Source organism: Emys orbicularis, chromosome 2 (assembly GCF_028017835.1).
Source record: "Emys orbicularis isolate rEmyOrb1 chromosome 2, rEmyOrb1.hap1, whole genome shotgun sequence".
Lineage (NCBI taxonomy): Eukaryota > Metazoa > Chordata > Testudines > Emydidae > Emys > Emys orbicularis.
Genome location: NC_088684.1, coordinates 3,114,573 through 3,181,336, shown reverse-complemented (window position 1 = coordinate 3,181,336; position 66,764 = coordinate 3,114,573). Strand labels below are relative to the sequence as shown.

At 50.4% G+C, this 66,764-nt stretch overlaps 1 protein-coding gene across 1 annotated transcript; it reads left to right on the top strand.

Moving 5' to 3' along the window:
- Nucleotides 1-45,393: 45,393 nt before the first annotated feature.
- Nucleotides 45,394-55,930, top strand: LOC135875191 (uncharacterized). Its single transcript, XM_065400185.1, has 5 exons — nucleotides 45,394-45,478; nucleotides 46,079-46,361; nucleotides 53,689-53,849; nucleotides 54,730-55,027; nucleotides 55,768-55,930. Exons 1-5 carry the CDS (start codon nucleotides 45,394-45,396, stop codon nucleotides 55,928-55,930), a joined length of 990 nt encoding a protein of 329 aa, XP_065256257.1.
- Nucleotides 55,931-66,764: the final 10,834 nt, after the last annotated feature.

The following is a 66,764-nucleotide window of genomic DNA, read 5'->3' as shown; positions in this document are numbered from 1 at the left end:
AGAATTTACCATTTATTGCTTCTCTTTGTTCCCTGTCTTTTAACCAGTTCTCAGTCCATGAAAGGACCTTCCCTTTTATCCCATGACAACTTAATTTACGTAAGAGCCTTTGGTGAGGGACCTTGTCAAAGGCTTTCTGGAAATCTAAGTACACTATGTCCACTGGATCCCCCTTGTCCACATGTTTGTTGACCCCTTCAAAGAACTCTAATAGATTAGTAAGACAAGATTTCCCTTTACAGAAACCATGTTGACTTTTGCCCAACAATTTATGTTCTTCTATGTGTCTGACAATTTTATTCTTTACTATTGTTTCAAATAATTTGCCTGGTACTGACGTTAGCCCTTTTTAAATATTGGCGTTACATTAGCTATCTTCCAGTCATTGGGTACAGAAGCCGATTTAAAGGACAGGTTACAAACCATAGTTAATAGTTCCGCAACTTCACATTTGAGTTCTTTCAGAACTCTTGGGTGAATGCCATCTGGTCCCGGTGACTTGTTACTGTTAAGTTTATCAATTAATTCCAAAACCTCCTCTAGTGACACTTCAATCTGTGACAGTTCCTCAGATTTGTCACCTACAAAAGCCAGCTCAGGTTTGGGAATCTCCCTAACACCCTCAGCCGTGAAGACTGAAGCAAAGAATCCATTTAGTTTCTCCGCTATGACTTTATCGTCTTTAAGCGCTCCTTTTGTATCTCGATCATCCAGGGGCCCCACTGGTTGTTTAGGAGGCTTCCTGCTTCTGATGTACTTAAAAAACATTTTGTTATTACCTTTGGAGTTTTTGGCTAGCCGTTCTTCAAACTCCTCTTTGGCTTTTCTTATTACATTTTTACACTGAATTTGGCAGTGTTTATGCTCCTTTCTATTGACCTCGCTAGGTAAGGATGGTTGTGGTCAGGATGGTTGTGGTCCTTTCTGGCCTTGGAATCTGTGAATCCCCTTGTTCCTCCCAAGGCTCATGAAGGAAGGAGACACGAAGACAGCAGATCCTTTTTTAAATGCCTGGCTGACTGGTCTTGGTCACATGCTCAGGGTTTAACCGACCGCCAGACTTGGCATCAGGAAGGAATTTTCCCCCAGGTCACATTGGCGTGTAGCCGATGATTTTAGTTTAGTATCCATTCATTGTGTGATGCTATGATTAATCAATATGTTAGCTTACATATATTTGTTCTATGTTAATCATTGTTGATTTATAGGATTATAAAAGTATAAGATTGAACAACACACCTCTACCTCGATATAACGCTGTCCTCGGGAGCCAAAAAATCTTACCGCGTTATAGGTGAAACCGCGTTATATCGAACTTACTTTGATCCGCCGGAGTGCGCAGCCCTGCCCCCCCCCGGAGCACTGCTTTACCACGTTGTATACGAATTCGTGTTATATCGGGTCGTGTTATATCGGGGTAGAGGTGTATTTAGAGGAACTATGTAGTAGACATGAGTAAGACAAACTGAAATGCAAGAAACCGTGGGCTGAGGCCTGCAAGACTTTAGCTTAGCTATTTTAAGCCGTGGAGACAAGAAATGATGGCGCAAGTCAATGACCGAGAAATAACCCAAAAGATTATGGGAAAGAGGTACCAACTGGTAATATTGTGAAAGTATAGCTGGGAAGATTACATTTAAATTATAAAATGCTGTAACAACAAATATTGTCTCGAACACCAACCTTAACCGCAAGATAAAGGTGGTACATCAATGTCAACAAGAACCTACCCAGCCTATAGAATTCGGTGTTTCCAGTGGACAAAGGCCAATAAGAAAGAGAGGGTTGACACTTTCATGGACATGTAGAGAATGTACGTATAGACAGACTCACAGTATAAGAAAGCAACAAAGAGTCCTGTGGCACCTTATAGACTAACAGATGTATTGGAGCATAAGCTTTCATGGGTGAATACCCACTTCGTCAGACGCATGTAATGGAAATTTCCAGAGGCAGGTATAAATATGAAGGCAAGAATCAGTCTAGAGATAACGAGGTTAGATCAATCACGGAGGATGAGGCCCTCTTCTAGCAGTTGAGGTGTGAACACCAAGGGAGGAGAAACTGCTTCTGTAGTTGGCTAGCCATTCACAGTCTTTGTTTAATCCTGAGCTGATGGTGTCAAATTTGCAAATGAACTGAAGCTCAGCAGTTTCTCTTTGGAGTCTGGTCCTGAAGTTATTTTGCTGTAGGATGGCTATGTCTTCTGGGATAGAAATGACTCACCCAGGGAGCTATGGGTCAAGGAATCCATTTTGAAACACTTGGAGGAGAGGAAGGTGATCAGGAACAGTCAACATGGATTCACCAAGGGCAAGTCATGCCTGACCAACCGGATTGCTGTTTATGATGAGATAACTGGCTCTGTGGATATGGGGAAAGCGGTGGATGCGATATCTCTTGACTTTAGCAAAGCTTTTGATACGGTCTCCCACGGTGTTCTTGCCAGCAAGTTAAAAAAGTATGAATTGGATGAATGGACTATACTGTGGATAGAAAGCTGGCTAGATTTTCTGGCTCAACCGGTAGTGATCAACGGCTCAATGTCTAGTAGACAGACGGTATCAAGTGGAGTACCCCAGAGGTCGGTCCTGCGGCCGGTTTTGTTCAACATCTTTACCAATGATCTGGATGATGGGATAGATTGCACCCTCAGCGAGTTTGCAGATGACACTAAGCTGGGGGGAGAGGAAGATAAGCTGGAGGGTAGGGATAGGGTCCAGAGTGACCTAGACATATTGGAGGATTGGGCCAAAAGAAATCTGATGAGGTTCAAGAAGGACAAGTACCGAGTCCTACACTTAGGACGGAAGAATCCCGTGCACCGCTACAGGCTGGGGACTGACTGGCTAAGCGGCAGTTCTGCAGAAAGGGATCTGGAGATTACAGTGGACGAGAAGCTGGATATGAGTCAGCAGTGTGCCCTCCTTGCCGAGAAGACCAACGGCATGTTGGGCTGTATTAGTAGGAGCATTGCCAGCAGATTGAGGAAAGTGATTATTCCCCTCTATTCGGCACTTGTGAGGCCACACCTGGAGTATTGCGTCCAGTTTTGGTCCCCACATTACAGAAGGGATGTGGACAAATTGGAGAGAGTCCAGCGGAGGGCAAGAAAAATGATTAGGGGTCTGGAGCACATGATTTATGAGGAGAGGCTGAGGGAACTCGGCTTCTTTAGTCTGCAGAAGAGAAGAGTGAGGGGGGATTTATAGCAGCCTTCAACTACCTGAAGGGGGGTTCCAAAGAGGATGGATCTAGACTGTTCTCAGTGGTGGCAGATGACAGAACAAGGAGCAATGGTCTCAAGTTGCAGTGGGGGAGGTTTAGGTTGGATATTAGGAAACGCTATTTCACTAGGAGGGTGGTGAAGCACTGGAATGGGTAATCTAGGGACGTGGTGGAATCTCCTTCCTTATAGGTTTTTAAGGCCTGGCTTGACAAAGCCCTGGCTGGGATGATTAAGTTGGGGTTGGTCCTGCTTTGAGCAGGGGATTGGACTAGATGACCTTCTGAGGTCTCTTCCAACCGTAATATTCTATGATTCTATGATTCCCAGCATGCAGCTTTCTCCATCCCATAATGCCAGCCGACATAGCAAAAACAATTCAAGTCTGTTGGTGGAGTTCATGGAGAAGCTGCGGACAGGGGAGCGCCGCTTCTGGGCCCACGAAACCAGCACTGACTGGTGGGATCGCATCGTAATGCAGCTTTGGGGCGACGAGCAGTGGCTACAGTACTTTTAGAAGCTAAAGGCCACATTCCTGGATCTGTGTGCTGAGCTTACCCCAGCGCTGTCTTTGTTTAATCCTGAGCTGATGGTGTCAAATTTGCAAATGAACTGAAGCTCAGCAGTTTCTCTTTGGAGTCTGGTCCTGAAGTTATTTTGCTGTAGGATGGCTACCTTTAAATCTGCTATTGTGCCACAGGACTCTTTGTTGCATTTTACAGATCCAGACTAACACGGTTACCCCTCTGATAGTATAAGAAAGGGTGCCCAGAACAGGAAAATTGAGCTTTCTCTGGGAAACTCCAGCAGGAACCACTCCCGTATTGATGATCAATCCATAAGAGGGCCAACCAACTCCAATACTATCTAGGAGGATGTGAGTACGTCTGTAGGAATGACTGGTGCATTGTATTTCTCTTTAGGAATTGCATATGCCCGGACATTTATAACTTTGTTGGCAACTTTAATAATACTGCTAAAAGATAGATGCTCTTGTAACTGTCTGCGTTATTTGCCTATGATTTCATGTGTTCCTATGAACTCTAGATCCAGAACAAACGGAGATAACCCTGTTGAACTTGAGACTGTAGCCATCGCAGCTGAACACACTGAAGTATGATTAATATTAAATAGAATAAAAGGCTACAGCAGGGACCTGCTTTCAGCTTTCTGAACTGTCTTGTGTTCTTAAAGTGTGAGCATCCTGCACCTTCCCTCACCAGCCCACAGTGATACTGGTGACGCGTCCTTGGTAATCCACCAACACTTCCATAACGCCTTCCTCTGCAGCGTGGGGTGTGGATCACCCGGTCAGGTATCACCGAACCAGTTCCCTGCCATTGCAGCTGCCTTGCGTATTGGTGGCACCTCTGTCTCTCTTGTTCTCTGAGGCACACCTCAGTTTCATGTTCTCAGGACTAAAATGCTTTAGCTTATCTGAAGTCATTGGACTCAAGACAGGGGTATTTGGGTGAAACGTAATGGCCTTTGCTGTACAGGAGATTGGAGTAGATGCTTTAATGGCCCCTTCTGGCCTTATACACCATGACACCTAACAGCTGAGTGGACCCTATGAGGCCACCCTCCCCGGAGACTTAGGCCATGTCTTCACTGCAAGCCATGGTCAATGCAAGTCATGCCAACGTACAGCCAATTACGTTTGTATATCACTCGGGCACGTGCACACTTGGCAGCTTGTATCGGCGCTGCACAGGCTCACTAGGAGTGCTTGTGTTGATGCAAAGTGCGCTGTACAATGGATAGGTATCCCAGTGTGCCACGCGCTGCCATCTGGCATGGTGCCTTTTGGGAAATTTTCACAATGTGTTGTGGGATAGAAATGACTCCCTCAGGGAGCTATGGGTTAAGGAATCCATTTTGAAGCACTTGGAGGAGAGGAAGGTGATCAGGAAAAGTCAATGGATTTACCATGGGCAAGTCATGCCTGACAAACCTGATTGCCTTCTATGAGGAGATAACTGGCACTTTGGATGTCGGGAAAGTGGTGGATGTGATATACCTTGACTTTAGCAAAGCTTTTGATACGGGTCTCCCACAGTATTCTTGCCAGCAAGTTAAAAATGTATGGATTGGATGAATGGACTATAATGTGGATAGTACGCTGGCTAGATTTTCGGGCTCAACCAGTAGTGATCAACGGCTCAATGTCTAGTTGGCAGCCAATATCAAGCGGAGTGCCCGAGAGGTCGGTCCTGGGACCGATTTTGTTCAACATTTTTACCAATGATCTGGATGATGGGATAGATTGCACCCTCAGTGAGTTTGCAGATGACACTAAGCTGGGGGGAGAGGTAGATATGCTGGACGGCACGGATAGGGTCCAGAGTGACCTAGACAAATTGGAGGATTGGGCCAAAAGAAATCTGATGAGGTTCAACAAGGACAAGTGCCGAGTCCTGCACTTAGGACGGAAGAATCCCATGCACCGCTACAGGCTGGGGACCGACCGGCTAAGCGGCAGTTCTGCAGAAAAGGACCTGGAGATTACAGTGGACGAGAAGCTGGATATGAGTCAGCAGTGTGCCCTCCTTGCCGAGAAGACCAACGGCATGTTGGGCTGTATTAGTAGGAGCATTGCCAGCAGATTGAGGAAAGTGACTATTCCCCTCTATTCGGCACTGGTGAGGCCACACCTGGAGTATTGCGTCCAGTTTTGGTCCCCACATTACAGAAGGCATGCGGACAAATTGGAGAGAGTCCAGCGGAGGGCAAGAAAAATGATTAGGGGGCTGGAGCACATGACTTACGAGGAGAGGCTAAGGGAACTGGGCTTCTTTAGTCTGCAGAAGAGAAGAGTGAGGGGGGATTTATAGCAGCCTTCAACTACCTGAAGGGGGGTTCCAAAGAGGATGGAGCTCGGCTGTTCTCAGTGGTGGCAGATGACAGAACAAGAAGCAATGGTCTCAAGCTGCAGTGGGGGAGGTTTAGGTTGGATATTAGGAAACGCTATTTCACTAGGAGGGTGGTGAAGCACTGGAATGGGTAATCTAGGGAGGTGGTGGAATCTCCTTCCTTAGAGGTTTTTGAGGCCTGGCTTGACAAAGCCCTGGCTGGGATGATTAAGTTGGGGTTAGTCCTGCTTTGAGCAGGGGATTGGACTAGATGCCTCCTGAGGTCTCTTCCAACCGTAATATTCTATGATTCTATGATTCCCAGCATGCAGCTTTCTCCATCCCATAATGCCAGCCGACATAGCAAAAACAATTCAAGTCTGTTGGTGGAGTTCATGGAGAAGCTGCGGACAGGGGAGCGCCGCTTCTGGGCCCACGAAACCAGCACTGACTGGTGGGATCGCATCGTAATGCAGCTTTGGGGCGACGAGCAGTGGCTACAGAACTTTTAGAAGCTAAAGGCCACATTCCTGGATCTGTGTGCTGAGCTTACCCCAGCCCTGTCTTTGTTTAATCCTGAGCTGATGGTGTCAAATTTGCAAATGAACTGAAGCTCAGCAGTTTCGCTTTGGAGTCTGGTCCTAAAGTTATTTTGCTGTAGGATGGCTACCTTTAAATCTGCTATTGTGCCACAGGACTCTTTGTTGCTTTTTACAGATCCAGACTAACACGGTTACCCCTCTGATAGTATAAGAAAGGGTGCCCAGAACAGGAAAAGTGAGTTTCCTCTGGGAAACTCCAGCAGGAACCACTCCCGTATTGATGATCAATCCATAAGAGGGCCAACACACTCCAATACTATCTAGAAGGATGTGAGTACGTCTGTAGGAATGACTGGTGCATTGTATTTCTCTTTAGGAATTGCATATGCTGGGACATTTATAACTTTGTTGGCAACTTTAATAATACTGCTAAAAGATAGATGCTCTTGTAACTGTCTGCGTTATTTGCCTATGATTTCATGTGTTCCTATGAACTCTAGATCCAGAACAAACAGCGATAACCCTGCTGAACTTGAGACAGTAGCCATCGCAGCTGAACCCACGGAAGTATGATTAATATTAAATAGAATAAAAGGCTACAGCAGGAAACTTTTTTAAGCTTTTGGAATAGTCCTGTGTTCTTAAAGTGTGAGCATCAAGCACCTTCCCTGACCAGCCCACAGTGATACTGGTGAAGCGTCCTTGGTAATCCACCAACACTTCCATAACGCCTTCCTCTGCAGCGTGGGGTGTGGATCATCCGGTCAGGTATCACCGAACCAGTTCCCTGCCATTGCAGCTGCCTTGTGTATTGGTGGCACCTCTGTCTCTCTTGTTCTCTGAGGCACACCTCAGTTTCATGCCCTCAGGACTAAAATGCTTTAGCTTATCTGAAGTCATTGGACTCAAGACAGGGATATTTGGGTGAAATGTAATGGAGATCGGAGTAGATGCTCTAATGGCCCCTTCTGGCCTTATACACCATGAAACCTAATAGCTGAGTAGACCCTATGAGGCCCCCTCCCCAGTAACTTAGGCCATGTCTACACTGCAAGCCATGGTCAATGCAAGTCATGCCAACGTACAGCCGATTATGTTTGTATATCACTCGGGCACGTGCACACTTGGCAGCTTGTATGAGCGCTGCACAGGCTCACTAGGAGTGCTTGTGTTGAAGCAAAGTGCGCTGTACAATGGATAGGTATCCCAGTGTGCCACGCGCTGCCATCTGGCATGGTGCCTTTTGGGAAATTTTCACAATGTCTTCTGGGATAGAAATGACTCACCCAGGGAGCTATGGGTTAAGGAATCCATTTTGAAGCACTTGGAGGAGAGGAAGGTGATCAGGAACAGTCAACATGGATTCACCAAGGGCAAGTCATGCCTGACGAACCGGATTGCCGTTTATGATGAGATAACTGGCTCTGTGGATATGGGGAAAGCGGTGGATGCGATATCTCTTGACTTTAGCAAAGCTTTTGATATGGTCTCCCACGGTATTCTTGCCAGCAAGTTAAAAAAGTATGGATTGGATGAATGGACTATACGGTGGATAGAAAGCTGGCTAGATTTTCCGGCTCAACTGGTAGTGATCAACGGCTCAATGTCTAGTAGACAGACGGTATCAAGTGGAGTGCCCCAGAGGTCGGTCCTGCGGCCGGTTTTGTTCAACATCTTTACCAATGATCTGGATGATGGGATAGATTGCACCCTCAGCGAGTTTGCAGATGACACTAAGCTGCGGGGAGAGGTAGATAAGCTGGAGGGTAGGGATAGGGTCCAGAGTGACCTAGACAAATTGGAGGATTGGGCCAAAAGAAATCTGATGAGGTTCAACAAGGACAAGTGCCGAGTCCTGCACTTAGGATGGAAGAATCCCGTGCACCGCTACAGGCTGGGGACCAACTGGCTAAGCGGCAGTTCTGCAGAAAGGGACCTGGAGATTACAGTGGACGAGAAGCTGGATATGAGTCAGCAGTGTGCCCTCTTTGCCGAGAAGACCAAGGGCATATTGGGCTGTATTAGTAGGAGCATTGCCAGCAGATTGAGGAAAGTGACTATTCCCCTCTATTCGGCACTGGTGAGGCCACACCTGGAGTATTGCGTCCAGTTTTGGTCACCACATTACAGAAGGGATGTGGACAAATTGGAGAGAGTCCAGCGGAGGGCAAGAAAAATGATTAGGGGGCTGGAGCACATGACTTATGAGGAGAGGCTGAGGGAACTGGGCTTCTTTAGTCTGCAGAATAGAAGAGTGAGGGAGGATTTATAGCAGCCTTCAACTACCTGAAGGGGGGTTCCAAAGAGGATGGAGCTCGGCTGTTCTCAGTGGTGGCAGATGACAGAACAAGAAGCAATGGTCTCAAGTTGCAGTGGGGGAGGTTTAGGTTGGATATTAGGAAACACTATTTCACTAGGAGGGTGGTGAAGCACTGGAATGGGTTACCTAGGGAGCTGGTGGAATCTCCATCCTTAGAGGTTTTTGAGGCCTGGCTTGACAAAGCCCTGGCTGGGATGATTAAGTTGGGGTTGGTCCTGCTTTGAGCAGGGGATTGGACTAGATGACCTCCTGAGGTCTCTTCCAACCGTAATATTCTATGATTCTATGATTCCCAGCATGCAGCTTTCTCCATCCCATAATGCCAGCCGACATAGCAAAAACAATTCAAGTCTGTTGGTGGAGTTCATGGAGAAGCTGCGGACAGGGGAGCGCCGCTTCTGGGCCCACAAAACCACCACTGACTGGTGGGATCGCATCATAATGCAGCTTTGGGGCGACGAGCAGTGGCTGCAGAACTTTTAGAAGCAAAAGGCCATTTCCTGGATCTGTGTGCTGAGCTTACCCCAGCGCTGTCTTTGTTTAATCCTGAGCTGATGGTGTCAAATTTGCAAATGAACTGAAGCTCAGCAGTTTCTCTTTGGAGTCTGGTCCTGAAGTTATTTTGCTGTAGGATGGCTACCTTTAAATCTGGTATTGTGCCACAGGACTCTTTGTTGCATTTTACAGATCCAGACTAACACGGTTACCCCTCTGATAGTATAAGAAAGGGTGCCCAGAACAGGAAAATTGAGCTTCCTCTGGGAAACTCCAGCAGGAACCACTCCCGTATTGATGATCAATCCATAAGAGGGCCAACAGACTCCAGTACCATCTAGGGTGATGTGAGTAGTTCTGTAGGTATAACTGGCCCATTGTACTTATCTTTAGGAATTGTATATGCTGTGACATTTATAACTTTGTTGACAACTTTAATAATACTACTAAAAGATAGATGCTCTTGTAACTGTCTGTGTTATTTGCCTATGATTTCATGTGTTCCTATGAACTCTAGATCCAGAACAAACAGAGATAACCCTGCTGAACTTGAGACAGTAGCCATCGCAGCTGAACACACTGAAGTATGATTAATATTAAATAGAATAAAAGGCTACAGCAGGGACCTGCTTTCAGCTTTCTGAACTGTCTTGTGTTCTTAAAGTGTGAGCATCCTGCACCTTCCCTCACCAGCCCACAGTGATACTGGTGACGCGTCCTTGGTAATCCACCAACACTTCCATAACGCCTTCCTCTGCAGCGTGGGGTGTGGATCACCCGGTCAGGTATCACCGAACCAGTTCCCTGCCATTGCAGCTGCCTTGCGTATTGGTGGCACCTCTGTCTCTCTTGTTCTCTGAGGCACACCTCAGTTTAATGTCCTTAGGACTAAAATGCTTTAGCTTATCTGAAGTCATTGGACTCAAGACAGGGGTATTTGGGTGAAACGTAATGGCCTTTGCTGTACAGGAGATCGGAGTAGATGCTTTAATGGCCCCTTCTGGCCTTATACACCATGACACCTAACAGCTGAGTGGACCCTATGAGGCCACCCTCCCCGGAGACTTAGGCCATGTCTACACTGCAAGCCATGGTCAATGCAAGTCATGCCAACGTACAGCCAATTACGTTTGTATATCACTCGGGCACGTGCACACTTGGCAGCTTGTATCGGCGCTGCACAGGCTCACTAGGAGTGCTTGTGTTGATGCAAAGTGCGCTGTACAATGGATAGGTATCCCAGTGTGCCACGCGCTGCCATCTGGCATGGTGCCTTTTGGGAAATTTTCACAATGTGTTGTGGGATAGAAATGACTCCCTCAGGGAGCTATGGGTTAAGGAATCCATTTTGAAGCACTTGGAGGAGAGGAAGGTGATCAGGAACAGTCAGAATGGATTCACCAAGGGCAAGTCATGCCTGACAAACCTGATTGCCTTCTATGAGGAGATAACTGGCACTGTGGATGTCGGGAAAGTGGTGGATGTGATATACCTTGACTTTAGCAAAGCTTTTGATACGGGTCTCCCACAGTATTCTTGCCAGCAAGTTAAAAATGTATGGATTGGATGAATGGACTATAATGTGGATAGTACGCTGGCTAGATTTTCGGGCTCAACCAGTAGTGATCAACGGCTCAATGTCTAGTTGGCAGCCAATATCAAGCCGAGTGCCCCAGAGGTCGGTCCTGGGACCGATTTTGTTCAACATTTTTACCAATGATCTGGATGATGGGATAGATTGCACCCTCAGCGAGTTTGCAGATGACACTAAGCTGGGGGGAGAGGTAGATAAGCTGGAGGGTAGGGTTAGGGTCCAGAGTGACCTAGAAAAATTGGAGGATTGGGCCAAAAGAAATCTGATGAGGTTCAACAAGGACAAGTGCCGAGTCCTGCACTTAGGATGGAAGAATCCCGTGCACCGCTACAGGCTGGGGACCGACTGGCTAAGCGGCAGTTCTGTAGAAAGAGACCTGGAGATTACAGTGGACGAGAAGCTGGATATGAGTCAGCAGTGTGCCCTCCTTGCCGAGAAGACCAACGGCATGTTGGGCTGTATTAGTAGGAGCATTGCCAGCAGATTGAGGAAAGTGACTATTCCCCTCTATTCGGCACTGGTGAGGCCACACCTGGAGTATTGCATCCAGTTTTGGTCCCCACATTACAGAAGGCATGCGGACAAATTGGAGAGAGTCCAGCGGAGGGCAAGAAAAATGATTAGGGGGCTGGAGCACATGACTTACGAGGAGAGGCTAAGGGAACTGGGCTTCTTTAGTCTGCAGAAGAGAAGAGTGAGGGGGGATTTATAGCAGCCTTCAACTACCTGAAGGGGGGTTCCAAAGAGGATGGAGCTCGGCTGTTCTCAGTGGTGGCAGATGACAGAACAAGAAGCAATGGTCTCAAGCTGCAGTGGGGGAGGTTTAGGTTGGATATTAGGAAACGCTATTTCACTAGGAGGGTGGTGAAGCACTGGAATGGGTAATCTAGGGAGGTGGTGGAATCTCCTTCCTTAGAGGTTTTTGAGGCCTGGCTTGACAAAGCCCTGGCTGGGATGATTAAGTTGGGGTTAGTCCTGCTTTGAGCAGGGGATTGGACTAGATGCCTCCTGAGGTCTCTTCCAACCGTAATATTCTATGATTCTATGATTCCCAGCATGCAGCTTTCTCCATCCCATAATGCCAGCCGACATAGCAAAAACAATTCAAGTCTGTTGGTGGAGTTCATGGAGAAGCTGCGGACAGGGGAGCGCCGCTTCTGGGCCCACGAAACCACCACTGACTGGTGGGATCGCATCGTAATGCAGCTTTGGGGCGACGAGCAGTGGCTACAGAACTTTTAGAAGCTAAAGGCCACATTCCTGGATCTGTGTGCTGAGCTTACCCCAGCCCTGTCTTTGTTTAATCCTGAGCTGATGGTGTCAAATTTGCAAATGAACTGAAGCTCAGCAGTTTCGCTTTGGAGTCTGGTCCTAAAGTTATTTTGCTGTAGGATGGCTACCTTTAAATCTGCTATTGTGCCACAGGACTCTTTGTTGCATTTTACAGATCCAGACTAACACGGTTACCCCTCTGATAGTATAAGAAAGGGTGCCCAGAACAGGAAAAGTGAGTTTCCTCTGGGAAACTCCAGCAGGAACCACTCCCGTATTGATGATCAATCCATAAGAGGGCCAACACACTCCAATACTATCTAGGAGGATGTGAGTACGTCTGTAGGAATGACTGGTGCATTGTATTTCTCTTTAGGAATTGCATATGCCCGGACATTTATAACTTTGTTGGCAACTTTAATAATACTGCTAAAAGATAGATGCTCTTGTAACTGTCTGCGTTATTTGCCTATGATTTCATGTGTTCCTGTGAACTCTAGATCCAGAACAAACAGCGATAACCCTGCTGAACTTGAGACAGTAGCCATCGCAGCTGAACCCACGGAAGTATGATTAATATTAAATAGAATAAAAGGCTACAGCAGGAAACTTTTTTAAGCTTTTGGAATAGTCCTGTGTTCTTAAAGTGTGAGCATCAAGCACCTTCCCTGACCAGCCCACAGTGATACTGGTGAAGCGTCCCTGGTAATCCACCAACACTTCCATAACGCCTTCCTCTGCAGCGTGGGGTGTGGATCATCCGGTCAGGTATCACCGAACCAGTTCCCTGCCATTGCAGCTGCCTTGTGTATTGGTGGCACCTCTGTCTCTCTTGTTCTCTGAGGCACACCTCAGTTTCATGCCCTCAGGACTAAAATGCTTTAGCTTATCTGAAGTCATTGGACTCAAGACAGGGGTATTTGGGTGAAATGTAATGGAGATCGGAGTAGATGCTCTAATGGCCCCTTCTGGCCTTATACACCATGAAACCTAATAGCTGAGTAGACCCTATGAGGCCCCCTCCCCAGTAACTTAGGCCATGTCTACACTGCAAGCCATGGTCAATGCAAGTCATGCCAATGTACAGCCAATTATGTTTGTATATCACTCGGGCACGTGCACACTTGGCAGCTTGTATGAGCGCTGCACAGGCTCACTAGGAGTGCTTGTGTTGAAGCAAAGTGCGCTGTACAATGGATAGGTATCCCAGTGTGCCACGCGCTGCCATCTGGCATGGTGCCTTTTGGGAAATTTTCACAATGTCTTCTGGGATAGAAATGACTCACCCAGGGAGCTATGGGTTAAGGAATCCATTTTGAAGCACTTGGAGGAGAGGAAGGTGATCAGGAACAGTCAACATGGATTCACCAAGGGCAAGTCATGCCTGACGAACCGGATTGCCGTTTATGATGAGATAACTGGCTCTGTGGATATGGGGAAAGCGGTGGATGCGATATCTCTTGACTTTAGCAAAGCTTTTGATACGGTCTCCCACGGTATTCTTGCCAGCAAGTTAAAAAAGTATGGATTGGATGAATGGACTATACGGTGGATAGAAAGCTGGCTAGATTTTCCGGCTCAACTGGTAGTGATCAACGGCTCAATGTCTAGTAGACAGACGGTATCAAGTGGAGTGCCCCAGAGGTCGGTCCTGCGGCCGGTTTTGTTCAACATCTTTACCAATGATCTGGATGATGGGATAGATTGCACCCTCAGCGAGTTTGCAGATGACACTAAGCTGGGGGGAGAGGTAGATAAGCTGGAGGGTAGGGATAGGGTCCAGAGTGACCTAGACAAATTGGAGGATTGGGCCAAAAGAAATCTGATGAGGTTCAAGAAGGACAAGTGCCGAGTCCTGCACTTAGGATGGAAGAATCCCGTGCACCGCTACAGGCTGGGGACCGACTGGCTAAGCGGCAGTTCTGCAGAAAGGGACCTGGAGATTACAGTGGACGAGAAGCTGGATATGAGTCAGCAGTGTGCCCTCTTTGCCGAGAAGACCAAGGGCATATTGGGCTGTATTAGTAGGAGCATTGCCAGCAGATTGAGGAAAGTGATTATTCCCCTCTATTCGGCACTGGTGAGGCCACACCTGGAGTATTGCGTCCAGTTTTGGTCACCACATTACAGAAGGGATGTGGACAAATTGGAGAGAGTCCAGCGGAGGGCAAGAAAAATGATTAGGGGGCTGGAGCACATGACTTATGAGGAGAGGCTGAGGGAACTGGGCTTCTTTAGTCTGCAGAATAGAAGAGTGAGGGAGGATTTATAGCAGCCTTCAACAACCTGAAGGGGGGTTCCAAAGAGGATGGAGCTCGGCTGTTCTCAGTGGTGGCAGATGACAGAACAAGAAGCAATGGTCTCAAGTTGCAGTGGGGGAGGTTTAGGTTGGATATTAGGAAACACTATTTCACTAGGAGGGTGGTGAAGCACTGGAATGGGTTACCTAGGGAGCTGGTGGAATCTCCATCCTTAGAGGTTTTTGAGGCCTGGCTTGACAAAGCCCTGGCTGGGATGATTAAGTTGGGGTTGGTCCTGCTTTGAGCAGGGGATTGGACTAGATGACCTCCTGAGGTCTCTTCCAACCGTAATATTCTATGATTCTATGATTCCCAGCATGCAGCTTTCTCCATCCCATAATGCCAGCCGACATAGCAAAAACAATTCAAGTCTGTTGGTGGAGTTCATGGAGAAGCTGCGGACAGGGGAGCGCCGCTTCTGGGCCCACAAAACCACCACTGACTGGTGGGATCGCATCATAATGCAGCTTTGGGGCGACGAGCAGTGGCTGCAGAACTTTTAGAAGCAAAAGGCCATTTCCTGGATCTGTATGCTGAGCTTACCCCAGCGCTGTCTTTGTTTAATCCTGAGCTGATGGTGTCAAATTTGCAAATGAACTGAAGCTCAGCAGTTTCTCTTTGGAGTCTGGTCCTGAAGTTATTTTGCTGTAGGATGGCTACCTTTAAATCTGGTATTGTGCCACAGGACTCTTTGTTGCATTTTACAGATCCAGACTAACACGGTTACCCCTCTGATAGTATAAGAAAGGGTGCCCAGAACAGGAAAATTGAGCTTCCTCTGGGAAACTCCAACAGGAACCACTCCCGTATTGATGATCAATCCATAAGAGGGCCAACAGACTCCAGTACCATCTAGGGTGATGTGAGTAGTTCTGTAGGTATAACTGGCCCATTGTACTTATCTTTAGGAATTGTATATGCTGTGACATTTATAACTTTGTTGACAACTTTAATAATACTACTAAAAGATAGATGCTCTTGTAACTGTCTGTGTTATTTGCCTATGATTTCATGTGTTCCTGTGAACTCTAGATCCAGAACAAACAGAGATAACCCTGCTGAACTTGAGACAGTAGCCATCGCAGCTGAACACACTGAAGTATGATTAATATTAAATAGAATAAAAGGCTACAGCAGGGACCTGCTTTCAGCTTTCTGAACTGTCTTGTGTTCTTAAAGTGTGAGCATCCTGCACCTTCCCTCACCAGCCCACAGTGATACTGGTGACGCGTCCTTGGTAATCCACCAACACTTCCATAACGCCTTCCTCTGCAGCGTGGGGTGTGGATCACCCGGTCAGGTATCACCGAACCAGTTCCCTGCCATTGCAGCTGCCTTGCGTATTGGTGGCACCTCTGTCTCTCTTGTTCTCTGAGGCACACCTCAGTTTAATGTCCTTAGGACTAAAATGCTTTAGCTTATCTGAAGTCATTGGACTCAAGACAGGGGTATTTGGGTGAAACGTAATGGCCTTTGCTGTACAGGAGATCGGAGTAGATGCTTTAATGGCCCCTTCTGGCCTTATACACCATGACACCTAACAGCTGAGTGGACCCTATGAGGCCACCCTCCCCGGAGACTTAGGCCATGTCTACACTGCAAGCCATGGTCAATGCAAGTCATGCCAACGTACAGCCAATTACGTTTGTATATCACTCGGGCACGTGCACACTTGGCAGCTTCTATTGGCGCTGCACAGGCTCACTAGGAGTGCTTGTGTTGATGCAAAGTGCGCTGTACAATGGATAGGTATCCCAGTGTGCCACGCGCTGCCATCTGGCATGGTGCCTTTTGGGAAATTTTCACAATGTGTTGTGGGATAGAAATGACTCCCTCAGGGAGCTATGGGTTAAGGAATCCATTTTGAAGCACTTGGAGGAGAGGAAGGTGATCAGGAACAGTCAGAATGGATTCACCAAGGGCAAGTCATGCCTGACAAACCTGATTGCCTTCTATGAGGAGATAACTGGCACTGTGGATGTCGGGAAAGTGGTGGATGTGATATACCTTGACTTTAGCAAAGCTTTTGATACGGGTCTCCCACAGTATTCTTGCCAGCAAGTTAAAAATGTATGGATTGGATGAATGGACTATAATGTGGATAGTACGCTGGCTAGATTTTCGGGCTCAACCAGTAGTGATCAATGGCTCAATGTCTAGTTGGCAGCCAATATCAAGCCGAGTGCCCCAGAGGTCGGTCCTGGGACCGATTTTGTTCAACATTTTTACCAATGATCTGGATGATGGGATAGATTGCACCCTCAGCGAGTTTGCAGATGACACTAAGCTGGGGCGAGAGGTAGATAAGCTGGAGGGTAGGGATAGGGTCCAGAGTGACCTAGACAAATTGGAGGATTGGGCCAAAAGAAATCTGATGAGGTTCAAGAAGGACAAGTGCCGAGTCCTGCACTTAGGATGGAAGAATCCCGTGCACCGCTACAGGCTGGGGACCGACTGGCTAAGCGGCAGTTCTGTAGAAAGAGACCTGGAGATTACAGTGGACGAGAAGCTGGATATGAGTCAGCAGTGTGCCCTCCTTGCCGAGAAGACCAACGGCATATTGGGCTGTATTAGTAGGAGCATTGCCAGCAGATCGAAGAAAGTGACTATTCCCCTCTATTCGGCACTGGTGAGGCCACACCTGGAGTATTGCGTCCAGTTTTGGTCACCACATTACAGAAGGGATGTGGACAAATTGGAGAGAGTCCAGCGGAGGGCAAGAAAAATGATTAGGGGGCTGGAGCACATGACTTACGAGGAGAGGCTGAGGGAACTGGGCTTCTTTAGTCTGCAGAATAGAAGAGTGAGGGAGGATTTATAGCAGCCTTCAACAACCTGAAGGGGGGTTCCAAAGAGGATGGAGCTCGGCTGTTCTCAGAGGCGGCAGATGACAGAACAAGAAGCAATGGTCTCAAGTTGCAGTGGGGGAGGTTTAGGTTGGATATTAGGAAACACTATTTCACTAGGAGGGTGGTGAAGCACTGGAATGGGTAATCTAGGGAGGTGGTGGAATCTCCTTCCTTAGAGGTTTTTGAGGCCTGGCTTGACAAAGCCCTGGCTTGGATTATTTAGTTGGGGTTGGTCCTGCTTTGAGCAGGGGATTGGACTAGATGACCTCCTGAGGTCTCTTCCAACCGTAATATTCTATGATTCTATGATTCCCAGCATGCAGCTTTCTCCATCCCATAATGCCAGCCGACATAGCAAAAACAATTCAAGTCTGTTGGTGGAGTTCATGGAGAAGCTGCGGACAGGGGAGCGCCGCTTCTGGGCCCACGAAACCACCACTGACTGGTGGGATCGCATCGTAATGCAGCTTCGGGGCGACGAGCAGTGGCTGCAGAACTTTTAGAAGCAAAAGGCCACATTCCTGGATCTGTGTGCTGAGCTTACCCCAGCGCTGTCTTTGTTTAATCCTGAGCTGATGGTGTCAAATTTGCAAATGAACTGAAGCTCAGCAGTTTCTCTTTGGAGTCTGGTCCTGAAGTTATTTTGCTGTAGGATGGCTACCTTTAAATCTGGTATTGTGCCACAGGACTCTTTGTTGCATTTTACAGATCCAGACTAACACGGTTACCCCTCTGATAGTATAAGAAAGGGTGCCCAGAACAGGAAAATTGAGCTTCCTCTGGGAAACTCCAGCAGGAACCACTCCCGTATTGATGATCAATCCATAAGAGGGCCAACACACTCCAATACTATCTAGGAGGATGTGAGTACGTCTGTAGGAATAACTGGTGCATTGTATTTCTCTTTAGGAATTGCATATGCTGGGACATTTATAACTTTGTTGGCAACTTTAATAATACTACCAAAAGATAGACGCTCTTGTAACTGTCAGCGTTATTTGCCTATGATTTCATGTGTTCCTATGAACTCTAGATCCAGAACAAACAGAGATAACCCTGCTGAACTTGAGACTGTGGCCATCGCAGCTGAACACATTGAAGTATGATTAATATTAAATAGAATAAAAGGCTACAGCAGGGACCTGCTTTCAGCTTTCTGAACTGTCTTGTGTTCTTAAAGTGTGAGCATCCTGCACCTTCCCTCACCAGCCCACAGTGATACTGGTGACGCGTCCTTGGTAATCCACCAACACTTCCATAACGCCTTCCTCTGCAGCGTGGGGTGTGGATCACCCGGTCAGGTATCACCGAACCAGTTCCCTGCCATTGCAGCTGCCTTGCGTATTGGTGGCACCTCTGTCTCTCTTGTTCTCTGAGGCACACCTCAGTTTAATGTCCTTAGGACTAAAATGCTTTAGCTTATCTGAAGTCATTGGACTCAAGACAGGGGTATTTGGGTGAAACGTAATGGCCTTTGCTGTACAGGAGATCGGAGTAGATGCTTTAATGGCCCCTTCTGGCCTTATACACCATGACACCTAACAGCTGAGTGGACCCTCTGAGGCCACCCTCCCCGGAGACTTAGGCCATGTCTACACTGCAAGCCATGGTCAATGCAAGTCATGCCAACGTACAGCCAATTACGTTTGTATATCACTCGGGCACGTGCACACTTGGCAGCTTCTATTGGCGCTGCACAGGCTCACTAGGAGTGCTTGTGTTGATGCAAAGTGCGCTGTACAATGGATAGGTATCCCAGTGTGCCACGCGCTGCCATCTGGCATGGTGCCTTTTGGGAAATTTTCACAATGTGTTGTGGGATAGAAATGACTCCCTCAGGGAGCTATGGGTTAAGGAATCCATTTTGAAGCACTTGGAGGAGAGGAAGGTGATCAGGAACAGTCAGAATGGATTCACCAAGGGCAAGTCATGCCTGACAAACCTGATTGCCTTCTATGAGGAGATAACTGGCACTGTGGATGTCGGGAAAGTGGTGGATGTGATATACCTTGACTTTAGCAAAGCTTTTGATACGGGTCTCCCACAGTATTCTTGCCAGCAAGTTAAAAAAGTATGGATTGGATGAATGGAGTATAAGGTGGATAGAACGCTGGCTAGATTTTCGGGCTTAACCAGTAGTGATCAACGGCTCAATGTCTAGTTGGCAGCCAGTATCAAGCGGAGTGCCCCAGAGGTCGGTCCTGGGACCGATTTTGTTCAACATTTTTACCAATGATCTGGATGATGGGATAGATTGCACCCTCAGCGAGTTTGCAGATGACACTAAGCTGGGGAGAGAGGTAGATACGCTGGACGGCAGGGATAGGGTCCAGAGTGACCTAGAAAAATTGGAGGATTGGGCCAAAAGAAATCTGATGAGGTTCAAGAAGGACAAGTGCCGAGTCCTGCACTTAGGACGGAAGAATCCCATGCACCGCTACAGGCTGGGGACCGACTGGCTAAGCGGCAATTCTGTAGAAAGAGACCTGGAGATTACAGTGGACGAGAAGCTGGATATAAGTCAGGCGTGTGCCCTCCTTGCCGAGAAGACCAAGGGCATATTGGGCTGTATTAGTAGGAGCATTGCCAGCAGATCGAGGAAAGTGACTATTCCCCTCTATTCGGCACTGGTGAGGCCACACCTGGAGTATTGCGTCCAGTTTTGGTCCCCACATTAAAGAAGGGATGTGGACAAATTGGAGAGAGTCCAGCGGAGGGCAAGAAAAATTATTAGGGGGCTGGAGCACATGATTTATGAGGAGAGGCTGAGGGAACTGGGCTTCTTTAGTCTGCAGAAGAGAAGAGTGAGGGGGGATTTATAGCAGCCTTCAACTACCTGAAGGGGGGTTCCAAAGCTCGGCTGTTCTCAGTGGTGGCAGATAACAGAACAAGAAGCAATGGTCTCAAGTTGCAGTGGGGGAGGTTTAGGTTGGATATTAGGAAACGCTATTTCACTAGGAGGGTGGTGAAGCACTGGAATGGGTTACCTAGGGAGCTGGTGGAATCTCCATCCTTAGAGGTTTTTGAGGCCTGGCTTGACAAAGCCCTGGCTGGGATGATTTAGTTGGGGTTGGTCCTGCTTTGAGCAGGGGATTGGACTAGATGACCTCCTGAGGTCTCTTCCAACCGTAATATTCTATGATTCTATGATTCCCAGCATGCAGCTTTCTCCATCCCATAATGCCAGCTGACATAGTGAAAAACAATTCAAGGCCGTTGGTGGAGTTCATGGAGAAGCTGCGGACAGGGGAGTGTAACGATGCTGGTTTTCGTGGGACCCAACTGAGAGTGCCAATTCAGGACAAATTGCGAAAACAGGGCAGTCACAGCCCAAGGCTGGGGTTTTTCCACCTGTAATGCAAACCAAACCAGGCAGACAAAGAAGACTTTGGTCTTACTCCACTGACTAACCACAAGTCACACAAGCAATTCCCTTAGACACTCCAGTTTCCCAGTGTCACCACCAGTGCCCCTCGTTATGGGGACAAATGGTTATGAAAACCAATACCCCAGTGTCGTGGAAAAATGGACCACACCGTTGATTTTGGGTCAGACACACTGATGCACCTTTATTAGGTTGCACAATACAATTATGCATAAAGGGAAGGTCGGCGTGTCCCCATGCAAGGGGGTCAGCCGCCTTGCATAAATTACACAGCTTTAAGCTTATAAAGATAAAAACCACAACGCGTAATTAAGCATTACAAATTTTATTAGCCTTATTTGGTATATTTGCTAGCAAACCAATCAAAGCCTTTCTGGAGGCCGCGCTTTGGACCCGATACCATTTAGGGTTTTTTCTGTTATTGCTAGAGGCTTCTGCCCGGCCCCCCTCTTGCATTACCTTTTTTTGCATTACTTTATGGAGTAAGTTACCTAATGCGGTTATTTTGCCAATAGAGTTGTACAACAAGCCCTTTTTTAACTGTGTGCCCCCCTACTTGCGGTTTTTACTGTACAAGACTTTTCTGCTTTGCTAATTTTTCATAGCTTAATCTACTGTTATCCTAGGTCAGGTTTCCCAACTACCAGTAGGCGTTGGTTTCTTTTTTGCTTCTGTTGGCCTTTTGATTGAGCCATACTGGTTTTTTATTATGCCACACAAGCTTACAAATCTTGCTTATACTTTTAATATTAAGCAGGCCTGCCATGGCCTACTGTTGCTAGCTTAGCAATAGATTGCAATCCAGAGTAAGGCGAATGGGGGTCCCCAAAATCCTTAACAACTCCCTCCTTTTGATGCTTATTTAACAGCATCAACTTTCTCGATTTGAATGTTTATTAAAGCTTGGACCTCAGGTTTTTTTTCCAGGGGCGTTTCATATTTGTCACAGTAGGGTATTTCCAGTGAGTCATATACTGGATCTTCTGGTTTAAACACAGAAGTTCGCAAAGGGGCGAGGGGCAAGGGGTGAGGGGGTGGTGGAGGGAAGGACAATACTGCAGGTTGGGGATGACAACGTGTGCAGCAACAATAGCATGCACAGGTGCCCAACAACAGCCCACCACCGATGAGTCCCCAGAACAGAAACCCATGTATGTGTGGGGGGTGAAAAACCTTAGTAACCATGCAGAGAAAATCTGAGCCCGTGCAAAGGGTAGTGACACGGTGAGCGGTTTCAAAGGCCCGGAGCTCGGTATTATAGGTGGTTTTCAGAATATTAATTTGATTTTTTAACTGGGATAGTTTGCTGATCACGGGAAGCAGAGTTTTTAGGGAGTGGAAGCGGTCTGGCACCAAGGCAGCCCAATTGAAGGGAATAGAAAATGATAAAGAGACTTGGTACCGCCTGTCCGCTGGCCAATAAACAACTTGTGAGCCGGAGGCGGTGGTCAAATTAAATACCGTGTCCGATAGAGAGGACGAATTAACCAGGACACAGCTGTTGTTAGCTTCAAGAATGGCTTGGGAGGCGAGGGATGCCAATTTGCCTTTCCCCTCCCAGCAGACATGTTTATGTAGAACAATAATTTCTCCTGGTCTGAGTTTACGAATGCATTGAAGCTGAGGGGGCTGTAAAGGCCACAGGGTCCATAAGGAGCCCTGACCTATCCAAATGTCGGGAGTTATCTCCGCCGCACTAACTAGGAATCGGTTCGGGCCATGGGGTGGTTTAATTTTCCACACGTCCTGGTGGACCACCCAATCCCACAAACACCCTTCCCAAGGGCCAGGGAAGAGCCGGTAGGTGGGGGCCCATATCCCGCTCACAGGACCGTAAGCCTCAAAGGAACACTGTGAGCGTCGGCAGCTCCACCCGGAAAATTTCCAAGTATGCCTCCAAGGCCATAATTCAGGGGGAACACCCGAGGTGTTGCGAAGGGCAGCGGGCCAGGCCTGGTGCCTGAGGTTATCTTGAATTTTTGTAAGTTGTACGTTAAGAAAATCCTGCACCTCAGCGCAAGCCAGGTCCCATTGCAATGCCTTCCCAGCCCCAGAAACGTGATAGACCATTTGGGCGAGGAGATCATGGGTGAGGGTGTTGAGAGTGGAAATGACGTGTAATTCCCCTACCCCAGCCCTGATCCCTGTTACCTGTGCTGCGGAGATAAGACCGGTTGCCTGCTCAAGTTGTCCCAGTTTGGTTTCATGTTGCGAGGTTTTGTAGACATTTCAGGCCGAGGCGGCACTATTGGCCCCTTTCCATAAAGTGTCGGCCACCCCTCTCCTGTCCCGGTTCCCGTGTAACAAAGATTGTTGTTGTGCGAGCCTAATGGCCGCTCCCTTGGAGCAGTTTGGGTAGGTGGCAGCGATTTGGAAGTGGGATAAGGGAAGAGAAAATTGGATGGTACCCAAAGTGGCATCTAAGATGGTCCACTTGAATCCTGTAACATTACCCTTCCCCAGTGCTTCGTACCATAACTGATGGGCATGTATGTGCAGGGCCCTTTGAACAGTGGAAATATTAGCAGTGAGAGCGGGAGTGTATTGGATGAGGGTACAGGTGACGTTTGCCGTGTTGTTTGCCACTAGAGGAAGTGTTTGGTTACAGGTAAAGTCTGGGGCAAAGGGACAATATCTGCCGGTGCGCACCTCACCTTTTGCTGCCTGCGTGATCAAATAACAAAGGGAGCCAGACTCATCCCTAGCAACGCACAGGCCTGGGAGTAGCATGGCATCCACGTTATTCCGCCAGCCGTGTACGAAGGAGGTTTTAACCTTTGGCTGGGAACCGGGTGCCGATGTGATGTTGACATTATCTATGAACACGCTTCCCATAGTTTCCCAAGAGATGATGCGTTGGTAAAGATGGTTGGGGTGGTCCCGAAGGGAGAAAAACAGCCTGGCCGAGCAATACGAAAGTAAGTCTCCAGAGAGAGAAGGCCGCGGCCACTGTATGACATTCGAGTTCTCGGTTAACAGCCGAAAAATGTGGGGGGTGGCCGACCCAGCAGACCCAGGGGACCGGGAAACCCGTGTGGGAGGGTGGTCCCGGGAGGTATAGTTGATGGAAGGGGGAAAGGTGGGAACTGGGGCGGGTAATAATTCAGGGATGGTAGTACAGGGGGATGGTACTTGGCCCTCCACGCATCTTGCTGCCTGCGGGATGAATCCCAGAACCCAATCGGTACCACATTGCCACGAATACCCTCCACAATTTTCTCCCTGCCACTGTACTATATAACGTCTTTTCCACCAGGGCCAATTTTTAACATCCTCAATAGTGATGGGTTTACGGCCCTCCTTTTCCCCTCTTCCTGCCTGTAGGGATCTTTGCTTACGGCCTGGAGGGGCCAGGGAGGGTTTTAACCCTCTTACGGGAAGATCTAAGGGAAGATCACAGGTGGGCACAGGAGGAGCATCTGCCCTTACGGGCATTCAAAAATACATAAAGGAATCATGGAAATTCAAAAGCAATAAGAGCAACATGGTTATACACATAAACCAAAGAGAGGGCATAAGCCACCTTCGCACCATGGCAGATTCTCTTACAGCCTTGGGCGCGGCCATACTAGCAAGTTAATAAGTTCTGTAAAAGGAAATAGTCTTTCAGGAGTTCCTTAACGTCTTGTCCTGAGGTTATACCTGGGCCCGGTCAAGGGGGCGAAGGGAGGAGGAACTTTCGGATCTGGAACCTCTGGAATTTCAGGAGCGGGGATCTCAGGAATCTCAGGAAGTGGGGCTTCGTGGACCGCAGGGGTAACCGGTGTCATAGACGTACCAGTGTAGTCCTCAGGGACTGAAGAACGTTTACAATGGGAGGCGTGGATTCAACCAGCAAGCCCTTTACACTTGACAGCCGTGTGAGTGGTCAACAGCACCTGGTAAGGACCTTTCCAGCGGGGCTCAAGGGAGGACTTGCGTTGATGCACTTTAAGGTGGACCCAGTCTCCAGGCTGCAATGGGTGACATGCAGTATTCGCTGGATCAGGGAGGGCGTCACGAACCTGTGAATGGATAGACCTAACAGAGCGGATTAGGGATCTGCAGTATTTAAGCACAGTGTTATTAACAAGCTGCAAATTTTCCTGACCGGGAGGGGGAGGTGGGGAAACAGGCATCCTCATTGGTCGAGCCATGAGAATTTCATGTGGGGACAGGCCATGTTTCCGCATTGGGGTGTTTCTTATTTGCATCAGGGCCAGGGGCAGTGCATCAGGCCACTTGAGGCCAGTTTTTGCACATAATTTTGCAAGCTTATTTTTGAGTTTCCCATTTTTCCGCTCCACAGCACCTGCGCTTTGTGGATGGTGAGCGCAATGAAAACGTTGCTTAATATTGAGGGCTTTGCAAATGTGCTGCATAATTTGTCCAGTAAAATGCGTGCCCCTGTCACTGTTGATAAAGAGAGGCAAACCAAATCTAGGAATAAAGTCCCGTAAAAGGCGTTTTGCCACCGTTATAGAATCAGCTTTAACACAAGGATATGCCTCCACCCACCCCGAATACATGCACACACAAACCAATACATATTTATAGGAACAACACTTAGGGAGGCTGATAAAATCAACCTGTATATTTACAAAGGGCCCCCATGGGGTGGGGTGAGCCGCTGGTTTTGTGCGGACCGGTCTCCCTCTGTTATGAGCCAGGCAAATTGGACAAGAGTTACAATACTGCTTGGCTATACTTGAAAATCGAGGGGCATGCCATTGTTTAGTCACGGTAGCAATCATACCTCCCTTACCCACATGGGCCAGGCCATGGGCCAGGCGAGCAAGGTAAGGGAGCAAGGCCTGGGGCGCAACCGGGCGACCATCCGGATCACGCCACAAGGCATCTGCCGGGTGCTGTACACACCCGGACAACTTCCAGGCAACCCTTTCCTTATTAGGGGCTGATCCCTGTAGTTTTACAAGATCCTGAAAAGGGTCTGCCTGTAAAGCTGAATGGGAAATTTGAAAGGGACAAAGATTAATGGGCGCCAGAGATTCGGAAAGGGCCGCTTTCCTGGCAGCGCTATTTGCCAGGGCATTTCCTCGCGAAACATCATTACAGGGTTTCTGGTGAGCTGGGCATTTAACTACAGCGATAAGGGAAGGAAGTTGGAGTGCAGATAAGAGAGCCGCAACATGTGGCCCGTGGCAGATAGGCGAACCACTGGAAGTGAGAAAACCTCTATATTTTCAAAGCTGCCCATAGTCGTGCACTACCCCAAAGGCATATCTGGAGTCTGTATAGATAGTGACCGACCATCCGGTGGCTAAATGACAAGCCCTAGTAAGAGCTACTAACTCGGCCACCTGGGCAGAACCAACTGCCGGAAGGGAAAAAGCCTCTAGAGTCTCATGCAAATTACAAACAGCATATCCTGCAACAAGCTGGCCAGAGGAATTTTGGAGACAGGAGCCATTCACAAAAAGTACTAAATCAGGATTCGGGAGAGGGGTATCTTGCAAGTCAGGCCGCGGGACGACAAGTTCATTAGTAACAGAGATACAATCATGAGGCTCACCGTCAGTCGCGGTGGGCAATAAAGAAGCAGGGTTAAGAACAGAACATCTGGTTAAAGTTACATTAGTTGCATTTAAGAGCAGCATTTCATATTTTGTTAACCGTGAATTTGAAAGGTGCTGCGTTCTGCTTTTTGTTAACAAGGCTGTGACTGCATGGGGCACTGCAACGGTCAAAGGATGCCCCAACACCAAGGTGGCGGAAGCCTTGACAAGGATGGCCGCAGCCGCCACAGACCGCAAGCATGGCGGCAGGCCAGCCGCCACAGGATCTAATGAAGAGCTAAAATATGCAACAGGCCGATGCTTATCTCCGTGCAACTGGGCGAGCACCCCCTGGGCAAATCCGTCCCTCTCATGGCAGAATAAGATGAATGGCTTTTTATAATCTGCTAGGCCTAATGCAGGGGCTGCTGCCAGGGCACTTTTTAACTGACGGAAAGCCTGCATGGCTTCCTTCGTCCAAGGGATTGGGTCAGGAACCTTATTCAGTGTTAGATCTAGCAAGGGGCGGGCAAGGGAAGCATACCCTAAAATCCACTGACGACAGTAACCCGTCATGCCAAGGAATCCGCGCAGCTGTCTTTTTGTAACCGGTTTGGGCATTTTAAGAATTGCCTGCACACGGGAGGGGGATAAACTGCGTCGGCCCGCCGAAATATTATGTCCCAAGTAATGGACCGAGGGCAGGCACAGCTGCAACTTTGTTTTGGAAACTTTGTGGCCTTTTTGGGCTAGTGCTTGAAGTAGGACCAACGTGTCTGCCTGTGAAGCTTCCAAAGTGTCAGAAGCAAGCAATAAGTTATTGACATATTGAATCAGAACAGAACCCTTAGGGAACACGATATTGTCTAAATCCCTTTTTAATGTTTGGGAAAAGATTGTGGGGGATTCAGTGTAACCCTGGGGTAACCGCGTCCAAGTATATTGAAATCCCTGATAAGTAAAGGCAAACAGATACTGACTGTCTGGGTGGATGGGAATAGAGAAAAAAGCAGAACATAAATCAATTACGGAAAAATACTGTGCTGAAGCAGGAATGCAGGAAAGAATAGTGGCTGGGTTAGGGACCACTGGGAAGGTGGGGATGACGGCAGCATTAATGGCCCTGAGATCCTGTACAAATCGCCAAGTTTGCTTCCCTGGCTTTTTTACAGGTAAAATAGGGGAGTTACATTCACTGACTGTCGGCACAATGACCCCTTGCTCCAACAGAGCAGAGATTACCGGGCGAATGCCCTCCTCCGCCTGTCTGGATAATGGATATTGGCGGATCCTGGGGAGGGGTTGTGCTGGGTTTACACGGATTTTAACCGGTTGGGCAGAACCAATGCGCCCAACCTGGTTGGCATGTTCTGCCCATAACGTGGGAGAGACCCTTGCCAGCAATTCCTGTTGCAACAAGGAAGGGCTGGACTGGGTGTCCCCCATTGGAGCCTGCTCTTCCTGCAACAGAGCTAAAACTGTATTCTGTGCAGGATCGGGCACCTCCAGAAACACCCCGTCTGGGGAGCAAAAAATTGTACAATTTAGTTTACACAGCAAATCCTTTCCCAGTAGATTGGCAGGGGAACAGGGGCTGAGGAGAAACGCGTGTTGGTCAGATAGGGGACCGATAGAGACTGACAAAGGAGAAGTAACAGGATGGGGAATAGGGGCATTTCCCACCCCGACAGCCGTGACAATTTCTGAAGAGAGAGGTACAGCCGAGAATTCCTGAGCCCTCAGAGTTGAGCGTGAGGCCCCAGTATTTACCAAGCAAGAAGTGGGGGTACCATTTATTATGCAAGAAATAGTTGGGCCCGCTTGGTCAACGGGGAGAAACGGGCAGATGATGTCGCACATCTCTTGGCTTCCCTAATAGTCTATTAGTGGGGGGATTGGATTGGGAAAAGGCTGGGGGTTAGGACAGGGTGGGGGGCGAGCTTGGTCAGGTTGGGGTTGGAACCAACCGGGGCGGCGGGGAGGGCGCGTGGGGCACGCCCTAATCGTGTGGCCCGGCTGTTTACAATAGGTGCAGTGTGGGTTAGGACACTGGGCTCGCCAATGGCCCACCTGGCCACATAAAAAACAGGCATTTGGGTCAGGTCCGGGGGCCGCACCGAACCTGGGAATCTCACTGGCGGGATTACCTAGCCCTGGCTTAGCCCTTTGCCCCCTTGGGCCCTGCAAGGATTTTAATTGCAGGGCCATTAGCTGGGTTTCAGTATCTTCCTTTTTCTTATCTAACTGCCGATAGAAATGCTGGGCAGCAGCTAAAATCCCTTCCATATCTTTACCTTCCCAATCCACTATTTCCAGCTTCAGGGGCTCACTAACTTTAGGAAGAAGCCCCTGTACAAAGGCTGCCACCACAGCCTGGCGAGCAGTTTTCTCTGCCCTATCTATACCAGAGTATCGCTCGAAAGCCTGTTTTAGGCGCTCCATATAATCGGCCGGGTTTTCTCCCTTTAATTGTTTACATGCATTTATTTTTGTCCAGTCAGTTTTTTTAGGGCAGACCTCCAAGACCGACCGCACCAGGTTATTCCGGTGTGTTTTCAAATCACGGTCAAGGAGGTCCGCTGCCATCAGTGCATTGGGCCAGTGTGCCTTGTCATAAAGGCGGTTTAAAGTTTCCCTGGGCAACATAGCCCGAAGGAGCTGATCCATGTCAGCCCAGGATGGATTATAACATTGCACTACCATTCGTAGCTGCTCCTGAAATTTTACTGGGTCTTCTCGAATCTTAGGAAACTTGTCGATTAGGTTGTACAAGTCCCCTGGGGACCAGGGAGCATGCACTGTTACCAATCTTCCATCCGCGCCCCCTGGCAGTTTTCTTAAGGGCAGCAACAACCTCCCCGTCTGAGGATCAAATAACTCTTTCCCCAGATCACCCAGCTGTTCCCGTCCCCTAGCCAACAGGGCCTGGTAGCGGGTGTTATAAGCTGGGGGTGAGTTTGGGGATTGAACAAAGGATTTTAATTGGGCAAAGGCATCTGACAGACGTCTGACCGGATCGTTTTTAATATCACAGACGTGTTTTGCCTGAGCAAGTGATTTCTTGACTCGCTGGGTTAAGCTTGCAAGTCGCTGTTGGGCTTCTGGGGAAATCTGTGTAAAGTCTGACCTGTCTGAGGAATGTGATTTTTCGGACTCGGAGGGGGATTGAGTGGCCCGTGAGGATCCCGCCCCCTCCTCCGACTTTCCGGGAGGAGGGGTAGGGTGGGCCGAGGAATAAGAAGGAGGGGTCTCCGTGGTCATAACAGGCCACTGTCGGCACTCTACAAATAAATCTATTAAGTCTTGGGAGGGAGCCGATGGGGCGGTTTGAGCAGCGCCCTTCGGTTTTTCCCCCCGAACAGGGAAAAGGGAGGGGGGTTGGCTCGGGTTCTCCTTTTGCATGGGGCCACCCGCAAGCCCTAGCTTTTCCTGGGCTTCCTTAAGTTTTCGCTGGAGCTTTTCTTGGGAATCTTTTAGTCCTCTAACCTTTGATTCCTGACTTTTTTTTCCCATTTTATCATACCACATAAAATATGCATCGAACTGATCCTGGGGCACCGTGTTGGCAAGAAGGGCTCCTCTAAGGTGCACCATCCTGTCAAGATCAAAGCTACCCTCCAGGGGAAACTGCAGTTTTGGATTATCTCTAGTATACCAGTTCCACTTATCTAAATATTTACACGTTGACGATCCATAATGTACGTACATATAAGCAGCAGGCGTGCCTTTGGGTGGGACCGGCAGGATTTTTGATCCTTTGGCCCCCATTTTTTTTCACAGCTTACTTTTACTCAAGCCAATCACACCAGGATGCTAACTCGGGGGTTACCACAGTTTTACACTAATGGCCCAACTTCAGGCCTGCCCTTGTTTCATGGCAGGAACACAAGGGAGCAGGTTCCCAGGCATTTTTCTTCTGGTGAACCTACAGGAAAGCGGACAAGGGGGGCGGGCTGACTGGGCAACCCGTGGTCCCCGTACGTCCCTCTCCAGCCCTGGGCACCAGCCTTCAAGCCAACGGTGCTGCAGTAGCCTTTGAGCCGACGGTACGGTTTCCTGGGGCTTCCCTCCTCTCCGAGGTAGGGAAGGGAGCTTATTGCTCCGGGGGGAACAAAAAGGGACCCCGTGGCCTTTTACAAGGCAGTGCTTAAAGAGCGGTCACTGGGTCATGGGGAAGTGGAGGGGTAAGGGGTAACGGGATGGGGAACACACAAGCACCCTGGCTGGTTAGCCACTTACCAAGGCCTGCCAGTCGGGGAAGCTTTTCAATCTTTTTTTAAGCGGGTCGTGGAGCTTGCTTTCAGAACACCCCCGGTCACGAGCAATTACTTGCTTCGCAGGGGGTCTGGGGCGTCTTTTCACGACCAACACACTCCGGCCGCTTGGCCTTATACACACACACACAGGCCGCTCGGCCTCACACACACAGGCACATTTTCTGGCACAGCCGCCAGGGCGAAACTGCCCCTTGTCCCTCCCAACCTGGTTGGCTCCGGGACCCCGAATGCCCAGCTCTAATAGGCGATCAGGATACTTCGGACCAAAGGAGCGTGGTCCGAGGGGGCGGCCGGCACTTCCTGAGACTGGGGCGCGTAACCCAGCCCAACACTTCGGAGACTGAAACTGAAACTTGAGACTGTAACACAGCCTAACTTGAAACTTGAGACTGTAACACAGCCTAACTTGAAACTTGAGACTGTAACACAGCCTAACTTGAAACTTGAGACTGTAACACAGCCTAACTTGACCGGAGACTGAGACTGAAACTGACACAAACCCGGAGACTGAGACCCGCCCAGTTTAAAACACCTTAGAAAACTAACACACTTTCGAATAAAGGCGTCAAGCGTGTCTGACTTTGTCCCAAGGTTGGATCCAGCTTGTGACTTACCCCAGCCGGAGCCTACGGACCAGTCCTCTCCCAGGCCCCTAACAGCAGAGATTTCAAAAGGTCTCTTACCTCTCAGATGGGCCCCGGGGTTGGAAGAGAACTGCCCGCGGTCCTCCGATCCAGAGATGTCCTCTGTGGATCCCGGACGAGCCCCCAAATTGTCGTGGAAAAATTGACCACACCGTTGATTTTGGGTCAGACACACTGATGCACCTTTATTAGGTTGCACAATACAATTATGCATAAAGGGAAGGTCGGCGTGTCCCCATGCAAGGGGGTCAGCCGCCTTGCATAAATTACACAGCTTTAAGCTTATAAAGATAAAAACCACAACGCGTAATTAAGCATTACAAATTTTATTAGCCTTATTTGGTATATTTGCTAGCAAACCAATCAAAGCCTTTCTGGAGGCCGCGCTTTGGACCCGATACCATTTAGGGTTTTTTCTGTTATTGCTAGAGGCTTCTGCCCGGCCCCCCTCTTGCATTACCTTTTTTTGCATTACTTTATGGAGTAAGTTACCTAATGCGGTTATTTTGCCAATAGAGTTGTACAACAAGCCCTTTTTTAACTGTGTGCCCCCCTACTTGCGGTTTTTACTGTACAAGACTTTTCTGCTTTGCTAATTTTTCATAGCTTAATCTACTGTTATCCTAGGTCAGGTTTCCCAACTACCAGTAGGCGTTGGTTTCTTTTTTGCTTCTGTTGGCCTTTTGATTGAGCCATACTGGTTTTTTATTATGCCACACAAGCTTACAAATCTTGCTTATACTTTTAATATTAAGCAGGCCTGCCATGGCCTACTGTTGCTAGCTTAGCAATAGATTGCAATCCAGAGTAAGGCGAATGGGGGTCCCCAAAATCCTCAACACCCAGTAAAATAAAAAAAAGGTTCTCTTTATGCCGAAGGACCAAGCCCCAGATCCAGGTCAATATACAAATTAGATCTTACCCACAAATCACGCTATTGCCAATCCTTTAGAATCTAAAATCTAAAGGTTTATTCTTAAAAGGAAAAAGATATAAATGAAAGTTAAAATTGGTTAAATGGAAACAATTACATACAGTAATGGCAAAGTTCTTGGTTCAGGCTTGTAGCAGTGATAGAATAAACTGCAGGTTCAAATTAAGTCTCTGGAATACATTCCCCGCTGGGATGGGTCCTCAGTCCTTTGTTCAAAACTTCAGCTTGTAGCAAAGTCCCTCCAGAGGTGTGAAGCAGGATTGAAGACCAGATGGAGATGAGGCATCAGCCTTTTATAGTCTTTTCCAGGTGTAAGAACACCTCTTTGTCCTTACTGTGGAAAATTACAGCAAAATGGAGTCTGGAGTCACATGGGCCAGTCCCTGCATACTTTGCTGAGTCACAAGGTGTATCTGCCTTCTCTACATGGGTCAATTGTATAGCTGATGGTCCTTAATGGGCCATCAAGCAGGCTAGGCAGAGCTAACACCAACTTGTCTGGGATGTTTCCCAGAAGCAGAGCATAAGTTTGAAATACAGACAGTATAGAGCCAATATTCATAACTTCAACTACAAAATTGATACACACATATAGACAGCATAATTATAACCAGCAAACCATAACCTTGTCTTAGACACCTCATTTGACCCCCTTTATACAAGATTTGGTGCCACTACAGGACTTTGGTTGCAACCATGTTCTATACGGTCCTAGTTCGAATCAATAACGTGACAGGGAGCGCTGTTTCTGGGCCCACGAAACCAGCACTGACTGGTGGGATCGCATCGTAATGCAGCTTTGGGGCGACGAGCAGTGTGGCTTCAGAACTTTTGGATGCGAAAGGCCACATTCCTGGTTCTGTGGGCTGAGCTTACCCCAGCCCTGCAGCGCATGGACACCAGAAGGAGAGTTGCATTGACAGGAGAGACATGAGTAGTGAGAGCACTTTGTAAGTTTGCAACAACAGATTGGAACCAGCCAGTGGGAAATAGTTTTGGAATTGAAAAATCCACAGTGGGGGCCGTTGTTATGCAAGTGTGCAGTGCCACTAATCGTCTCCTGCTATGCAGGGCTGTGGCTCTCGGCTATGTATAGGACAAAGCAGATAGATTTGCAGCAGTGGGGTTCCCGAATGGTTGTGGGGCAGTAAATGGCACGTATATCTCTAATTTGGCACCACACCACCCTGCCACAGAGTACATCAACAGAAAGGGCTCCTTTTATCTGGTTATGGAGGTGTTGGTGGATTACCAGGAACATTTCACCAATATCAATGTGAGTTGGTCAGGGAAGGTGCATGGTTCTTGCACTTTCAGAACCCAGGACTGTTCAGAAAGCTTCAAGCAGGGACATTGTTTCCTGACCGGTGGATCACCACTGGCGATATTGAAATGCCAGTAGTGATTCAGGGGGACCCGGCCTACTCCTTTCTCCCCTGGAGAAGCTGTATATGGGCTACCTTGACAGTACCAAGGAAAGAGTCAGCTTCTGGTTCAGCAGCTGCAGAATGACATTTGAATGTGCTTTTGGTAGATTGAAGGGTCGCTGGCAGTGTTTACTCACTAGCTTGGTCTCAGTGAGGAAAAATATCCGAATGTGTCTGATGTGTCCGACATGATATCCAAGAGGCAAAGGGGGGAAAGCTGCCAGCAGGGGGAGGTGGACAGACTGGTTTCTGACTTTGACCAGCCAGACACAATGGCTATTACAAGAGCCAGGTGTGGAGCTCTGCAGTTGAGGGAGACTTTGAAAGAGACTTCAATGGTCAGTCTCAGTAGAGTTCTGTGCTGGAGTGTTCTCTGGGCCTGGAGCTTTGGGGTCTGCTAAGAATTGTGTAGTGCTTGCAGATCATGTCTAAATATGACCGGGTATTTTCCTGAAGTGACGCTATCAATTATATGGTGCTTAGTGTGTATTTACATGGACTGTTTGCTTTGGCTACTGCTGTGCATTCGGCAATATTTGTTGTGTGCTAATAAAGATAATTCAATTCTCCATAAACACAGCTTTACTCAGTGGGGGGAAAAGAGTGCAGAAAAGTAACGTGCAACCCCCTCACCACAGCCAATGTTATACAGATTTTTAAAAGAAATTAATGGGGTGAAAAATTAAAATTAGAAAAGAAGTAAACACTTAGGTCCTTTTGAGTGCACAAAAGTACTGTGTTGTGACTCCATATACGCTGACCTGTGAGAGCCACATTTTGCATATGTGAAGCTGTGGCTGGTTTTCCTTGCTGTCCCCTGTGCATTTCCCTCTCCTTGCCCTGCTGGCACTCCTGGGCCTCTTTCCTGTCCTCTTGCTTTCTCCATGCTGTTGATCCTATTGGCCCTCCAAGCCCTTCGTTCATGGTCTAATGCAGCGCTGGGTCCCAGGACCCCACAGAGCCCCTCATCAGGGTCAGGCATTCTGAGGGTGCCGAGGGGGCACCCCTCAAGGCAGCCATGCCAGAAGCTGCTGATAAAAACAGACAGAGATACCACTGGATTTAGTCACAATGGAAAGGGAAACATAAGTTTCAAAGCTCCCTTCACTTATTCCCATAAACTCTTTTAAGAAGACAGGCTTCCTGTGACAACACTGCAGCTTCGGAGCGCCTCAGCACAGCACCGCTCTCCCACCCCAGCTACGGTGAGTATGGCCCAGAAGGGGTGAGCAGGCGATGTAACGATGCTGGCTTTGGTGAGACCCAACTGAGAGGACCAATTCAGGACAAATTACTTAAAGCAGGGCAGTTACAGCCCAAGGCTGGGGTTCCTTTGCACACCAAGGCAAACCAAACAGAGAAGACTTTGCTTTTACCTCACTGGCTAGCCATAAGTCACACAAGCAAGACCCTTAGACACTCCAGTTTCCCAGTATTATCACCAGTGCCACTCGCTATGGGGACGAATGGTTATGAAAACCAATACCCTAGTAAAAGAAAGAAGAGGTTCTACTGATCCCAAAGGACCAAGCCCCACACCCAGGTCAATATACAAGTTAGATCTTACCCACAAATCACGCTGTTGCCCATCCTTTAGAATCTAAAATCTAAAGGTTTATTCATAAAAGGAAAAAGATACAGATGAGAGCAGATATTGGTTAAATGGAATCAATTACATACAGTAATGGCAAAGTTCTTGGTTCAGGCTTGTAGCAGTGATGGAATAAACTGCAGGTTTAAATCAAGTCTCTGGAGTACATCCCCAGCTGGCATGGGTCATTCAGTCCTTTGTTAAGAGCTTCCGTTTGTAGCAAAGTCCCTCCAGAGGCAAGAAGCAAGATGGAGAAGCTGCAGCAGCCTTTTATAGTCTCTTGCCATGTGGCTTTCTTTCTTTGTCCCAAAGACATGGCATGAAAAAACCTTACAGTTCTGTCTATAGGCATGTCCCTGCATGCCTTGCTGAGTTACAAGGTGTATCTGCCTTCTCTCAGTGGGTCAATTGTATAGCTGATGGTCCTTAATGGGCCATCAAGCAGGCTAGGCATAGCTGAAACCAGATTGTCTGGGGTGTCATCCAGAAACATAGCACAAGTTTGAAATACAGATAGTATAGAGCCAATACTTATAACTTTAAATATAAAAATGATACATACATAAAGATAGCATAATCATAACCAGCAAATCATAACCTTTCCATAGACACCTTACACGACAACCTTTGTACAATGTTTGCTGCAAATATATAACAGTGGTTGCAACAATAATCTATACGGTCACAGGTTATGTCAGTAACATCACACGCGGGCACGATTTTTCTGATGCATGAAGCTATCACATTTTGGTCCCTATTCCGTGGGTACAAGTATAGGGCAATGGCCGTGAATATGGGCACTGTCTTCCACAGATGGTGGTGATTTTAGCTGATCTCTCACTCCTCCTGAGGGTCACAAAGGCACAGAGAACAGGGCTGTTACTGGTCACGTGGGCCCATATGCCTCTAGCCTTTACTGCCATGGTGCCAGGTGAACTTGTCGCCGAGTGGCATCGGAGAGCATCCTAGCGGGGAGGAAGAAACAAAGCAGCTCTCCCTAAAAACCTTCGGGAGAGGATTGCAGAGAATCTCGATGACAGCTCCATCTTCATCAAGCTCTCTCAGGAGGATACAAGATACATCCGTATGTACGTAAACAAAGTGCTCCATATCCCCCCCACCTCTGACCACTTAACCCAACAGGGGAAAGGAAAGATACCAACTCTACCTCCGTTGGTTGTACCACGACCTCTTCTCATCCACGTGTAGCCCAAGGTCCAGTGTGCTTCAGAAGCAGCAATGGGAACTGCAAATTATGGACCATTCTACAAGAACCCTTATCTGGTGTCCGTCTGCTCTGGCCGCAGAGGGTTTGGTTCTTAGACACTAACTGCTGGTGCCTCCACCTGACTGTTTAAGGGAGTCAGGAACCCTCCCGTGCCTCCCTGTGTTGTTTCAACTGCCCACAACCAGGTATTTATCCCTATGACTAGCCTGATACCTTGGCTGTGCACTCTTCTGGCACCTCCGTAGTGCATGAACCAACAATCAAGGTACCGTTTATTTACAAGGAGAAATAGAGAGGAAGCAGAGGAAGGGAAGGGGAAGAGAGATTTGGAGTGGGTTAGGGTTAGCCCCCACTGGTGGGCTCCGTAATACGGAGGAACCCATGTACCTCGATGAGGCACTGCAAGCTGATACCAGTCAGCGCTGTGTTTTTGGGGAACCAGGGCGCAGTGTCTGGCCTGTCTGACTCATGAGGGACAATCCCCCTCCCGCCGGTCTCTGCTTGAACCAAGACCGATCCGAGAAAAGACGTGCAGAGAGCAGTGAAGGGCGTTGGGAGACACACCTAGACCCTTCCTGACAAGGGTGACAAGATTAAGACATCTCCATTAGCATACAGAATGGAGAGCAGAGACAACTCCCCTAGCCTCATCTGCATGAAAGATGGGACAGGGATTAGTATACAGAATGAAGAACAGAGAACCGCACTGAACTCTGGGGCCAGGAAAGCAGGGAAGCACTGCATCATGGGAATCTCTGCTCCAGATGTTAATGAACCTATGCCTGCCCACACCCAGCTCAGCAGTTATCAGACCAATTCTAGTAATGAATCCTTGATTGATATCCAAATACTGGAGCAGCCAAGTTGCATTGTGAGCTCCCTGGAAGAAAACACCACCCATAGCCAAGAGTGATCCGCTCCTATTGCCTAGCCTAAAGAAAACCCTTGAGTCATCAGTTTACCCATAAACAAATCTAGTGTTCTCCCTTGAACCATTGTTGTTTCTCTACAAAAACCCCTATCTACATTCAAGTAAGTGTTCTGATGCATAGACCCAAGCTCTGCATCAGTTCTACTGGGACTCCATCTCCTGACTGATCATGTTGGGGGCTCTGCCTGTCTCCTGCCCTCAGGACCCTGAGCTACCACCATCACCTGGGAACCCCGACCAGTTCAAGCCTCATGGAGTGAGTGAGATCCTCCCCTCTTTCTCTCTTTCTGTTTTCCTTTCTACCTTAGGTATTAACCTTTAATCATGTATGTTAGGTTGGTTTAGCCCTCTTTGTGTAGTTATCACTATTATTCAATAAATAACTTATGGTTAAGCTGGTTGCCTCTCTCTCTCTTGCTGAACTTTACTCTTTTGTGTTTTTTAACTTCCCCCATTCACTCTACAGCAACGCTTCTTTTACCTAAGCTAAAGATCCCTGCAGCGCCCAAAATGCTGTGGGGTTTGCTCATCGAGTAGGTTATTGCCAGTACAATTGTGATGTGAGAGTGGGGATAGGGACGTGCTGAATCTGGGACACATAAGGGTGGCAGCTTGAAAGTGCTGCTTGACCCAGTCCATGGAGCCCAGGGACATATAAGGGGTCAGCTTGACAGTGCTGATTGACCCGGTCCGCTCAGACTTGCTCTGTTAATGTACATGTGGGTGGGTGTTCATCCGGTTCTGGGGCTGGAGGAACCCAGCCTTAGGGAACCTAGGTCCTGCAGGATAGCTCCATTGGGAGGGGCCTTGCAGAAGGGAGCAGTACAGCTCCATGTGAAAACACACGTGACACAAGCAGTACATTGATAGAATTACAGAAACCTGCCCCCCAGAAGAGTAACCCTAATAAATGAGCGTACCCCAAAGTAACAGGCAAATCTGGTAACAAAGCCTGAAGCTGCTTGAGTGCAGTGGGGTGATGAAGGCAATAGGGGTTACTCACAGTGGAAAAATTCCCCATAGCATAGGGGGCCTCCTCCATGTTTCCAAGAGCAGCTGCCCTCTCTCAGAGCAGGGGCGGAGACAGAAAGTGGAGCGTCCGTGCTCCCCTCAGGCTAGGGGGGAAATAGGCAGGCGATGGACAGCGCTCCCCTGAGGTGGGGGGGCGGGGAGAAAGGGGATCGCCCGCACTCCCTCAGGCCGGGAGAGACGTGTTTGTAATTGGAGAAGGGCTGCCAGTGAAGGGCAGATAGGGAGGGTGCATTTATTTTTCTCAGGTTTCTGGGGATCAGTCAGATGTAGTTGTTTGTCAAAGGGATGTGTAACCCAGGTGCCCTATAGAGCGATATCTCTTTAAGAGATCTATGGTGTGGGGATAGCACTGAGTTGTGTCTGGGTCATGGTTTCTAGGCAGGGGCACAATTAGCTCTCCTCAGCCAGAAGTTTCTGGAATTGGGTGTGGTAGTTCTGGGTATGCTCAATAGGTTCCCTGTTGCTGGGACTCCATGAGGACAAGTAGTCAGGGCAGCTGCTTTGCAAAAGGCCATGTGCCCAGTACTGTGTTTACAATGGCTCCAGTGGCTCCATGGCGCCGGGCCCATGCTCAGAAGGGGCCCCGGCCTGCTCCACTTGCACTGCGCCCCGAGACCCCGCTGGCTCCCCCCGCCCACCACTTGCTCCTCTGGGCCTGCCCGCCGGCTGGCTGAGGGCTCCTCTCCACCCTCTGGCCCCACCCCCTGCTCCTCTCTGCCCCCTGGCCGGACCCCAATGCACCTCCAGCTCCAGGAAGTCTCTGCGTCCCACCACCTGTGGGGCCCCACCTGTCTCCCCGGAGCTGAGCCACCTGGGACTGGTGCAGAAGCCTGGCCAGTCTCAGCCAGGTGTGCATGGTGGGGGGGGGGGGTGGGAACAGTGTGGAGGGCTTGGCGGGGCCCCTTCAGGCAAGTGCGACTTGAGGGACCCCGGCCGGGGCAGGTCCTGGCCTGGCTGATCGCACCACTCCTGAGGGGACGGAGCGATTCCCGGCCCTGGGACCAGCCCTGGCTGCGCTGCCAGCTCACCCTGGCAGACACAGTCACCTCCCAGCAGGGCCGGTGAGTGCGGCCGGGAGGCAGGGAGTGGATCTGTGGGGCGTATGGGGGGGTGCTGGGCTGTGAAGGGGCGGGGAGGATGTGTGTGTTGGGGAACTAGGGAGTGGGGGTTCTGTGTGGGGGGTGCTGAGCAGTTGTGGTGAGGCTGTGTTGGATGGGGGGGGGCTGTGTGGCGTGGCATGGGCCTGCCCCCGAGAGGAAGGGGCACGCTGGCAGCACAGGGCCGTGCAGGCCACTATGCGTCTGGCAACTGCCAGTTTCTAAACAGTGCCCTCGCATTGTGCGGAGTGGGGCTTCCCCTGCCATGCCATGCCCCATTGCTGCTGGCTGGCCCCTCGCTCCGGGGACTGACCTCCCCGCACCATGCTCCACTGCCTCCATGGGGGCCCACAAATATGTTTGGTGCTGGGCCCACAAAAGGTTAATCCGGCCCTGCACGTGCCCTGTGTGGGTTGGGAGAAGCTGAGCCCAGGAGCAGAAAGCAGGCTGTTGTCCCTAACTCTGAAGCATTTTGCAGCAGGTTAGTGATATTGGTAACCCTCCAACAGGGAAGTCCGGTCAGTGTTAATTATAGAAAAGGAAAACTGGGAGGGGAAAATTAATTTTTTATTTTAATTCTAAACTTTGGATGTTGTTTGATTTTAGCCAAACTATTTTATTTAAATGATCTCAACTAGTATGATTCACCAACCTTTCTCTTATTTAAATATAATGATGGAGAAAGGGTCATTGATTTTGCTATTCTCCGTTTTGTATTTTTCTGGTAATACGTTTAAAAAAAAAATCTATGTACTTAACGGAGTGGTGGGTTAATTGGTTCGCTGACTAGCTGAGTGATTTCAGCAGAGGAGGAGGAAGAGTCCGTACGGTTCCCAACTGAAGATTTCTACAAGCAAGGGGAGGGAAGATGTTGCTTTTGACTCACTAGACTGTATAGATTTGATCAGAGACTCTAACTGCGGCCTGGTCCTTATGCTGACGTAAAGCAGCTTATGTCAACCTATTGATGTCCGTGTCTACCAGGGCCGGCTCTGGCTTTTTGGCTGCCCCAAGCAAAAATAAAAAAATAAAAACGGGGCGGCCAGAACGGCAAAGCAAAAAAAAACCAAAAACCTGCGGCGCGGCCGGAGCACGGGTGCAGGGGGACCGCCTGGGGCGGGGGAGGGAGCAGGCGGGAGAGAGAGAGAAGGGGGCGGCCAGGGCTACAGCAGGGGCGCTGCCACGTGGCCCCTCCCGCTGCACCGCCTCCTGCCGCCTGCCGCGAGGGCTCCGCTCCGGTCGGCTGGGAGGGAAGGACGCGGGCTGCCCTGCAGGGCGCTCCCGTCCTCTGCGCCGCCGCCCCCTACAGGGCTGCCGGAGCGGAACAAAAAAAAAAAAAAAGCGGCCGTGCCGCCCTAGGATTGGGCAGAACGCCGCCTCGAACAATCTGCCGCCCCAAGCACCAGCTTGCTCAGCTGGTGCCTGGAGCCGGCCCTGGTGTCTACACTCCAGCCTTGCTCCCGCCGATGTAAGTGCCCTACGATACCACCATCATCACTCCACCTCCACGAGAGGCGTGGGGCTCACGTCGGTGTAGTTAGGGAAACACAGAGTCCGTGTACACCAGAGGGCCTCAAACTTTTTACATCGTGCCTCCTTTTACCCGTAATGGAACCTGTCTGTGCCCCTCCACCCCGAACCGTGGTTGGGAGCCACGGCTGGGAGCCAGTCCCACAGGACGGGGAAGCAGACAGAAGCAGAGCTGTGAGCCCCCCGAGGCTGGGCCAGGAGTCAAGGCCCGGGCTGAGGCTGTGGCTGTGGCCAGGAGTGGAGCTGGGCTGCAGGCGAGGCCAGCGCAGAGCTGGGGGCAAAGCGGGGCTGGGTGGCGCTCCCTCTGTACCCACCCATGGGGGCTGCCCAGGCCCCACCATGCCCCCCCGAATGTTCCTTTGCATCCCCTGGGGGACACATCCCGCAGTTTGGGGACCACTGGTGCAGACACTGCGTTACTTATATCTGCTGTTCGCTGTCATTCTTGTCAATTTTACAGCTCCCTGCTAGAGCCCTGAAATTGACAAGACAGGCTGGTAGGCTTCCTGCTGAGAACCACTGCTGGGCTCACAGCTCAGACTGTCACCCCGAGGTGGGTGGGAGTTCCAGCTAGAGCCCTGCTGCCCCCGGGCTCCCGGCTCCCTGCTGGGAATCCAGCTGCCCCCGGCTGCCTGCTGCCCCCTAGACTCCCTGCTCCCCACCAGGAGCCTGGCTGCCCCTATAGGGCTCCATGCTCCCTGTTCCTCACAGGGAGCCCGGCTGTGCCCAGGGTTCTGGCTGCTGCTCCCTGTCGGGAGCCCCACTCTCCCCCGGGGCTCTCTGCTCCCCACACCGCACTGTGAGCCCAGCTCCAGCCTCCCAGACTCTCCGCTCCCTGTCAGGAGCTCAGCCAGGAGGATGGCTGCCAAGCTCCTGGTGGGGAGTGGGGACTGGGGAGCCTGGGGACAGCCAGGATCCATGTGGGGTGCAGGGAGCCCGGGAGGCAGCCAGGCTCGTGGTAGGGAGCTCCGCGTGAAGCTGAGAGCCCTGGTGGTAGCCGTGTTCCCAGCAGGGAGTGGAGCTGGGAGCCCGGGCAGAAGCTGGGCTCAGTGGGGAGCTCCACTTGGTGCTGAGAGCCCCCCACACTGCCCCTCTTACGTCGCTGGAAGCGTCCTGGTGAGGCCGTGCACCACTGACAGAAGGAGGGTTGTGTGGACATGGAAAAACCACAGTAATTACAGCTGTAAGTCGACCTAACATCGGTCAACGTAAGTTTGTAGTGTGGACATGCCCTGAGACGCAAGTGAACTCAGCCTAAGCTTCTGGGAACTCTGATCTCACGTGTCTGGGGGATCAAGCAGATTAAGTTGTTTATCAAGGGGGTGTGTTTAGTTTTCCCAGGTTTCCGGGGTCTCAACTGGATTTAGTTGGGCAAGATATACAAGGCATTAGGTATATTTGAACCCAGCCCTTCTTGTACTGCTAGTTACAAGGTAGAAGGTTACATACAGAGGGGGGAGCAACACAGAGTCCTGTGGCACCTTTAAGACTAGCAGATGTATTGGAGCATACGCTTTCGGTCTGACGAAGTGGGTATTCACCCACGAAAGCTTATGCTCCAATACATCTGTTAGTGTTAAAGGTGCCACAGGACCCTCTGTTGCTTTTTACAGATCCAGACTAACACGGCTACCCCTCTGATACTTGATACAGGGCGGGGACAGCTGTATTCAAATTAGGCAAACTTGACTCTTCGTTAGAAGCACAGGTCACACCCTCGTTGGTCCATGTCAGCTTGTAAACTAATAACCAGAGGCGGAACCGCCCATCGGGAACTGAATAAAAGCAGCTGGATTTCCCTTCCCAAGCTCAGTCGCCCACAGACGGTGGCAATATCGGAGAACAAGGCTGTAGCTGTTGAACCACCTGGAAGCGAACTGAAGTTTCTGCCTATCTCACAAAATCGGTGACTGAGCTGCCCAGGTGAGCTGGAGAGTCCCTCTTCACCTTTTCCCCAGCTGGTCAGTAGCTTTTGTACCTGTCTTCCCTTTCAGCCAAGCGAGGACATGATCCTCCTAATGTCAACCCTTCCCAGAGGACGTGCACCGAGCTAGCAATTCACCCCAGTGCCATGAGCCAGCAACAGAGCCGGGCTCCAGCTGAGTCCTCAAACGAGGGAGGCAGTGGGACTGCAATGGTGATTGGGCGTCTGCCCAAGGGAGTTTCTCTCTAAGTGATGTCGATGCACAAGGAACAGGCAGGATTTTCTGACAGTTAACCCCCGTTGTCTAGGAAGGAAGGATTGTGAGTCAACTCTCACATCTTTGGCCAGTGCTCAAGCCAGTCAGAAGACAAGGCAAGAAGCTGGCTGTGTAACTGCTTTCCTCCCTTCAAGGGTCTGGTTTTAACCCCATTTCATGAAGCCTCAGGGAGTATACCCACTTATGTCCTGTCCGGTTACAGATATTACAGCTTAGGTTTTTGGGATCCCTTGGAGATGGTCTATCCACATGGACCATCACCCCTGGTTTGCATTTATTTGAATCCCAATTCATGGTGCCCCCCATGTGCCCCCCCTTGGGGCCCCAACCTGGGCCAGTCACCCTTTGTTTTGTTCTCACCACCGAACTCACTGTCCACAGATTCATCTGCCAACTGGCCTTTGCTATGAAGATCCTTGGGCTCCCTGTCCACTAGCCACAGTTTAAGCTCATGGGGACATATCCCATAGCTCCAATCCTACCAGGTCATATAGTGACACCTCCACCTTTACCCCATTTGTGGAGATGTTCTCCCAGCAGGGTGGTGGCTTCCATACACGTCACACGTTGGGTCTTCTGCACACCCCAAAACCTTTCCCTCGAAGCCTGACTTGTCAATTCAGACTTAAGCAGTAGAGCCTTTTTGAACTGTCTGTACCCCCCCCCCGCCCCCCACCAACTCCACCCATCTGGCTATATGTCTCTGTCGCTTTGGGATCCAGTAAGGGGGTGAGACAGCAGAGCCGGTCCACAGGGTCAACGTGGTTCAAATCGCAAGCCTCCCCCAAGGCAGGGAGATATTTATATCACCCCCACTTAAACTGGGGCAGCAATTTGGTATCTAGGCTCCCTGTGGAATTGGCTTCCCATGGTCTCTCCGCACTTACTCCTCGATGGGACCTCTTGTTCTCCTCTTCTCCGTATCCAGTTCATGCTGTCCCTGCGTGTCCTGGTTTTTCTGCTGTTCCACCTGGTGCTCTCGCTGCTCCTCCTCATGCGTTCATTGTTTGTATGGATCGGCTCTCTCCCTTTCGGGGCCTCCTCCAGCTTCCTCACTTCCAACTCTCACTGCCCCAACTCTGGGGTGGGAAATTGGGCTGTGAGGGAGCCATGCTGCTGCTGCCTCTGTCGTCCCGGACTCTGTGGGGAACTTACCTTCTCCAGCCGTGCAATCAGCTGCACCTGTTTGAATTTCCCAACACTTAATCTTCTCTCCCTGCACAGCTCTGTGATGCTCTCCACAGGGAGGCAGGTACCTGCAATTTTCTTGTTTGTTTCCTTTGACTAGCCTTGTTTGTACTGCTGCAAGTCACTCACTGCACAATACTCCTGGTGCATTCAGTGTCCCACCCCTGCCACCAGCTGTCAGGGACCCACAGGATCTGTGCTTTGCCCCAGCTTCTAAATGTCCCTGGTGTGCCAGACCCCAAGGGGTCCCACTCTTCCTTAAACATAGGCCACGCGCCTCAGGGCCTCTGAGACTGAGCCTCTGGGCTCCAGCACTTCTGTTTTCCACTGTGAGCTCTGCCCAGCGAGTCCAACTGAGATAGACTCCTGGTCAGAGACTTTTGCCCTCTCCAGGGATCAGTGCAACTCAGCAAGTTCTTTTTTATATTTAACCCTAGCTGTGAATTTCCTAAATGACCGATATGTGCTCTCAACCTTAACTAGGAACCTGTGGTTCCACTAACAGGTGAATTTCCAGAGAAACTAGAAATAGTTTGATAAAGTTTCTCAACTCTAACTTTCGAATGATCTTTGGCTGAGCTGTCACTGACGATCCCATAATTAGATTGGCATACAAAGCCTGATTGGCAGATGGGTAAGTACCTGTTTTAAAGGATCTACCCACCCCAAGACAGGTTCTCTGGGTAAGCCACGTTTTGTCCCCAAAAGGCCAGTGGAAGCTAATCTAAGAAACTGTCATAAACACAGTAGGATGGTCTAGTGGGTGGGGGAGGGGAATAGACTTCAAGGGACCCTGATTCTATTGACAGGTCTGCCCCTTACCTGCTTCAGGATCTTAGGTTGCTGGCTCTCTGTGCCTCAGTTTCCCTCTCTGTAAAATGAGGACCATCCGTCGTGTGTGAGCTGCTCATCTGAAACTCACTATGGCTGTAGTTTATTCTGAGTAAAACATTCATGTGATCTTCTATGTCGACAGTGCAAGGATGGAGTTTCTTTGGCATCTACTAATGGCGATTGGGATTCTTGCAGGAACTGGGGTGTCTGAGAAATGCACCCCACCAGCAGGGGGTAAGGAGCTGGCACAACTTGAATGGAAACTTGTTCCCTTTTATGTTCTACCCCATTCCCTTCGGCCGCAACCTCTGCCTAGTGAGACAGCAGAAACCCTGGGACACTCTTCCCTTCCCACCACTGACCTGGGCAGGGGCTCAGCTGGGTATGGGACGTGGGGGGACTGAGAAGGGCTCTGCCTGGGTGAGACCCCAGCACCGACCTGCTGTCACTCCTGTCCCCTGGGGTCATGGCTCCCACTATGAACCTGGCTCTCATGCAGTGGCTGGTTTGTGTCACTGCTGGGACATGGCTCTGGCTCTGCGTGGGATAAAGGGTGTCTAGAGCCCCCCTAGCAGAGGCGGCAGAAGCTTCCTAACAGTGGGGGGGGGCACCACCGCCTGAACTGAGACCCCCATCCTCATGCCACCCCCTCCCCCGAGTCTCTGCTCCTGCAACGCCTCTTTCCCACCTAGACTCCGCCCCCTCCCCCTTCTGCTTGTCCTTACGGCCAGTAAAAAATGGGAGGGCCATGCTCCCCTGCCCCCTTGTTCCGGCGCCCCTGTACCCTAGCGATGGGCACGTCCCACTTCCCCTCTTCCCGCCCTTTGATTCCAGGTCAGAACTTGGCGCTGGGACGCCTGGCCATTCAGTCGTCCACAAACGATCAATACGAGCCTGGAAAAGCCGTGGATGGAAAACACAGTGGGATTTTAAACGATCACTCCTGCACCCATACCCAGTGCGACCACGAGCCGTGGTGGAGGGTGGACTTGGGCAGTCGTCAGTCTGTCTCCACGGTGATAGTGAAGAACAGAGAGGACTGCTGTGGGCAGAGACTCGAGGGGGCCCAGATCCGTGTGGGAGACTCCCTGGACGACCATGGCAAGCACAACCCCATGTGAGTTGCTTCCCCATCCCTTGGAGTGAGACGACTCCTCCCAGATCAGACACAGGGGTATCGTTGCCCGCTGGGACCAGCGCTTGGTCTCTTCCCCTCCGAGCTCCCTGGGGCTGGGGGCGCAGTGCGGGCAGTGCGCTCAGCTCCTGGATGGACGGGAACCGCATGTCACTGAGCACAGCGACCCCTGCAGGGCAATCCAGGGTAAAGCCGATCTCTCTCCAGGCCCCTGTGTGTTCTCTCTCTGCCCTCGCAGCTCCTGCCCAAGTAGGATCATCACATCCAAGGCAACAGGAACAGATTTTTCTGAAATCCATCGATTTCTAAGGGCTGAAAGGACCTTTCCAATCATCCAGTCTGACCTCCTGTATCTCACGGGCCAGAAAACCTCACGCAGTGATTCTGCACTGAGCCCACAATTTCTCTGTGAGGTGCAGTGTATCTTTTAGACAGACATCCAATGTTGATTAAAGACTGCAAGGGAAGGAGAATCCATCAAGTCCCTCAGTAATTTGCTTCAGTGGTAAATGGCCAGGGCTGATAAAAATGTGTACCTTATTTCTTGTCTGAATTGAGTTGTGATTGGGTCTAGAGCAGGCAGCATCTCTTACAGTGTTCCCTTCACTCCATATAGATACACAGAGATGTAGGGCAGGAAGGGATCTCAAGGGGACAGCTAGTGAATCCCCCAATGCTGAGGCAGGGCCAAATACACCTAGACCAGGGGGAGTCAATTATTTTTTGTCAAGGTCCAAAGTTCCCGGTCAAGGTATAGTCAAGGTACAGACTCCAGAGAAAATAATAAACAAATGATGATAATAAGGCAATAAAAAGATTTCTGGGATGTGATCAAAAGTGTCTGGTGGTCCAGATTTGGCCTGAGGTCCACCTATTGACTCCCCCGACCTAGAGCATGCCTGGCAGGGGTTAGTCTAACCTCTTCTTAATCCCCTCCAGTGACAGGGATCCCACACCCTCCCTCAGTGACCTATCCCAATACTGAACTATCCCTAGAGCCAGAAATGTTTTCCTATTATTTAATCTAAGTCTTCCTTGCTCCAAACTAAGGAGATTACTTCCTGTCCTACTGTTGGTGCACATGGAGAGCAATTGATCACCGATCTCTTTGTAACAACCTGGTCTGCTGGTCACGTGCCCTGGAGCGCCACTGACCGTCCGAGTGCGGAACTGTGGTTGTGTCCTTCCCTCTGTTTCCCCTTGTGGGCTTTCAGGGAATTCAATGAGGGTTGGATGTAGTGAACATTAGTGCCCCATCAGGGGTCTAATTTATTTAACCAAAGGCCAAAACACGGTATACAAGCCAGCGTTCATCCCCACTAATCCTAAACGAGGGAGGAGAGGAGTTAACCTTCATCTGTCTGCCCCGCTTGGCTCCATCCGTCTCCTTCATCCAGGCTCCTTACCTGTAAGCAGGGCAAGATGTACCCCAGGCCTGCACAACATGCTCACTGTGCGGCCCGCAGGAGTTGAGTAGGTGGGTTCACTGTGCGGCCCGCGGGGGGGTGAGTAGGCAAGTGGGGGTGAGGGAGAGGGGCTGAGTAGGCGAGCGGGCAGGCAGTGGCGGGGAGTGAGTAGGCGAGCTGGGAGGGGTGGAGGGGGGGGCTGAGGAGGTGAGTGGGCGGGCAGTGGCGGGGGGTAAGTAGGCGAGCCGAGGGGGATGGGGGGCTGAGGAGGTGAGCGGGCGGGCAGTGGCGGGGGGGCAGGTGAGCCGGCGAGCTGGAGGGGTGGGGGGCTGAGTAGGCGAGCGGGCAGGCAGTGGCGGGGGCTGAGGAGGCGAGCTGGGAGGGGTGGAGGGGGGGGCTGAGGAGGTGAGTGGGCGGGCAGTGGCAGGGGGTAAGTAGGCGAGCCGAGGGGGATGGGGGGCTGAGGAGGTGAGCGGGCGGGCAGTGGCGGGGGGGCAGGTGAGCCGGCGAGCTGGAGGGGTGGGGGGCTGAGTAGGCGAGCGGGCAGGCAGTGGCGGGGGCTGAGGAGGCGAGCTGGGAGGGGTGGAGGGGGGGCTGAGGAGGTGAGTGGGCGGGCAGTGGCGGGGGGTAAGTAGGCGAGCCGAGGGGGATGGGGGGCTGAGGAGGCGAGCGGGCGGGCAGTGGCGGGGGGGCAGGTGAGCCGGCGAGCCGGAGGGGTGGGGGGCTGAGGAGGCGAGCGAGCGGGCAGTGGCGGGGGGTGAGGAGGGGAGCCGGGGGAGGGGGGCTGAGGAGGCGAGCGGCAAATTGGTGGCTGACCTGTTCTACTGATCTGGTTTGGCTCCCATCCCCTCTCACAGGGCCGGCTCCAGGCACCAGCAAAACAAGCAGGTGCTTGGGGTGGCACATTTCTAGAGGCGGCATTCTGGTGCCGGCCATCGTAGGCGCCGACTCTGGGGCATGGGGGAGAAGTGCCCTCGCCGCCCCAGTTTGCCACCCCAGCTCGCCTCCACTCCGCCTCTGCCTGCTCCCCTGAGTGCGCCGCCGCCGCTCTGCTTCTCCCCCCTCCCTCCCAGGCTTGCCACGCGCGAAACCGCTATTTCGCGCAGCAAGGCTGGGAGGGAGGAGAAGCCGAGCGGCGGGCGCTCGGGGGAGGCGGTGGTGGTGGAGCGGAGGTGAGCTGGAGCGGGGAGCGGTTCCTCTACCCCCCTGTTACTTCCTGTGCCCCCCCACCCTAGCTCACCTCTGCTCCGTCTGCTCCCCTGAACGCCCTGCTGCTCCGCTTCTCTGCCCTCCCTTGCCTGAGAGGGAGGGGGGAGAAGCGGAGCGGCGGCACGCCCGGGGAAGCAGGTGGAGCGGAGGTGAGCTAGGGCAGGAGGTCGTGGGGGGCCTGCAGGAAGCAATGGGGGGGGGGAATGCAGCATGCCGGGGGAGGAGGCGGTGCTGGAGATTTGGGGAAGGGGTGGAGTTGGGGCAGGGCCGGGGGCAGAGGGGCATGAAAAAAAAGGGGGAGCGGCCAACATTTTTTTTGCTTGGGGCGGCAAAAATCCTAGAGCCAGCCCTGCCCTCTCCAAGGGTTGCAGCACGAACAAGGTCAGCTCCCAGACTGCTGCACTGGGCAGCACAGTATGGGGAGAAGGTGACCAGCCATCTGTGGAGAAAGAAGTGGTTTGGGACTATTTAGAAAAACTGGACGTGCACAAGTCCATGGGGCCGGATGCGCTGCATCCGAGGGTGCTAAAGGAGTTGGCGGATGAGATTGCAGAGCCATTAGCCATTATTTTTGAAAACTCATGGCGATCGGGGGAGGTCCCGGATGACTGGAAAAAGGCTAATGTAGTGCCCATCTTTAAAAAAGGGAAGAAGGAGGATCCGGGGAACTACAGGCCAGTCAGCCTCACCTCAGTCCCTGGAAAAATCATGGAGCAGGTCCTCAAGGAATCAATTATGAAACATTTAGAGGAGAGGAAAGTGATCAGGAACAGTCAGCATGGATTCACCAAGGGGAAGTTGTGCCTGACTAACCTAATTGCCTTCTATGATGAGATAACTGGCTCTGTGGATGAGGGGAAAGCAGTGGATGTGTTATTCCTTGACTTTAGCAAAGCTTTTGATACGGTCTCCCACAGTATTCTTGCCAGCAAGTTAAAGTAGTATGGGCTGGATGAATGGACTGTAAGGTGGATAGAAAGCTGGCTAGATTGTCGGGCTCAACGGGTAGTGATCAATGGCTCCATGTCTAGTTGGCAGCCAGTTTCAAGCGGAGTGCCCCAAGGGTCGGTCCTGGGGCCGGTTTTGTTTAATATCTTTATTAATGATCTGGAGGATGGTGTGGACTGCACTCTCAGCAAGTTTGCAGATGCCACTAAACTGGGAGGCGTGGTAGATACACTAGAGGGTAGGGATCGGATAGAGAGGGACCTAGACAAATTAGACGATTGGGCCAAAAAAAACCTGATGAGGTTCAACAAGGACAAGTGCAGAGTCCTGCACTTAGGACGGAAGAATCCCATGCACTGCTACAGACTAGGGACCGAATGGCTAGGTAGCAGTTCTGCAGAAAAGGACCTAGGGGTCACAGTGGACGAGAAGCTGGATATGAGTCAACAGTGTGCTCTTGTTGCCAAGAAGGCTAACGGCATTTTGGGCTGTATAAGTAGGGGCATTGCCAGCAGATCGAGGGACGTGATCGTTCCCCTTTATTCGACATTGGTGAGGCCTCGTCTGGAGTACTGTGTCCAGTTTTGGGCTCCACACTACAAGAAGGATGTGGAAATATTGGAAAGAGTCCAGCGGAGGGCAACAAAAATGATTAGGGGTCTGGAGCACATGACTTATGAGGAGAGGCTGAGGGAACTGGGATTGTTTAGTCTGCAGAAGAGAAGAGTGAGGGGGGATTTGATAGCTGCTTTCAACTACCTGAAGGGGGTTCCAAAGAGGATGGAGCTCGGCTGTTCTCAGTGGTGGCAGATGACAGAACAAGGAGCAATGGTCTCAAGTTGCAGTGGGGGAGGACTAGGTTGGATATTAGGAAACACTATTTCACTAGGAGGGTGGTGAAGCACTGGAATGGGTTCCCTAGGGAGGTGGTGGAATCTCCTTCCTTAGAGGTTTTTAAGGCCCGGCTTGACAAAGCCCTGGCTGGGATGATTTAGTTGGGGATTGGTCCTGCTTTGAGCAGGGGGTTGGACTAGATGACCTCCTGAGGTCCCTTCCAACCCTGATATTCTATTCTATTCTAGGTGCTGCCTTCCACGCCTTCCTCATTCACACCTCATTCATTCAACAGGGCAATTGATCACAAAGTGGGGGGAAGATCTTATTCTACTTCTAGCAAAAAGACATTTTTCTTTTACCTTAATTATACTACCTTAGGGGCCCGCTATAACAAATTACCGAGGTTCAATACGCTGTTTCGGTGGGGCGGCGCTGGGGAAGGAATGTTTGTGTCCACGGGGCAGGTGGCGCTGGGGGGGAGGGTGTTTCGGTGGCGCTGGGGGGGTGGTTTCCATGGGGCGGGCGGGTGGGCGGCGCTGGGGGGGGGTTGTGTTTCGGGGGGGGCTGGCTGGCGCTGGGGGGGGGTTGGCGGCGCTTGGGGGGTTTCCGCCCTCAGCTGTTTTCTTTGGAGTAATATGGCCCTCGCTGCTTTACAAGTTGTGCAGGCCTGATGTACACCTTACGCGCCCCTAGCACCAGGGCCGGCTTTAGGCCAATTCAACCAATTCCCCTGAATCGGGCCCCACCCCTAAGAGGGCCCCGCACCCAAGCCCCGGTACGGCGTACCAGCAAGAGCCGGTGTGCTGTACCCAGGCGGCCCGGCTTCCCCAGGGGGCAATTTAAAGGGCCTGGGGCTCCCAGCAGGGGCTGAAGCCCCAGGCCCTTTAAATTGTCACCATAGCCCCACTGCTGGAGCCCTGGGGTAAGGCTGCGAGGCTCTGGGGGCTATTTAAAAAGTCCGGGGCTCCCGTTGCTTCTACCGCCCTGGTCCTTTAAATAGCTGCTGGAGCCCCACCGCTTCCCCAGGGCTCCCGCGGCTATTTAAAGGGCCGGGGCAGTGGAAGCAGAGGAGCTCCGGGCCCTTTAAATAGCCCCCGAGCCCCGGGCTGCTGCTGCTACCCCGGGGAGGGAGGGAGGAGGAGGAGGGGGCACTTACCATACAGCGTGGGCTGTACCCGCACCCTCTGCCCGCACCAGCCCCGCACCCCCCTGCCCTGCCCGCACCAGCCCCTGTCTCCAGCCACCCCCGCACCCCTTGCCCTGCCTGCAGCCAGACCCTACCTCCAGTCAGCCCCTGCCCTGCCTCCAGCCAGCCCCATGTCCACTGGTGCCCTGCAGTTCCCAGGGCAGTAACCCTGCACACCTGCTTCAATGTGGGGGGCAGGGAGCAGCTGGGACCCACACATGTGCACACCCTAGGGTGACCAGACAGCAAGTGTGAAAAATCGGGACAGGGGGTGGGGGTAATAGGATCCTATATAAGAAAAAGACCCCAAAATCGGAACTGTCCCTATAAAATCGGGACATCTGGTCACCCTAACACACCCCCAGGGAGTGGTGGGGACCCACACATGTGAAACGGAGCTCATTTCTAGTTCAGGCCCATCTTTTTAGAAAAGAACTTTAGGTAGGGTTAACATACATCCTTATTTTCCCAGACATGTCAGGCTTTTTGGTTCTTAAATCGCCGTCTGGAAAATACGGACGTATGGTAACCCCATTGGTACAAAAAATACATACTGTGGCACATCTCTTAAATCAGAACTTTTTATAGGGAATCGGTTGCTAAGAAATGAAAGGCTTTTTTTTACTTTTTTTTTTTAAGTCATCCCTGCCGGGGCCCCGCCGAAAATGTTCGAATTGGGGCCCGCACTTCCTAAAGCCGGCCCTGCCTAGCACAGCATCTTCAGCGCCCCTCCTCCCTGCCCATGTGGCCCTGGGACACTCCAGCAGCCCTGTGTGGCCCCTCTGCCTCCTCGCCTGGCTCCAAGAAGGCTGCTGTGACTTGTCACCTGCGGACAAAATGGCCCCGTCACCCGCCTGCCAGCTGTTTGCTGCCACCCGCCAGACCAGTCAGCCTCCGCCACCTCAGGCTGCTCTGGAGCCCCAGCGACCTCTGGAGGGAGAATGGTGGAACTGCAGCACATTTTCTGCAGAAAAAATCAATTCGACTTCTCTCGGGCAAGAATTCTGCGCATGCTGCAGATGTCACCTAAGGGGAGAGGGCACGACATGAGACAAGCGGCGTGTGGGGCATCTCGGCAGAGCATGGGGCAGCTCGAGAGGCTCCCTCCCTCCTGAGAACTCCTGAGCAGTGCGGCCAGTGTCAGCATGGCAGCAAAATAGCCCAGAATACCACAACTCGCAACTGCTAAAAAAAACCTGCCAACTGACAGCTAAAAATAGCCCAATTGGGTAGAAAATTGCAAACTTGGCAATCTTGGGCACCCCTAGAATGCCGGCGCCCCTAGGCATGTGTCTACTGTGCATAATTGGAAAACTGGCCCTGTCTGTAAGGCCCACTCACCTGGGGCCCCGCTCTAGAGTCAGCCCCTAGAAACAATTTGACAGTGAACCATTGATAACTACTCTTTGAGTATGGTTTTCCTACCAATTGCGCACCCACCTTCTAGTGATTTCATCTAGACCACATTTCCCTAGTTTGCTTATGAGAATTTGGGCTGATTGATCTAGAATTCCTGATGTCCTCCTTGTTCCCCTTTTTAGAGAGAGATTCAATGTTTCTCCTTTTTCATTCCTCTGGGACCTTACCCTTCCTCCATAAATTCTCGAACAAATCATTAATAGTTCTGAGATCACTTAAGAACTCTAGGGTATATTTCATCAGCCCCTGTCGATTTGGATACATCTATCTTGTTTTGTCTTCTTGGCTTCTGCTCTGTTTTTAGCTGCGGGACCATCACCAACACCGGTCTGGGATCCGTCAGCACCATCTGCTGCAAGGGGCTGCAGGGCCGCTACGTCACCATTGTCATCCCGGGCAGAAGGGGGATTCTCACCCTGTGTGAGGTCGAGGTCATAGCTCAGGACTGCACCCCACCACCAGGGGGTAAGGAGCTGGCACAACGTGAATGGAAACTTGTTCCCTGTTATGATCCACCCCATTCCCTTCTGCCCCAACCTCTGCCTAGTGACAGAGCAGAAACCCTGGGAGGCTCTTCCCTTCCCACTGCTGACCAGGGCAGGGGCTCCAGCTGGCAGGAGCAGACTGGGGAGGCTCCATCTGAACATCCTACCCCATCCTTGGGGGGAGGGATAGCTCAGTGGTTTGAGCATTGGCCTGCTAAACTCAGGGTTGTGAGCTCAATCCTTGAGGGGGCCAGTTAGGGATCTGGGGCAAAATCAGTACTTGGTCCTGCTAGTGAAGACAGGGGGCTGGACTCAATGACCTTTTCGGGTCCCTTCCAGTTCTAGGAGATCTCCATTTATTTATTTTATTTATCCCTGCCTTGGGGAGCAGCTCCAGCTGGGTATGGGACATGGGGGGGCTGAGAGGGGCTCAGCCTGGGCTGACACCCCAGCACAGACCTGCTGCTGTCACTCCCGTCCCCTGGGGCCATGGCTCCCACTCTGAACCTGGCTCTCATGCAGTGGCTGGTTTGTGTGTCACTGCGGGGAAGCGGCTCTGGCTCCGCGTGGGATAAAGGGTGTCTAGAGCCCCCCTAGCAGAGGTGGTGGAAACTTCCCAACCATGAGTGTGGGGGGGGGGCACCAGCGCCTGAACCGAGATCCCACCCTCATGCCACCCCTTCCCCCAGGTCTCCGCTCCTGCACCGCCTCTTTCCCCCCAAGGCTCTGCCCTCTCCCCCTGTTGCTTGTCCTTACAGCCAGTAAAAAATGGGAGGGCCATGTTCCCCTGCCCTCACCTTCTTCCGGCGCCCCTGTCCCCTAGCGATGGGCACGTCCCACTTCCCCTCTTCCCATTCCAGCTCGGAACGTGGCGCAGGGGCACCCGGCCACTCAGTCCTCCACAAACGAGGAATTCGGGTCTGTAAAAGTCGGGGCTGAAAAGGCCGTGGATGGAAAATGCGATGGGACTTTGACTCATTACTCCTGCACCCACACCAAGGATGAGAGAGAGCCGTGGTGGAGGGTGGACTTGGAAAGTCGGCATTATGTCTCCACGGTGATTGTGAAGAACAGGGAGGACTGCTGTGGAGAGAGACTCGAGGGGGCCCAGATCCACGTGGGAGACTCCAAGGATGGCCACGGCAAGCACGACCCCATGTGAGTTGCTTCCCCATCCTCTGGTGTGAGACAACTCCTCCCAGCTCAGACACAGGGGATGGGTCTCATTGCCACCGGGGCCAGGGCGAGGTCTCTTCCCCTTCGAGCTATCTGGGGCTGGGAGCGCAGTGCTGGCGGTGTTCTCAGCTCCTGGATGGAAGAGAACCACATCACTGAGCACCGCGACCCCTGCAGGGCAATCCAGGGTAGAGCCGATCTCTCTCCAGGCCCCTGCGTGTTCTCTCCCTGCCCTCACAGCTGCTCTGTGCCTAGAATCACCTCATCCAAGGCAACAGGAATTGATTTTCCTGGAACCCATAGATTTCTAAGACCTGAAGGGACATTTCTGGTCACTTAGTCTGACCTCCAGTATCGCACTGGTCAGAAAACTTCACAGAGTGATTCTATGCTGAGCCCATAATTTCAGTGTGAGCTGCAGTGTATCTATTAGACAGACGTCCGGTCTTGATTTCAAGACTCCAAGGGAAGGAGAATCCACCGTGTCCTCGGTTATCTGCTCCCTCGGTTAATGATGCTGACTGATGAAATGTGAACCTTATTTCTCGTCTGAATTGGGTTGTGATGGGAACAGGGACACCCCGCCCCCGTCTCTTACAGTCTGTCATTCACTCTGTGCTTTGGCCTCTGCAGGCTCAGAGTTAAAGGGTCATCAGTCCTGCTGCCAACTCGCCTGTGCCCCCTAATCTCAGCCTCTCGCTCTTGTCTTCTGCTCTTTCCAGCTGCGGGACCATCACCAACAGCACAGAAGGATCCGTCAGCACCATCTGCTGCAATGGGCTGGCGGGCCGCTACATCAGCATCATCATCCCAGACAGGGTGGCGATTCTCACCCTGTGTGAGGTCGAGGTCTACGGCATCCAGGTGACGGATGAGTGCAACTAAGCGGGAGTGACACAGTCCATGGTGCGGGGAAGCACCTCGCCCTGCACTGGGGGTGGGAGCGGGGAGGTTGGTGCAGGAATGAGCCACTGTCCCCTAATAAACTCCACTGGTCCCTTCCTGCGTCTCTCCTGTCGTTTGTCTCCATCCTGCACTGTTATGGCCATGTGTCCCCTCCCCTAGGCTTCCCTGCCCCTTCAGGCAACGTGGTTCTGATCCCATATGGGCCTTGGCTCCAAACCCCAGATGGGATTTGGGTTAATCCAGTTCCGCTGCTGCTGCTTCCAGCCCTTCCCAATGCCCACTGCCCATTCCCCAGCCTGCTCCCCCCTCTGAGTACAACCCGCTCTCTGGCTCCCCTGTCCCTTCTCCCAACCTGGGGCTGAGGCGCCTGTTCTCCCTTCCCCCTTCAACCCAACGCTCCTTCACAGCCCTCCCTCCAGCTGCCCTGCTGTCACTGCTAGCCCTGGGCCATCAGCAGAGCGGGGCTGGCTTTGGCCTGTCCATCCACGAACTCTGCAGCTGCTTGGGCCCTTCTGGGATGCCTCTGACCCTGAGGAGCCCCAGGAGGTTGGAAGAGCAGAGCTGACAGCTGATATGGGGCCAGATTCCAGGCGGGTGCAATTGGGCACAACTCCATTGGTGGCACTGGGATTGCAGCCGCTCTGAATTTCACCCCTATATTGTGCACAGTGACCGTGAGCCAGGCAGCGGCAACAAAGCGGTGCCCAGCCCCGAGCCTGGGCCACGAGGTGACTATTAATGTGTGGAGGAGTACGGCCAAGTTCCTGTAGTAACAGTTTGATGTACGTCTGCTGTCATCATCCTGGCGTCCCCCCCACAGCTCGGCCGATGCCCCTCAGTCCTGCCCCCAGCCTCCTGCTATCCCAGAGAGCCGTGTTTGCTGAGCAGACACAGACATTCAGGGCACTTTGTACTGTGACTCTGCCGTGGGCAAATGGCCAAAGGAGACATTGACTTTCTATAGACTCATAGGCTTTAAGGTCAGAAGGGACCAGCATGAGCATCTAGTCCAGTAGTCCCCAACGCGGTGCCCACCATGGCACCCGCCGGGGCATCTATGTCTGCCCACCTACTGGCTGCCGGACAAGCAGCCGCCGAAATGCGGCCGAGAAGCAGCGTCATCAAGAGGCGTCGCCACCGAAATGCCGCTGATTTTCAGCAGTATTTCGGCAGCGAGCCTTCTTGGTGTTGCCACTTCTCGGCGGCATTTCGGCGGCTGCTTGTCCGGCGGCCACAGTCCACAGCGGCTAGTCGTCCAGCGCCCGCCACACGGCAAAGGTTGGGGACCACTGATCTAGTCTGACCATCTGCATAACGCAGGCCACAGAACCTCACCCACCCACTCCTGGAACAAACCCCTAACCTCTGGCTGAGTTACTGACGTCCTTACATCACACGTTACAGAGAATCCACCGTTTACACTAGTTACACCTACAAGTGACCTGTGCCCCATGCTGCAGAAAAAGGTGAAAAATCCTCAGGGTCTCTGCCAATCTGACCCGGGGAAAAATCCTTCCCGACTCCAAATGTGGCCATCAGTTAGACCCTGAGTATGTGGGCAAGACCCACCAGCCAGACACCCGGGGAAGAATTCTCTGTAGTAACTCAGAGCCCACCCCAGCTAGCGTCCCATCACCGGTCATTGAACATATTTGCTGTTAGCAGTCGCAGATTGGCTACATGTCATTGTAGGCAATCCCATCATACCATCCCCTCCATAAACTTATCCAGCTCATTCTTGAAGCCAGTTAGGTTTTTATTCCCACTGCTCCCCTTGGAAGGCTGTTCCAGAACTTCACTGCTCTGATGGTTAGAAACCTTCACCTAATTTCAACCCTAAACTTGTTGATAGAATCATAGAATATCAGGGTTGAAAGGGACCTCAGGAGGTATCTAGTCCAACCCCCTGCTCAAAGCAGGACCAATCCCCAACTAAATCATCCCAGCCAGAGCTTTGTCAAGCCTGACCTTAAAAACCTCTAAGGATGGAGATTCCACCACCTCCGTAGGTAACCCATTCCAGTGCTTCACCACCCTCCTAGTGAAACAGTGTTTCCTAATATCCAACCTAGACCTCCCCCACTGCAACTTGAGACCATTGCTCCTTGTTCTGTCATCTGCCACCACTGAGAACAGTCTAGATCCATCCTCTTTGGAACCCCCCCTCAGGTAGTTGAAAGCAGCCATCAAATCCCTCCTCCCTCTTCTCTTCTGCAGACTAAATAACCCCAGTTCCCTCAGCCTCTCCTCATAAGTCATGTGCTCCAGCCCCCTAATCATTTTTCTTGCCCTCCACTGGACTCTCTGCAATTTGTCCACATCCCTTCTGTAGTGTGGGCCCCAAAACTAGACACAGTACTCCAGACATGGCCTCACCAGTGCCAAATAGAGGGGAATAATCACTTGATGGCCAGTTTATATTGCGACAAAGCTCTGTTCTTGTCTCAGTGGGTCCTGCATTTCCTGACGGATTTCGCTAGCCTCAGAGGCTCACTGTGACCCTCCCCTTAACCCTTCTCTCTCTAGAGACAAGGGTCACAGTCTACTGAGCCATTTTCATCATAAGCCATCATGTGAGGGAGGTGAGGAGAAGCTATCCTCCCTCACACAGTCTCTGTTGTCTCCCAGTCTTAGTGATTAATCAGGGGGGAAAAGGAGGGGAGCCCAGGCCCACCCTCTACTCCAGGCTCCAGCCCAGGGACCCTAATAGTATCAGCTCTAGTAGCTGACCTTTAGGAACAGGATACATACAATTCCCTGGGCTATTTCCCCACAGCAGCCCCCACTTCCTCAAGCTCCACTTCACCCTTACTTCAGGGCCTCCTTTCTTCTGCCTGTTTTGGTTTGTACTACTCAGTTAATCCAACAGCACAGCTTCCTCCTACAGCTCCTGACACCCACACCCACCTGAGTAACTGGGAGGCTTTTAACTAGTTTTGGCCAGCCCCTGATTGGCTTCAAGTGTCCCAATCAACCTAGCATTCTCCCTGCCTTCTGGAAAGCTCTTAATTGGCCCCAGGTGTCTTAATTGACCTGGAGCAGCTGCCATTTACTTATCCTGGTACCAGGGATTTGTTAACCTGGGGCTAATATATCTATCTCCCAGTACTTTTCTATAGCCATCTGGCCTTGCCCTGTCACAATATCCATTTGTTCTTGTGTCAACATTAGTACTTAACTTAATTAACTCCTCTTTCTCCCTGTATTTATCTGTCTAATGTATTTACAGAGAGCAATCAGATCTCCCCTCAGCCTTCTTTTGGTTAGGCTAAACAAGCCAAGTTCTTGGAGTCTCCCCTCCTAAGGTAGGTTTGCCATTCCTCAGATCATAGAATATCAGAGTTGGAAGGGACCTCAGGAGGTATCTAGTCCAACCCCCTGCTTAAAGTGGGAACAACCCCCAAACAGATTTTTGCCCCAGATCCCTAAATGACCCCCTCAAGGATTGAACTCACAACGCTGGGTTTAGCGGGCTAATGCTCAAACCACTGAGCTATCCCTCCTCCCCCCAGCCTAGTAGCCCTTTTCTGCACCTGTTCCAGTTTGAATTCATCCTTCTTAAATGTGGGAGACCAGAGCTGCACACAGTGTTTCAGGTGAGGTCTCACCAGTGCCTTGTATAAGACACTAACACTTCCCTGTCTCTACTGGAAACACCTCGCCTGATACATCCTAGAACTGCATTAGCCTTTTTCATGGTCGCCTCACATTGGTGGTTCATAGTCATCCTGTAATCAGCCAATACACCCAGGTCTTTCTCCTTCTCTGTCAATTCCAACTGATAAGCTTATAGCAAAAATTCTTGTTAGTCCTAAGTGCCTGACCTTGCATGTTGCACTATTAAATTTCATCCTATTGCTATTACTCCAGTTTTTTAGTTCATTCAGACCTTCTTACATGATATTCTGGTCCTCCTCCATATTGGCAATACCTCCCAACTTTGTGTCATCCGCAAATTTTATTAGCAAACTCCCACTTTTTGTGCCAAGGTCATTAATAAAGATGTGAAATATGATTGGTCCTAAGACCGATCTCTGAAGAACTCCAGTTGTTGTCTCCCTCCAGCCTGACAGATCACCTATCAGTATGACCCATGGTAGTCTCCCCTTTATCCACCTTTCAGTTCTCAAATTAATCCCCATCTTCTCCAATGTAACTAATAATTTCCAGTGTGGAACTGTATCAAATGCCTTATGGAAATCCAGGTAGATTAGATCTACTGCATTTCCTTTGTCTAAAAAATCAATTATCTTCTCAAAGAAAGAGATCAGGTTGGTCTGGCATGATCTACCTTTTGTAAAAACATGTTGTATTTACCATTTACTTCTATGTCCTTAACTACTTTCTCTTTCAAAATTTGTTCCAAGACCTTGCATACTATTGAGGTCAAACTAACAGGCCTGTAGTTTCCTGGATAATTTTTCTTCCCTTTCTTAAAACTAGGTACTATATTAGCAATTCTCCAGTCGTAGGATAAAACCACTGAGTTTGCAGATTCATTAAAAATCCTTGCTATTGGGCTTGCAATTTCATGTGCCAGGTCCTTTAATATTCTTGGATGGAGATTATGCAGGTCCCCAATTTAGTCCCATTAAACTGTTTGAGTTTTAATTCCATCTCAGAACTGGTCATTTCAACTTCCGTATCCTTATTCCCTTTAGCCGCCCAGCCCCTACCTGTAAGCTCTTCATTACCATTATTAAAAACTCAGGCACAGTATTTGTTTAGGAGTTGTGCCATGCCTAGATTATCTTTCATCTCCACCCCATATCTGCAGAGGCTTCTGCTGCTTGATCTTGTAATGTGATTAACTCCATTTATTCACTGGGCAAAAACACATCCACACACTCTTCAGGAATATCGCTGCAGGAACTGGGAGTGGAAGTCTGTGATGGTTTATAAGACAATCCTCAGTGTCTCCACTGGGGGCAGCGGTATCACCCTGGAGGAGGGGAAGGGAAGGCAACTGGGGATAAGATTGTTGTATCAGCCAGGCAAAGTACTAACAAACTTCAACAGGACTTTATTTTTACAGTGGAAACCTCTTTACCAAGCTGCTTCTGCACCCTCTGTAACTCTCACTCAGCCTCCTCAACTCCTCCCCCTCCTTCCTGTTTCCTGTCCTTTCAGACTCCCAACAGCCAGTGCTCCCAGTTCTAATAATTACAAGCAGCATCTAAACACCACATTCCCTCCTCTCTTAAGAAACTTTCCCAATTCAAATGAACTTTGTTGTTCTAACCACAGGAACAAATATGAAACAAGACACTATACTGTTGGCAGAAATATTACACTGAAAACACTGTAGAAGCTACATAACATAGTCTCTAGTCCAGGCAGGTGGTCGTCTGGGTCTGACAGGCCGTCTCTCAAGCCCCGGTTCCAGTGCAATGTCTTGTTGTGTTGGTTCTACAGTGAAGTCATCCAATGCAGACTGGGTGTTGGCATAATCTCCTTTTGGTGCATAGGCAGGTGCAAGATAAGAGGCATTCCATACCCGCCCATCAGAAAGTCGATAGGTGTGAGGTCCCTTCTTCTCTATGATTTTAAGAGCAGCTGTGAATTTATGGTCCCCTTTGCGTAAGATTCCAGGTTTTCGTATTCTAACGAAGGAACCACACTCAAACTTTGGTTCCTTGGCACCCCACCGCTTGTCTGTGAAAGCCTTATACTGTGCTTGGTTCTGTTCAACTGTTTTTCTCACATCATCCTCGTTTGGGGCATCAGGTCGTGCCTTTAACAATCCAGCAATGTTCAGTTTAGTATTCAGCTGTTTTCCATGCAGTAACTCTGCGGGTGATCTTTGCATTGTGGCATGTCGTGTAGCCCGGTATGCTTGCAAGAAATCAGTAGTGAAGGGTATCCACAATTGCCCTTCCAGTTTAGCTGTTTGCAAACTCTCTTTCAAACTTCTGTTAAACCGTTCGATTTCCCCATTGGCTTGAGGGTAATATAGGGATGACCTTCTGTGTAAAATGTTCCTCTCTGCTAGAAAAGTTTCAAACCCCAGGGAAGTAAATTGACTACCATTATCTGAAACCAGTTCTTTGGGGTTACCTTCCCTGCTAAAAACTGAAGAGAGGAATTTAATTACTGTAGCAGAAGAGATTTGTGATGTAACGCTACCTCAGGCCATTTACTGAAATAGTCTATTAAAGTGATGGCATAGCGACAGTCAATTGGAGCAGTATCAAAGGGTCCTACAATGTCAATTGCCACTTTTTCCCATGCAGATTCGGAAGAGGAACAGGCTGTAATGGAGGGGTACATGTCACTGCTGTCTTATCATGCATTTGGCAAGTGACACAGGATTTTATGAGTGCTTCAGTTTGAGAGTCCATCCCTGGCCGTAATTTCTATTGTACAGGCATCACATTATTCCGCATTTTAACTTTATGCAAAAACCCATAAGCACAGCCGAGTTTCTCCTCAACCTGGTATTGGGTCACAGCTGAAACTGGTGTGTGTACCACAAGAGTGCTTTGCTGAGGAGGATCAATTCATCCATTAACTACCCTGAGATTTAAAGTAGCCAATAAATCTCTGCCAAGGATAGGAGTACCTTTGTGGACAATGTAGAACTCTGCAGTTACACAGCAATCACCAAAAGTAACTATTGCTGGCAGGCAGCCATGTACTGGAATATGGTTTTTCAAATAGCAAACCAACTGAAGTTTGGGTTCAGTAAGAGGCACATCTTTAAAGTAATGCAAATAGATGGAATCAGGTAGTATAGATACTTCTGAGCCAGTGTCCAACATTAGCTGAATAGAGTGTGATTTGCCTGAGGGTATGGCGGAAATGTTTACAGTGCACTTTATCTGTTCTGGAATATGTGCAGTAGTGGTTTTGTCCACACTCAGCACAGTAACATCTGGTATTGTAACTGCATGCACCTGTTGATTGAACTGGCTACTGCGACATACTTTAGCAAAATGCCCAATCTTTTTGCAATGATTGCACTGAGCTACTTTTGCTGGACATCCTATGTAGCTTGCAAGATGTTGTGGGGATCCACAGCGAAAGCATGCTTTTACTGTATTTTGCATTTGCTGATTCAGTGGCTTTTCATTAGTTTTCCCTCTTGCAATTGTTTGTCTGCAGCGATAGTGAACTTTTCTGCAAAGGAGTCACAGTCTGGACTGGGCTTCCTGTATCTTTGCTCATTATTTTGGCTTCAGCTGTAGCTGACTCAATCTGAGTAGCAATGGTTATTGCTTTTTCTAGTGTAAGTTGTGGTTCTAGAAGTAAGCATTCTCTTACACGAAGCATGGTTGTTTTCTCAATGAGCTGGTCTCTAATCATCTCATCTGCCATATTCCCAAAGTCACAAGTTACAATCAGACTCCTCAGGGAAGCAATATACTGCATTATAGTCTCCCCTGGTTTCTGCTCATGCTGGCAAAATCTGTAGCGATTAGCTACTACATTCACTTTTGGCACAAAAAAGTTCTTTAATGCAGTGAGTGCAGTCTCATATTTATCATCTGCAAGGGGAAAAGTGTAAAATATACGCTGCCCTTCTGGTCCAAGGCAGTGGATGAGCAGAGCACGCTTTCTTACTTCAGAAATCTCTGTAGCACTGATTGCAAGCAGATAAGTCTCAAACATATGGATCCAGACAGTAAAAGCAATTGGAGGCTCACCTGGGCTTTGCAGAAAGGGTGCAGGTGGGTTCAGAGGCAGAAGATCCCACCCTCATCACCAAAATGTTGTATCAGCCAGGCAAGGTACTAACAAACTTCAACAGGACTTTATTTTTACACTGCAAACCTCTTTACCAAGCTGCTGCTGCACCCTCTGTAACTCTCACTTAGCCTCCTCAACTCCTCCCCTCTCCTTCCTGTTTCCTGTCCTTTCAGACTCCCAACAGCCAGTGCTCCCAGTTCTAATAATTACAAGCAGCATCTAAACACCACATTGATGCTGGGCTGATCCCTCACTCCTGCCTGGGCTGGGGGTTCTTCCCTGAGCGACCCTCTGAAGAGAAGGGTTGAGAGCCTCAGCACTGGGCCACTGAACCCTCAGCTGGCACAGCCCTGGGACTCTGCTGTAGGGGGCACGGCTACCCTGGCCCTAGATGCAGATGGGCCGGCTGGTCCCTGCCAGTGCTCCTCCATCTCTAATGGCCCTGGTGCAGGGATACAGGAGGGCTCGGCTCTGCAGGAGCTTGTGGAACAGGCCCTGAGTGGCTTGATTCATGGGGGAAGCCTGAATCTGACCCTGAAAAAGGATCATGTTCTGGGTGTGATGAGGGGTCTTTACCCTTTCCTGGCTGTAGGCACCAGGCAAGGGATGAGGCCAGCCTGAGCTCATTCATAACCCATCACCAAAGCCTACCCCATCATCCAACCTTCAAACCGTCACTGACCCTGACCCCATCACCCAACCCCACATTCTCACCCATCCCCACGCCTCCATCACCAAACGTCACCCATCACTGAACCCAACCCCGTCATTCAATCCCACCCCATCACCCACGCACGGAGGTTATCCTCATGGCAGGGCATGAAGGGAGACAGCACATGTGCAGGCTGAGTGGACACTGTTACCAAAGTTCTCCAATCAGCAGCACAAGGACGCAAATGCACCTACAATGGAGCACCCATAAGGACGGACACACCTCGCAAAGAACCTTCATTACTGCACAAGGTGAGTAACTTCCTCTTTTTGCATCCCAGGATCGCATTCACTCTTTTGGCCATGGCATAACACCAGGAACTCATATTCAGGTGCCCCCAAATCTTTTTCAGAGTCGCTGCTTCTTAGGATAGAGTCCCCCATCCTGTAAGGATGGCCTATATTCTTTGTTCCCACATGTATACATTTACCTGTATACTCCTGGGGGAATTCTGTGCCACTCCACATGTGCAGAATTCATGTGCTGCACAGATTTATTTTTTCATAGCAGAAAATACATTCTGCCCCGAAATGCTGCAATTATGCCTTTTGCCCACCGGAGGCCTCTGTGGTGCCAGAACAGCGAGTAGCCACTCCCGGGCATTAGCAGCCCCAGCTGAGAATAGGGAAGAGAAGACATTACATTCCGTACAGTGCTCTGCCCTTGGGGCCACACCAGGGGGCATGAGATATGGGGGGACGGACAGCATGGGTCCTATGGGGCTGCTGGGGAGTCACAGATGGGGGTTCAGAAGGGCTAGTGGGGGGACAGACGGGAGTGGAGGTGCAGGGACACATGGGGACAGGGGGAGAGGGTGGCTGAGTGGGGGTGCAGGGACACGTGGGGGAAGAGGGGCGGGGGTGCAGGGACACATGGGGTGAGGGGCAGATGTCCCTGACTGAATGAGAAAGGCTAGGGATCAGCCAGGGTCTGAATGGGGGAGGCTCTCTAACAGTCCCTCCCCACCCGCCCAAAAATGTTCTATACTTTTCCCCACACACACCCAACAACCCTCCAAGTTCACACCCAGGCTCTTTTCCAGCCATTACTTCCCTCTCTCTCAGCTCCTCCGTTACTCCTGACTCCCCAAAGCCTTTGCACTGCTTCTGAGGGGTGTGGGAAATACATTTCTATATTGTAGTTTAAATGAATTATTACTCAAAGTTCTGTATTAATATGCCTAATAAGGAATCTCTTTGTCAAAAATATTTCCTGAATTTTTACAGACATAATTGCTGACAGATATTTTGAAATAAATTACCAAAATAATTGAAACTGGCATGATTATATTGTATTATTTTGACAAATAAAATACGAAGAATTTTGCAAAATTTTAAAATAATATGCACAGAATTTAATATTTTGGTGCAGAATTCCCCCATGTTAGGTACAAGAACCAGAATGGATAAGGCAGCAGGGAGCCCCTAACAATCAATGAGCTCTCCGTTCTTTACTGTGAGACTAGCATCTGTCATCTGATTGGCCATCACCCTCTACCATGTAATTTCCCTCCCCCTTCCTATGATGGATAATGATACGAGTGAAGACAGGCCTATGTAAACCAAACAGAAGGTGTTTGTTTGGGGAGATGTATACAAAGTGGGGAAAAGGGAAGTGAGTAAACATTAACTGAAACGTATTCTTCTACAGGTACAGTAACCAGGACATCTCTCCTACCCTTCCCTATGTCATTGGTACCTACATGTACCACGACCACCGGCTCCTCCCCAGCACTACACATAAGTCTATCTAGATGCCTCGAGAGATCCGCAACCTTTGCACCAGGCAGTAACGGCGAACAGGGGCTGCTAACAGGGAGTTTCGCAAGGGAGTTCTCCAGGTGAAGGAGGAGCTAATACAGCATCTGTGGGGTAAGTGACTGTCTGTAGTGTGTGTTTGTTTGTGTTTGGGGGTTACTTGCTGTGTGCTGAGCTTGTGTTTGTTTGTTTGTTTGTTTGTTTGTTTGTTTGAGGGACCGTGTGCTCTGGCTGGCAGTTGGAGGCAGGTTTGAAAGCTCGAAGCCTCTGGTAATTGGCTGAGCCTTAATCAGTGGGCGGGGCATTCACTCAGGCCAGGGCTTTATAAAGCCGCGCACAAGCGAACAGGGGCTGCTAACAGGGAGTTTCGCAAGGGAGTTTAGAAGGGGAGTGGGAAGGGAGTGGGAGTCCCTCGCCAGCCGTAACCCCATCCCCGTGGCCCCCCCCTAAAACCTATAAACCAAACCACATTCCAAAACTCCCTTCTGTAAACCACCCTTTCACTAACTCGGATACAATGCAGGCAGAAGCCCAGCAGCAGAGTGGGGGCTATCCAGTTTATTGCACCAACTGTTGCATGTATGATTACCTGTCTTGTGGGCGGGTGGCGTATGTGTGCAGTCGGTGCAAGGAGCTCCTGGCCCTCAGAGACCAT

Bases quoted from the DNA above. Each gene is read 5' to 3' on its own strand.
- LOC135875191 (XM_065400185.1), top strand. From the start codon at position 45,394: ATGGAGTTTCTTTGGCATCTACTAATGGCGATTGGGATTCTTGCAGGA. The intron at 46,362-53,688 runs GTGAGTTGCTTC...CTCTGTTTTTAG, and splicing joins CATGGCAAGCACAACCCCAT to CTGCGGGACCATCACCAACA. The intron at 53,850-54,729 runs GTAAGGAGCTGG...TTCCCATTCCAG, and splicing joins CTGCACCCCACCACCAGGGG to CTCGGAACGTGGCGCAGGGG.